Raw genomic sequence first — 60948 nt, 5'->3', positions numbered from 1 at the left:
GTCTACTCTGGCCAAAGACCCAGGGGTGGGGAGAGCAGTGCTGCAGTCACACGCTTCTGTACAGTCCTATTTACAAAGAACCAGGACGAGGCAGGGCACACGGGACCTGTGCATCCCAGGCCGGGGCTCATCTTCTGGATCCTGGCCAGGGGCTGGTGCCCAGCAGGGGCTGCAGCCAGGCGGGGAGGGCGGCCTTGCCACTGCGCCTCCTCACACTTCAAAGACGATAATGCAACAAAAACCTTTATATAAACAGTTTATTTACTCTAAACAGCAACACAGACAAAACGCCATATAAACACAAAGGAAGTGGTGCAGAATGGAGACGCTGGCTGACTTTGGATCTGAGGCTCATAAGCAACAGCCCAGGTTGTGAAGAGAAGGTGTGAGAGGGAGGGAGCGGTGTGGTTGTTTTTCATACAGCCAGCGGGGGCTACAGAGCTCTTAAATGGTGCGAAGCATGCCTGCATCTGAGAGCAAAGAAACTAGCTCCTAGGGGCTTACCCAAGTATAAAAGTTTATCATTTTACAGCAGTTGAAATACTGACATCAATATTAAAATAAAAGCAAGTTTTACATAACAATCAAAAATACAAAAGACTGAAGGAAGAGACCCTGTATGAAAAACTGGGGTAATTCAGCGAAATTGAGAAGTGTATGCCAGTGGCGGAAATGGAAAATGGCGCCTGCCCAACCCTCCCAGGCAACTAGTAATTGTATGGAGCGACTTAGATTTGCAAAATGTTGTAAACAAGTTCTTGCCAAACCAATCCCTTCCTTTCACGGTGCCATGGGCGCTGCTTACGAGGGTGCGAACTTCTTGGCTTGTGCCCGAACCCTTTTCTCATACTCCACTCTGTTTTGGCTGAAGAGAGAAAAGACGGGTTAGGAGACAGACAGACCTGGGGCTGCCCAGAGGCCTGCATTAGGTACCAGCCTAGGATGGACAGGTAAGCTCCTGGACAGGTGTAGAGGAGGGGGGTGTGCACAAGGAGCAGGCTGGTGGGGTCACCAAGACCCAGTTGGCAGTGAGGGTAGGAGGAAGGGAAGAAGGCTGGGCAGTCACTCCAACATTCTGGGCAGAGTGGCCCTACAGGCAGCGAAGAGGACTCATGACTGGGAGTGGGATGGGAGTCGTGTATTTGCAATGCTGCCTGTACCTGGGCTTTTTTTGGGTCAGTTTTGAGGCTTGAATTCAGAGCCTGGGCACTGTCCCTGAGCATTTTCCTTAAGGTTAGTGCACTACTACTTAAGTCACAGCTCCACTTCTGGCTTTTTGGTAGTTTATTGAAGATAAGAGTCTGATTTTCCTGCCTTGCCTTTGAATTTTTGATCTTTAGATCTCAGCCCCCTGAGTAGTTAGGATTACAGATGTGAGCCACCAATGCCCTAGCTGTACCTAGTCTTTAAAAGCCAGCCCAGGCAGGAAAGTCTGTAAGACTCACCTCCAATAAACTACCAAAAAGGCCAGTAGCGGAGCTGTGGCTCAAGTGGTACAGTGCCAGTCTTGAGCACAAGTAGCTCAGGTACAGCCCAAGTCTTGATTTCAAGCCCAAGAACAACAACAACAAAAAAACGAACAAAAGACAGCCTGGCACTGGTGGTTCACACCTGTATCTGAGAACTGTGGTTCAAAGCCAGCCCAGGGAGGAAAGTCCATGAGACTATCTCCAATTAACCAACAGAAAGCCAGAAATGGAGCTGTGGCTCAAAGGAATAGAGCATAGCCTTGAGCAGAAAAAGAAGTGTCGTTTGTCCACTGGGTGTGGCTGTGGTCCATTCCTGAGAGGCCCCCATATCAACACTGAACTTGGTGCAGACACCTGACAGGCACAGCCACATCCTTGAACTCTTGGGCTCAAGGGATTCGTCCATCTCAGCCTCTGAGGAGCTGGGACTACAGGCAGACCACCGCCTGCCAAGTACAGTCTTATCCAGTTATGGGCAGCAAGTCTGAGATCCTATTAACAAGTGTGGAGAACAACTATGCAACCGTTAGTTTTGGTTCATACCCCCCAAATCACCGAAGTTTCTCAGGACAAAAGCATGATGGTCTAGGATCAGACCCATGGCTAGGGTTTTAGTGAGGTTCCGGCTGAGAACCAGAACTGGAGCCACCAAAGGATGCATCTGGGACAACAGACTGTGGGGCAGTGACACTCAACCAAGCCTCTTGGAGCAGCAGCACTAAAGGTCACATTTACACACAAGGACCCTGGGTCATACCAGCTGCATCACACTCTCCTCCACCACTGCTTGCTGTCTGGGTCCTGGGGGTTGCAAGACTACCAAGGCTGAGGGACTCAACAGGTCGGCGGCAGAATAGATATGCCCTGGAGTCAATGCCAACTCAGAGGGGTCCAGTACCCAGCACCAAGGAACAAAGGTAAGATGCACTGATGGGCATGCTATCCTGGGGCAGGCCAGTGCCATGGCTGTGACACAGGGCCCTGCCCAGTCCACCAGGCAGCCAGAACAGAGGTGGGCCTGGAAATTGGGCAGGAAAGACAGAACACACTACATAAAAAGGGTTTCTAAGGCTGGATGTTCATCAAAGAACATAGGATATCAAGTGAATAGGTGGCACCCAGCCAAGAGATGCAGGGTGAGGAACAGGCCTTGGAGGCCTCAGCAATGGCAGGTACACCCCCACTCTGGCCTACATCAGAGTGCTGGAACCAAACCCACCAGGCAGCTATGGAGACCCCAGCTCAAAGCAGCAGAGGGACAGCAAAGCCAGCCCTACCCAGCACTGTGTGGTGTCTGGCCCCGAAGGGCCAGCAGGTGCACACTCTGCCTGAGGCCATTGGCCTGTGAGCTGGTGGTCACAGCCACCATCATAAGTCACTGGACCGTGGCCGAGGTCTGTAGGCCATGAAATAAGACTTGCTGACACAGGTGTCACGCAGAGGGCCCACCCAGCCAAGCCTGCAAGTGTAGGCGGAGCACAAGGCAGGCTACAAGCAAACAGACAGAATGTACATTTCCACAGTTCAAGATCTCATTACTGGCAAGGAGTGGACCGTTAAAGCTGGATGCCCCATGGAGCTGGGAGGTGGGTGCGGCGCCTGGGTGGGGTGCCACCTGGAGGCCCCTGAGATGCCTCAGCCATCAGAGATGGCACTACACCAGCAGAGGCTGGGTGTACCCCTCCCAGAGCTCCTCCAGGTCACAGCCTGGTGGTGCTAAGCACCCCTACTCCTTCCTTCTCTCACGGGAAGACACACGAGAAGTTTAGTGTCTGGGCCACAGGGAGCAAAGGGGCTAGGGGACTGAGGGCAACAAAAGCATGGGGGTTTAGCTGTCACTTACATCCTGACCAGATCACACTGGTTCCCCCACAGATGTGGTGGGGGCCCAGGAACCAGCATGACAGCATGAGTATGGGGATGGAGTCTAAGTCTGGGCCTCAATGAGGCCTGTTCAGCGCCATGCTAAGTGGGCCATGCTCCTCTGCATGAGCGCTATCTTCCCCTCCCACCACCAGACCTAGTTACACACTGCTCCCCACAAGCTTTCAACAAGGTGGGCACGGGGTAGGGTACCACATCCTCCACGCCCCTCCCTGGCACCTGTGGGTGCTGCGTGGGCCCTGGGCCTCACCCCTGCAGGTGGCCCAGGCTGCACTTCCGGGGATGTGCGGCCAGCAGCAGGCACTACTAACCAGTAAATTGTGTAGGCTTCTGCTTGAGCTGGGTCTTGGATATTTGGTTCATTTAGAAGTTCCTGTATTCCTAATAAGATCTGTGTGAGACAAGGAAAGAACAAAGCCAGGCTCAGTGGCTGGGAAGGCAGCCGTGGCCTTGGGCAGCCGGGTGGGGCCTCTGGTACCTGCTTGATCGTGATGGCAGGCCTCCAGTCCTTGTCTTCCTCCAGGATGGACAGGCACACTGTACCGGAGGGGTACACATTTGGGTGGAACAGCGGTGGCTCAAATTTACCTGGAGGACAGAGGAGAAAGTACATGCTTTTGGAGCCAGCTGCTCTGACCCTTTTGCCCAGGCCACGCCCCTGTAGACTCCCAGCACCTCGAGGGGACGAGGGAAGGCAAGTTGGCATCTCTTCAGAGGAAAAAGCATGGACACAGCAAACCGCTCTTTCAGGACTCTGCCCCATGTGGGAACTTTGGGCAGCCAGAGAAGGCCACAAGGTAGGAACGAGGCCAGTCCTGTGACCTCCCTCCCTGTGACTCTCCCCAGCAGGCAGGCTGAGGATGGCTGTCCTGTGTCGAGGTGCTGGACACAACAGGAAATCTGCCGCAACAGGTCCCACCCACCACTGGCAACTCGGGATCAGGAGACAATTACTTTCACCAGCCACTTGTAGATTATTATCAGATTATTAGTTATGCCTAGTGCAAACCTAAGTGCAGCCCAGTAAGTTAGCATGGGATGGGGCAGGGGGGGAAGTTTAGTGCTTGCCTAATACACTGAGGCTCTGGATTCAGCTCCAACAGCCCTAAGGGCCAACATACTTCCCAGAAAACGCCCACTTACCTCTCATCTTGCCTGCCCTTTAATACCTGCAGATGACTTCCTGACTCTGCCCAGGGCCTCAGAGTGGGGCTGTGGTTCTAGTCTCATCCTAGTTCATTCATCTGGAGGACTGTTCTACAAGTCCAGCCCTTGGGCTCCATGTCCTGCTCTTTAGCTGATACATCCAGCAGTCTGTCCCCTGGTTCTACCTGCAGATCAGCACCACCACTACTGCTATGCACCAAGAACACAGCTGCCAGTTGTGCACCCAGTGCCACTGGTCTACCATCCTGTATCCACTCCACACATCCTCTCCAGCTTCCACTGTCCCCTGTGGCACTGGGTTGGAACTCAAGGCCCTGTGCTTGCTGGACAGATGCTGCATGACCACCTTTAGTCCTTTTTGCTACCGTGATTTTTCAGGTAAGGTCCCATCTGTGTGCCAGCACTGAGGCTTGAACTCAAAGCGACACTGTTGTTCAGCTTTCCCATTCATGTCTGGTACTCTACTGCTTCCATCCTATCTCTACTTCCAGTTTTTCCTGGTTAACTGAAGAATTTTGTGGATTTGTTCACTCAAGCTGGCTTCAAATGAACATCCTCAGACCATAGCACGCCAGTAGCTAGGACTGTTAGGTGTGCCCAGAAGGGTATTGTCTGAGCTACACCTGTCCTGTAGAGCTATCACTGGCTTCTTGGTTGAAACAGTCTTGGTAATTTTTTTGTCCAAGTTGGCCTCAAAACAGCCACCCTTCCCAACTCTGCCTCCTCAACAGCTAGAATCACAGGACTAAGTCATCATGTCTGGCTCTGACATGGTCTGAGTCTCACCCCTTCTTTTGTGTGTATAGGCATACATTTCAACGAGTAGTTTATGGTGACAGTACTGGGGCTTGAACTCAGGGTCTCTCACTGTTGCTTAGATTTTTTTTAACTCATTTGAGCCACAGCTCCACTTCCAGTGTTTGCCTGAGCTGGCTTTGAGGTATGTCAGGATCCTTAGATGTCAGCCTTCTCAGTAGCCAGGAGTACATGGAACCCTCCACTGAAATGCCAAAGGGAAACCTCCAACACTTAAGTGCTCACTGCATGCCTGAGCACCACTGCTCAGGGCTTCGGGGACCCCTAACTACTGTGGGGTACAGCCTCCGCTCTCTGGCAGCAAAGCCAGTACTCTGGGCAGGACCCCTCTATCTCATGGCTATTGGCCTTCTTTGTCCCAGGACAAGCTTCTGACCCATTGGTAGCAGTGAGTTCTACTCTCCCCTCCCAGTATCTTGAGTGGTCATTGGCTGGGCCGGTGTGCTTCCCGGGGTACACCTCCTCTCAATGCCTCAACAACACCATACCTGCAGGCTTCAACACCATACCCACATCAACACCATACCTACACTGCTCCACCTGGGCCAGCCCTTTGCATGCCACGCAATGTGTAGGTGTGGCCTTTCTGCAGTGCCCACTGGATCCACAAGTTTGTATGTCCATCTCTGAGACAATCCCATCAAGTTATGACCCATGTCCCTCTTGCCACTCACCCTGGGCATGCTCCCTGCCGGAGTGGCTGGTGAGCCTTGCCCATGGCATCTCCACATGTACCTGAGCACCTGCTGGCTGGCTGTCTTCCCAACACCACACTCCCTGGTTCACACGTGCCAGCAGAGCTCTACTATCTAGAGTCTGCTTCTTATTGGTTCTAGTGTGTAAGTCTTGGCCCATCTTTTGTGGGGCCTTTCTCCAAGGTATTTGATGCTGCTATAAACGGTTTTAAAACGTCCATTGCCACAATTACATGGGAATATATTTCTGACTGAGTGTTGGTCCTCCGCCGTGTGTGTGTGTTTTTTCAGCCCTCACTATGACTCAAAGCTTCTGCACTTGCTTGTGGTCCCAGCACAACAGGAATGGAGTGTTGACAGCAGCTGGTACCAAGTCTCCATCCAGTGGTTCCCAGTAAGTTCTCCTGGGGACCACTGCGAGGAGAGCACATCCCCTCTAAGTAGGCTACCAGTTCACTCTGGCTCTCACCCCGGCTTTCTTGTGCTCTTCTCAAGCTTGGGTGGTCTGATATGACACTGTGACTGTGGGCACAGAGTGGAGGGACTAATCCCTTCCCTTGCCAACTGCCCTGAGGGTACTTTACAGGAGCTTAATTTATGTATGTGTTGGTCTTGGAGCTTGAACTCAGGGCCTGGGTGCAGTCTCTGTGCTTTTACACTCATGGCTAGGAGTGCTCTACCATTTGAGCAGCAGCTCCACTTCTGGCTTTTGGTGGCTAACTAGAGTTAAGTCTCATGGATTGTCCTACTCACTTCAAATGGAGATCCTTAGGTATCAGTTTTTTTTGGCGGGGGGTGGGGGGGTGGGGGGCAGAGGCAGGAAGGCTGTCTTGGGGCTTGAATTCAGGGCCTGGGCACTGTCCCTGAGCCTCTCTGTGCTCAAGGTAAGCACTCTCTGACTTGAGCCACAGTGCCATTTCTGGCCCTTTCTGCTATGTTGTTCTGAGGACTTGAACCCAGGGCTTCATGCATGCTAGGCAAGCACTTTACCACTAAACCACATTCCCAGCCCAGATCTGTCTTTTGAGTAGCTAGGATTACAAGCATGAGCCATTGGCACCCATCATAGAGCTGCCATTTTAAAAGGGCCAAGCCCAGCTGTGTGGACAGGAAAATGGGGTGGTAGCAGATCAGAACAAGGTGGGATCTTTTCCTTCCATTTGGTGCTTGGCCTAGTACATGCCACCCACTTGCTCTTCACTGGCCCAGCCCAGCCCTAGGTGGGCTACTGAGACCTGTCTTGTACCCCTCTCCCTGGGAACAGGTAGGTATCAAGTGCAAGTCCTCAGAGCTGGTAACTGTGAAGGGCTCAGGAGTACCCCCTCAGCTGGGACCAGAGACCAAGTGAATCTATGCACCCCATCTCCTGGCCAGAAAGGGGATTAAAAAAACCCCAACCCCATTAGAGTAGCCTCTATCTTGCAATGCTCCCCATCACCCCCGCCCCCTGCCAGACTGTGGGGGTGCTGAACAGCCTGAGACTGGGAAAAGGGACCATGGTCTTCCTGTAGTAACTTACATTTTGGTGGGGAAGATGGGTAATCATCCTTGAAAAGCATCCGCAGTTTGAACAAGCCTCCTTCCCATGGAGTCTGTGGGAAGGAAATGAGGTTAGAAGTACGGGCTGCTGGCTGACGTAGGACCACAAGGCAGGCCTGGGCTCCCAGCTGCCCACTCCCATTGGTGTGACGGGAGACCCCTGCTGTGGCAGTGGAGAAGCTGGAGATCAAGACTATGGACACAAAAGCTTGGGCACAAAGCCAAGCTCAGTACAGGTGCTCAGCTGGACTATTCTGGCCACCACCTCAGATCCCACCTGCTTAGGGATGAGAGCCATGGACACGTCACACTGAGGCTGCCCACCACCCGTGCCAGCACACTCCTGGGTCAGGCAGAGAGGAAGTAGCCTGGAGGGACAGCACCCCTGAAGGCTGTGCCTTCACAGACAACATGGACTCTAACCCAAGACCCTCCCGCTGCCAAATCTTGTTGCAAACAAGGTAGGGTGTCTGTGCCAGGCAGCTCTTACCCCCTTCTTCCCTGGGATGGCGCACTCCCAGTTCATCAGGTTCATTGTGCCGTCGGGATTCTTGGTTGGGACAGCCACAAAGCCCTGAGAGAGAACCACACAAAAGCATGTCAGCACTGTGTCCTGAAAACCAGTGTGGCACAAGCTCAGAGCCCGCCCAGAAGCCACCTCTTGCACAGAAACAGAGCACTCCTTACAAACGGGTGGTCTTTCCTCCACGCCTTTCTCTCCTGGGCGAGTCTGCTGAGGGCGATCCCCGACATATTCAAACTCCCTGGAACAGACAGGATGGGGCAGTTAGGAAAGACCCTACTAGCTCTTCTGCAACCAGTGCCTGCTTGGCCAGTGCAGGCAGGCGAAGTGGAGCTGCTCCTGTTCTGTGCTGGCCCTGCACTTCCGACCAACCATGCTCCAGGAAGGAGCCTCATGCAGGTCCAAGAGCACCTCCAGGGAAGCAGGCAAAGAGGGTATGGCCCGCCTCTCCAGGCAGGTGGTGGCCATGCAGTGAGGAGTGGCTACATAGAATGAAGCAATCACTTCCCTAGCAGACAGCAGGGTGCACTGGTCCCTTTCTCCATTTCAGGTGCAGCAGGACTGAATGACTACAACCCCACTAGTGTCCTCAGGAAAGACAGAGCGACCAGGGCCATGCAGTGTGCTGGGCATGCAGCTCAGTTGCACAAAAATTACCCAGTGTGCATGAAGTCCTGGGTTCCACCGCAATAACCCCCACTTCCCCGCCAAAAAAAGAAACTGTTAGTCTGAGACTGTGGGGCGGCTGCTGGACTCTGCTCAGAATCGGGTTCAGAATTGAGATCCAGGCCTGGCAGGAGGATGAGCGTTATGCAAGAAGGCAACAGAGTGAGAAAAACACCACAGTGGGTGAAATCTTCATGGACAGGACCCCTCTCAGGCCAGCTCCACCTTCTATCCTGTCTGCCTGCCAGCTCTCTGCCCATAGGTCCACTCTGTGAGGAAGCCATGTATGTGCATGTGTGATCCCTCCCCAGGGCCACCTGCTCACCCTTTGTCACAGGTAACACACTCAGGCCACAGAACTTGCTGGAGCATGCATGGATCTTGGGTTCATGGAGCATCCAGCAAGGTTCTAACCAAGCAGGGCCTTTCTCTGAATTGGCTCATGGGGGACTTGCGAGTGGTAGGCTTCAGGCTTTTTATATTTGGGTCTGGGTCTGGTGTTTAACTCAGCCTGGCACTCTCATTTGGCTTTTTCCACTGGAGGCTGGCACTTTATCGCTTGAGCCACACCCCTACTCCTGTCTGGCTAACTGGAGATGAGTTTCTTAGGCTTTATCTGCTCGAGCTGGCTTTAAATCTTGACCTTCAGATCCCAGCCTCCAACCTTAATCCTCAGATCTCAGCCTCCTGAGCTTTAGGATTACACAGCTCTAGCTCCCCTTTGTTTCCTCCTGCCTCAGCAATCTATTTGCCTGTGGGGTGCCACAGCAGGCTTGGAGGCCCAGTCTCCAGGACTAGCACCAGTCTAGCCCGCTCTCCTTCTCAGCCTGGATGGGTGTGGGGCAGAGCCACTGGGCACACCTCAGGTGGCAAAGGCACATAGAACCCTCACCCCAAGATGGAGCCTGTACTCAAAGTCAGGTCTCCAGCTTAGCCAGACTTTGGGCTCCCACAACCCCTAGTAGGGTTCAGGCTGTCTACTTGGCCTGAAGGGCCTTTTTGCCTCCACAATCAAAGCATCTGCCCCCAGCCTTCCCACCTCTGGCTCTAGAAGCAGAAAGGCACCCAAGCGTCTGCAACCCTAAAGCACAACTGTGCAGCTTGCCATTTGGCAGCAACGACTTGTTGGTTGTTAACAACCATGTCAAGTGTCACCACATATGCCAGGTACCTGCATGGAACGGGGTGGGGGTGGGGACTGGGACTGCTGCCAGAGGCCCTAAGCAACTCCCTGCTCATCCCTAGAGCCCAGGTTTGTTATTTCTTTTATGTCAGCCCTGGGGCTTGAACTCAGGGCCTCAGCACTATCCTTGAATTTCAGTGCTCAAGACCAGCACCCTACTACTTGAGTCACAACTCCACTTCTGGCTTTTTGGTGGTGCACTGGAGGTAAGAAAAAAGCCTGCCTGAGCTGGCTTTCAACTTCAATCCTCAGATCTCAGCCCCTGAACAGGTTGAGCCTCACAGGCCCGAGCCAACAGTGCCTGACTAGGTTTTTTTTGTTCGCAATGGGGGTTTTGAACTCTGGGTCTGGGCAATGTCCCTGAGTGCTTCAAGCTCAAGGCTAGCCCTCTCTCTACCACTAAAGCCACAGTGCCACTTCCAGCTTTCTGGTGGTTAACTGGAGATAAGGGTCTCATAGACTTTCCTGCCCAGGCTGGCTTTGAAACATGATCCTCAGACCTCAGCCTCCTGAGTAGCTAGGACTACAGGTATGAGCCACTGGTGCCCAGCTTTTTTTTTTTTTTAAGGGAGAGTTGGATGAAGCCACTACAAACCCACCCAGTAAAGTATTTCCAACAGTCACAAACACTCAAGGCACCAAAAAGTTCTCAGTAAGTTTGGGGACAAGATCCACACAGGCTTCAACACCTGAGCACAAACCACATGGTTTAAATACTCTGACCATACCTTGAAATCAGGTCCAAAACACACACACACACAACGCTTACATTCAAATCCAAACTGCCCTTTCTAGGCACACCAGCTCAGAGCCCTGGTGGCCCACTACTCCCTCACAGGTGAGCTGGAAGTCAAGTGCCAGTGGGTCATGTCTAATTCTACCTACTCAGGAACCTGAGATCTGAAGACAGCAGTTCCAAACCAGTGAGGGCAGACTAATCCTAGAGACCATTTTCTCCAACTAGCAAAAAAGCCAATAGCAAGGGAGAAGGCCCAAGTTCAAGTCCCAGTTTTGGCCAAAAGGAAAAAAAGAGAAACTGGAGCAAGCAGCACTCTGTGAAGGGAAGGAAGACCTTAGCCACTGCCCATGGGGACTTACTAGTGAAGAGGGAGTGCTGCCACACCTAGGGGAGTGGGGAGGAGACATGTCAAGTAGGACCACCCAAGTGACATGAGAAACTTGGTGGCATTTGCAGGCAGTCAAGGGCCAGGGTCAGAGGTGGGAGCGGTGGCCTCATTTCCACAACTCTCTGAGCTCTTCACTTCAACTGGCTCTTCTCAAAGAAGTGGCCCTAGAGCAGCTCAGGACCCATGAAAACCAAATTACTCCCTCCTCCAGCACCACACACTTCAGCTAGCAAGGACACACACTGAGAGGCCACCAGACCTGCCCCATCCCCACCTAGTCAAGGAGGTCAGTGCAGGATGGTAGGGTTCTGTGCCACTCTTGGACTCCATGCAGGAGAGTGCCAGCAATTCTCATAGTGCAGGCTGGCAGTGCTCTGCCGGACTCAAGACTCCATTCAGACCAGCTATGGGGTAAATAGGAGAGTCCTAGCAAGTCCTTTTGGTATCTCCAAACAGGCTTCTGAAGCCCCAGGGGCACTGCCAAAGGGCAAAACTGGGCAAGAACCCCTGGATAGGGGTCCTGCTGAGGACAGGATAAAAGTTCCTAGGAGCCATCTCCTAGAATCCAAGTGTGGTTGTCTGGGTGTTATAGTGAGGTCTGCAGTCAGTGCCTGAGGTGAGTCATCTACCACTTGAGTCTCACCTCCAGCCCAAGATCTCCTGGGTCTTTTAAATGCACCCCCTGCCCACAGCTGTCTATCTCCAGGCAGTGGGCCAGCAGGAACCACTGCACCACCAGGGCCAAGCACTCTAGGGGAACACTTGCAGGGACCAAGCAGAAACTTGGCTCGCCAAGACAGTCCTCCCATTCTTTCAGGCCTCCTGGTGTCCAGAAGAAAGTCACCGACTTGTCACAATGTAGAAACCACTCACATGAAATCCCACTTACAATCAAATCTGCCTTTCCAACCCAACAGAGAGTTTAATGAGCAACTGTTACTAGACACTCCAGAGCGGAAAGTTATATGATTTGAAGATAAAATAACACTAAGTTACCAAAGACAGGCAGTGAAGAAACATCGAGGCCCCCCACCGCCCTTTCCAGGGCTCAGGCAGTGGTCAGCCCGTGACTGGTGACACCATGAACATCAGGGGTACTCACTGCCCCCGGCACGTGGAAGGCTGTTTATATTCCCACCTGCGCCCCCCGGCCCACCGTGCCGGACGGGCCCCAGGCGCCCTGCACCGGCTCGGCCCCGGGACCCCAGGCTGCTCGCTCGGCGCAGTCACTGCGCCTGAGACGCCACGGGCCGCCCGCGGCGGTAGAGGCGCAGGGAGAGAACTTCGTAAGCAAAGCAGGACATGGGTCAGCCCCACGCCCTTCTTCCACCGGGAAGGCAGAGCGGGCCCCGGCAGGCGCGAGGAGCCGCGGCGGAGGCCAGAGCACCGAGGCTCGGCGCGGCGACAACGCGGACCGAGGCCCCGAGTCGCACACGCAGGCCGCGGCCTCCCCGTCTCCCAGCCCGGCAGCCCGCTGAGACGGAGGGACCCCGGGACCCCGGGACCCCCAGGTGGTCCGAGCCGAGCTCACCCCGCCGGCTGGCGGGCCGCACTCCCGGCCCGCACGCCCCGAGGGCGGAAGCGCGGAGGGAGGCCGCGAGCCCGGGCGGCCGCAGCAGCGGCGGCGCGTGGGGGTCCGGGCGCCGCCAGGGCTGGCGGGGCGGGGGCCCGGCCGGCGGCGGCGAGGCCTGGGCCGGCGGAGTCCGAGGCGGCGGCTCACCTGGGCGGCCGCGGCCCGGCGCGTCGCGGCGGCAGAGGCGGCGGCGCTCCTTTGTCTCGGGACTTCCCTCCGCGCCCGCCGCGCGCAGCCCCGAGCGCAGGACCCCGGGCGGGCGGGGCGGGGCCTCGGCGGGGCTGCCCGCCGCGCGCCTGCCCCGCGCGCCGCCACCGCCGCTCCGAGCCCAGCCCTGTCCGCCAAGACCGGTGTCCCGCGCCGCCCGCGCCCCGTCGCCGCGAGCTTGTTGCCCGGGTCTGTCCGAGGAGCCCGGGCCGGCGGCGTCTCTGCAGGCAGGCGGCACTCTGGACACCCGCACCCTTAAAGGAGCCGCGTCCTGGGTGTTAGGGAGCGTCTGCAAACTCCCCTTCGGGGCGCGCGCCTTCACTCGAGGACACGGCAGCCCGCCGTGCAGGGAAGAACAAGTCGAGATCCCCAAGGGCGGCCCGGATGCCTGACGGGCACCTGCCCTGGCACAGGTCCCAGAGGTCTCCTTGGGGTCAGGGCCCAAGCCTGGGGGACGAAGCCCGCTGAGGCCTAAGGAGCCACCGAAGGACGCAGAATGCATACAGCGCTCTGAGCGCGACGTTTTGTGAAAACCCTAGCAATTGGCCAGCTAGGGTACCAAGGCGGGGCGTCCTTCGAATTCTCCCAATGAGCTGGCATCATAGAAAGGGCCAAACGCGTGCCTGACTGACGGGAGGGAAAGTGTGGACGTTCCCTAACCTGGGGGCCAGCTGGTCGAGGGAGGCAGCTGGGTTACTGCCCCTCCCCTCCACGCCTGGAGCTTCCCGCTTGCCCGCTCGGCCTCAGCCGGCCCCTCCCACCCCTTCCCGCCCTCAGGGCCCCTGGCCCCCTCTTCACTGGGACGTGTGGCAAGGCCCTGCTAGACAGGTGTCTGAGAACTTGGAGTCAGCTCTGGGGGGCAAGCGTCTCCTGGGATGGCTGGATGGGGGAGGGGTGTGGTGGGAACTGCCCTGGAGTGGAGCTGGAGACCATGGGAGTGACGGCTTTGTCCGTCCACCCATCCATCCACCCACCCATCCATCCATCTACCCATCTACCCACCCACCCATCCATCCACACATGCATCCACACATCCATTCATCTATCCATCCATCCATCCCTACATCTATCCTTCCATCCACCCATCCATCCCATCTTCCCATCCATCCATTCATCTTTCCATCTGTCCTTCCATCCATCATCCATCCATTCCATCCACCTGTCCATCTTCCCATCCTTCCATCCATCCATCCTCCAGTCTTTCCATCCATCCTTCCATCCATCCATCCATTTGTCTGTCTATCCACCCATCCTTCCATCCATCCTCCAATCCTCCCATCCATCCATCATCATCCTTCCATCCACCCACCCACCCATCCATCCGATCATTCCTCCATCCATCCCATTGCCCATCCATCCATCATTATGCTTCCATACATCCTTCCTTTTATCCATCCATTCTCCCATCCATCCATCTGTCCTTCCATCTATCCTCCCATCCTTGGATCCATCCATCCATTCTCCCATCCTTCCATCCTCTATCCATCCTTCCACCATCATCCATCCTCCCATCCTTCCATCCATCTGTCCTTCCATCCTCCCATCCTTCCATCTTCCATCACCCTTCCATAATCATCCTTCCATTCGTCCATCTTCCCATCTTTCCATCCATTCTCTTATCCTTCCATCCATTTTTCCATCTGATCCATCCGTCCCTCCCTTCCTCCCTCCCTCCCTCCCTTCCTCCCTCTTTCCCTCCATCTATCCTTCGGCTCATTCTCTCCTCTTTTCTGCTTACCCTAGGTGTTTTCCTCCTTCTCTCCTTCCCCTCTCTGGTCAGCTTCCTTCCTCCATCTCTCACACTGACCCACCTACTGCCCTGGCCAGTGGGCGACCCTGCCGAGCCAGCCGGCAGCGAAAAGGGAATCCTGAATGAGGGGTCGAGGATTAAAGAAAAGGAAAAATACAAGACAAGAGAAAAAAAGACAAGAGGCAAAGATGGGGTACGGGAGGTGTGCATCTCGAGATTGAAACTCAAGACTGCAGCCAAGTTTATTCTTTTTTTTTTTTTTGCCAGTCCTGGGGCTTGGACTCAGGGCTTGAGCACTGTCCCTGGCTTCTTTTTGCTCAAGGCTAGCACTCCACCACTTGAGCCATAGCGCCACTTCTGGCCATTTTCTGTATATGTGGTGCTGGGGAATTGAACCCAGGGCCTCATGTATACGAGGCAAGCACTCTTGCCACTAGGCCATATCCCCAGCCCCTAAGTTTATTCTTAACTTCCAGCTTATATGCAGTTTTGGAACCAGGGAATAGCATAGGGTTGTTAAAATTCAAGAACACAAAGAGGCTTTGAAGTTTGCAACATTTGATTACAGTAAACACAGGATAAGGTTGATACTCCAGCAGACATAGCAAGGTGCAGACATAGTAAAGCAATTCCGGATAGTGGCTGTGAACAAATGTCCTTGCATCTAGCATATCCTGGTGGTGACAGCACAGCCAGAGGTGAGAATGAGTTTAGCTGCTAGCTCGGCTCCCGACATTTCCCCCGTCTTTATTAAAAGAAGCGAACCCGCCTGTCTTAGGTGGGGTGGGTCTCCCAGCCTGCCTTACCCATCCTAGGGAACAACTTCAGAGCAATGCTGAAGCCCTCAAACCTGTCTCTGGCTGCGGTTCCTCTTGGGGGAAAATTCATTCACTTGGAGCTTGATCTTATGCAGCTGACTGGCTAAACTCATGAAAGAGTTTTGCAATATGCATACAATGCAAGGAAGGCATAGGAAAGCCATCAGCAAAAGTATCCCTGGGCTGAGAAATGTCATTAGCAGCCCCTTAATATTAGTTAAGGAAGGGATATACTGTTGAAGTTGCTCAAACAGTTCTTTTGCTGTTTCTGCCACTTTAGAGTCCAGAGGCGGAGCTTGCTCTAGTCCAGCTATTTGCCTATGGAGTTGAAAGAGATCTAAGGACAAATTATTATGGTGCCAAATACCATTTAGATGTGCTACAACTTGTTCCCAAGGATAGCTCGACCCATTATACTTATGGAGGGTCACACAAATAAAGTCAAACCCAGCATGGCAGCGCACCCGTTGCAAAGTTTGCAAAGCACGAATTTGTTCTCCCAGTGACAACACAGATTCACACAATGCTTCTAATTTTTGTTCTACCTTATCATCAATCCTGCCTTGAAAGTGCAGGGCTTGCGTGGTATTATGAGCAAGCTGATTAACATAGTGAGCTGTCTGCACACTTTGTGTTAAAGCCACAGTAGCCGCTGCAGCAGAGGCAGCTAAGGAAATAAAGGCTACAATGCCTGCTATTAATAGCCCTACAAATCGTCCAGGGCACATAAGCTCTTTTAAATGTTTTAACACTTGAATACCTGTTTCTTTATACCAAGCTTTAGATATGTTCACAGGAAGCATAACAAATGGTGGCTGCTTAATAACAATTACAGAATCAGTAAGACCACTATACAAGCAATTTGTAAAAGAACAGTTAGTACAAGTAACATTGAAATACATGGCTCCTATAGAAATGTTAAAAGGTCCATACATAGAAGGACCCAGCAAAACCAGCATCCAGAAGCAGTGGAGAAACGCAGGAAAACAAAAAGGAGCAAAAAAGAAGAACCGAAAACCTACACGGAGCCGGAGATTCACCGGGGCACCCTCCCCCCACCAGCCGACCCTGGCCCAAACAGGGTCAGGCTGGGAAAGGGGAACCTGGCGATCGGCAGACAGGCTGCCAGGAGTGCAGAATTCATATAGCGGGAGACCCCACGGACACAAGGCAGGGTGCGGACCAAGACACACACCGGCAGCGACGAGAAGTTCGGGTCCACACCGGGTTCGGACAAGGGAACCCAGCGCGGCAGAAAGAGGGAACGGGGGAAGCCACCACGACACTTCGCCAACCCCTGAAGGGCCAACGGCTGCGCAGGACACACACACAAAGCAGCAAAAGTGAGTCCCCCATAATCCCTTCCCCCAACGGGAGACCCAAGCCCGAAAAGAAGCTAGATCTCCCTCTCTCCCCCTCCCCACTCCCGTGGGAACAAAGAACCCCCAAACCAGGCGGGAAGCTCCCATCAGGCGCTGGGAAGCCAGTTTAGCAGGGGAAGGGCGGAACAGCCCCAAGCCCCCAAAGGTTCCTGAACTGGCAGAACCGGCCCTGTCCCCTTCCCAACAGGGGCCGGGGGACGGCCGGCAGGGCAAGCCCCACCCGAGGCGCCTGGACCTTGCGGACTCTTACAACTAAAATCACAGGCGCTGGTGGGCAATACCAGCCCAGCAGGGTCACCTGAGCCTGATCACGTCCCCCCTCCTCGCAGCGGAGGCGAGGTCTGAGGGTGCCAAGCCACACCTGGACAGTCGATCCCACTGGGCCCCACACATACTGCCTCCCCCAACGGGCTCGCAGAAGGGCGCAAGCACAACCCAACAACCCAGGGCTCGCTCTGGGAGGCATATCCCGCTAAAGTGCCTGTTGTAGGGGACTCACAGTGCACAGGAGGGCGGGGCCCCCGGCGAAAGCACCCGCTCTGGTAGGCGTGCCCTGCACTGGTGGGCGGGGCGACAGCACCTGCTGCCATAGACACGCCTACACAGAAGGGAGGGAAGACTTACACAGACCTCCAGATGCGCAAATCACAAAGAAACATAACTCAGTTCATCAAAGGACAAGCCAACTCGCCAGCTCCAAAAAGCAGCACGACTGAAGAGGAGATGGAGAATAAAAAAGCAAATGAGGCCATGTTAACAGGAATGATCAAAAGCGTCAGAAATGAAATCAGAAAACAATTCCAGGAGTTTAGAGCAGAAATCTGGAAGGACACCCAGGAAGCCAAGAAAGAAATGGAAGCAAAAATGGATACAATGCAAGCCTCGTTTAAAGAAATGGAAGCAAAAATGGATACAATGCAAGCCGCCTTTAAAGAAAATCTCCACATCCTGAGAATTGAAATGCATGAAAAAATAGATTTAAAATACAACTCTTTAAAGGAAGAAATTTCCACGATCAGAGCTGATATGACAACCATGAATAGCTCTCTGACATCCATAAACTCCGCAATTGAAACCATCACACAAAGAGTGGACCATATAGAATCCAGAATCTCTCGCCTGGACGATGAAGCAGCTGACAACAACCAGAAAATGACCACACTCCAAGAAAAGGTGAAGCTTCAGGGAAGATTAATCCAGGAACTAATGGACAAAGACAAGAGATATAATCTGCGCATAATTGGAATAGAAGAAGGAGCCGAATATCAGAACAGAGGGCTTAATCATATTCTCAATAAAGTTATTGCAGAAAACTTCCCCAATCTCACAGGGGACCCCATCCAGGTAACCGAAGCCTATAGGACACCTGGCAGGCCAGACCCCAGGAAAACCACCCCAAGGCACATAATATTCAAGACTACAGACCTCAAGATTAAAGAGCAAATTCTGAATTCAGCCAAAGCGAAGAAGGAAACTTTTTTCAATGGGAAGAGGATTCGAATAACATCCGACTTATCCACACAAACTTACCAAGCTCGAAGTGAGTGGAAGAACACCATCCAAGTACTTCAGAATAACAATTTACAACCTTGGATCAAATATCCAGCGAAATTGGAGTTCACATTCGAAGGGAGAACCAGATCTTTCCACACCAAAGAGGAGCTAAAGGAGTATGTGAATAAAAAACCAGCCCTACAGCGAATATTAAGAGGGGAAGCCCACCCAACAGAGATCGTAAAAGACACACAGACAGAATCAGAAAGAAACTTCAATAGCCAAAGTCCAGCAGAAAGACCAGCTCACTAAAGACAAGAAAAAAAAAAAAAAAAAACAGGAAAAAACAGCCCAACAAGAAAATGGAAGGAGAAAAAACACCCTTATCCTTGATCTCTTTAAATATAAATGGCTTAAACTCCCCAATTAAGAGGAGCAGACTGGCAGAATGGATCCCCAAACAAAAAGTTGACATCTGCTGTCTACAAGAGACCCACCTTACAGCAAGGGACAAAAACAGGCTTCGAATGAAAGGATGGAGCAAGATCTACCAAGCAAATGCACCCACCAAAACGGCAGGTGTAGCCATTCTGATCTCAGACAAGCTGGACTTCTCTTTAAAGTCCACGCAAAAAAACAAAGAAGGACAATACATATTAATACAAGGAAAAATCCAGAATCAAGACATCACGGTGATAAATGTATACTCACCGAACAAAAGAGGCCCGACATATGTCAAGCAAATTCTCACAGAATTACAGAGCAAGATAGATGCAAACACAATCATAGTGGGTGACTTTAATACTCCTCTCTCTCCAAGAGACAGATCCAACACCCAGAGGATTAGTAAGGGAGCTGAGGACCTAAATAACACCATTTCCCAAATGGATCTAACAGACCTATATAGAACCTTTCACCTTACAGAGACCCAATAAACCTTCTTTTCAGCAGCCCATGGATCATATTCCAAAATAGACCACGTCATAGCCCACACAAAGAACCTCAGCAAATACAAAAGTATTGACATCATCCCATGTATTATATCTGATCACAGTGGATTAAAGGTAACCCTCAACAACAAAGGATACCACAGAGCCTATACACACTCTTGGAGGCTAAACCCCACGATGCTATCCAACACTTGGGCCACAGATCAAATTAAAGATGAAATCAACGAATTCATAAGCCACAATGACAAAGAAAACACATCACAAAGAAATCTATGGGACACAGCTAAGGCAGTACTGAGGGGCAAGATCATTGCACTCAGCACCCACATTAAAAGAATGGAAGCAGAGCAGGTGAATACCCTCACGATGAAACTAAAACAACTGGAGAAACAAGAAATGTCAGAATCTAAAACGACTAAGAGGTGAGAGATCACAAAGATTAAAGAAGAGATAAATCTGATTGAAAATAGAAAGACCATTCAACAAATAAATAAGACTAAAAGCTGGTTCTTTGAGAAAATAAACAAAATTGACAGACCCCTTGCAAGACACAAAAAAAAGAAGAGAAGAGACTCATATTCGTAAAATCAGGGACTCCACAGGAAAAATTACAACAAGTACACACGATATTCAAACAATCATAAGGAGCCAAAACCTCTACTCAGCAAAAAACAATAATTTTACAGAAATGGATCAATTCTTAGAGAAGTACAAACTGCCCAAACTGAACCAAGAAGAAATAAATCAACTAAATAAACCAATAACTTACGGTGAGATACAGGAGGTAATCAAGAACCTCCCTACTAAGCAAAGCCCAGGCCCAGATGGATTCACCAACGAATTCTACAAAACCTTTAGTGAGGAGCTAATTCCAATACTCCTCAAACTCTTCCGCGAAATAGAAACGGAGGGAGAAATCCCAAACTCATTCTACGAAGCTAATATCATACTCATCCCCAAACCAGGCAAAGATCCAACAAAAAAAGAGAACTACAGACCAATATCACTAATGAACACAGATGCAAAGCTCCTCAATAAAATACTAGGTAACAGGATCCAGACTGATCAAGAATATCATACATCATGACCAAGTAGGCTTCATCCCTCAGTCACAAGGATGGTTCAACATCCGTAAATCAATCAACGTAATTCACCACATAAACAGAACTAAAATCAAGAGTCACATTGTTATCTCAGTCGATGCCCAAAAAGCCTTTGACAAAATACAACATCCATACTTATTAAAAGCTTTGGAGAGAACAGGAATAGATGGAACATTCCTCAAAACAATAAAAGCCATATACAACAGACCAACTGCTAATATCATATTAAATGGAGAGAAACTTAAATCATTCCCCCTAAACTCAGGAACAAGACAAGGATGCCCACTCTCCCCACTTCTGTTCAACATAGTGCTGGAATCCCTAGCCATAGCAATAAGGCAAGAGGAGGACATCAAAGGGATCCACGTCGGCAAGGAAGAAATCAAGTTATCCCTATTCGCAGACGACATAATCTTATACCTGAAGGACCCAAAAAACTCACTACCCAAACTCCTACACCTAATAAACCAATTTGGCAAAGTAGCAGGATACAAAATCAATCCACAAAAGTCAGCAGCTTTTCTGTACACCAGCAATAGACAAACAGAAAAGGAAATTATGGAAACAATTCCATTTACAGTAGCCAAAAAAAGAATAAAGTACCTAGGGATCAACTTAACCAAGGACGTGAGGGACCTATTCAATGAAAACTACAAAAATCTAATAAGGGAAATCGAAGAAGACACAAGGAGATGGAAAGACCTCCCATGCTCATGGGTAGGCAGAATCAATATAGTGAAAATGGCCATATTGCCCAAATTGTTATACAAATTCAATGCAATACCTATCAAAATCCCAGCCACATTCTTCACTGAAATAGAGAAACCAAACCATAAATTCATATGGAACAGCAAAAGACCTAGAATAGCCAAAGCAATTCTAGGCAAAAAAAAATAGTGCAGGAGGTATCACCATACCAGACTTCAAGCTCTACTACAAGGCCATCATAACAAAAACAGCATGGTATTGGTATAAAAACAGATCAGAAGACCAGTGGATTAGAATTGAAGACCCAGAAATAAAACCGCACTCTTACAGCCAACTGATATTCGACAAAGGAGCTAAAGACATACAATGGAACAAACATAGCCTCTTCAACTACTGGTGCTGGGAGAACTGGGCAGCCATATGCAGAAAACTCAAAGTAGACCCAAGCCTATCACCATGCACCAAGATCAACTCAAAATGGATCAAGGACCTCAATATAAGGCCTGAATCCTTGAAACTACTGAAGGACAGAGTAGGAAAGACGCTAGAACTTATAGGCACAGGAAGGAACTTCCTGAATAGAGTCCCAGGGGCACAACAAATAGGGGAAAGACTCAACAAATGGGACTACTACAAATTAAAAAGTTTCTGCACAGCTAAGGTCATAGCCACCAAAATAGAAAGACAGCCAACGATATGGGAAAGGATATTTACCAGCACAGCAACAGACAAAGGCCTGATATCTGTCATCTACAGAGAACTCAAAAAACTAAGCCCCTCCAAGTCCAATAAACCTATTAGGAAATGGGCAAAAGAGCTAAAGAGAGACTTCACAAGAGAAGATATAAAAATGGCAAAGAAACACATGAGGAAATGCTCAACATCCCTGCTAGTAAAGGAAATGCAAATAAAAACAACCCTGAGATACCACCTCACCCCAGTTAGAATGGCCTATACTCTGAACTCAGGAAACAACAAATGCTGGAGGGGCTGTGGGGAAAGAGGAACCCTTCTCCATTGTTGGTGGGAGTGCAAATTAGTACAACCACTTTGGAGAACAGTATGGAGGTGTCTCAAAAAGCTCAATATAGACCTACCCTATGACCCAGCCATACCACTCCTAGGCATCTATCCTAAACAGCAAAACCCAAAATATCAAAAGGACATTTGTACTTCCATGTTTATCGCGGCACAATTCACAATAGCCAAAATTTGGAAACAACCCAGATGCCCTTCCACAGACGAATGGATCCCAAAAATATGGTACTTATACACAATGGAATACTACATAGCGATTAGGAATGGTGAAATATTGTTATTCGCAGGGAAATGGTCAGAACTAGAACAAATAATGTTGAGTGAGACAAGCCTAGATCACAGAAAACAAAGGGGCATGATCTCCCTGATATATGACTGTTAACAAAGGGAGACAGAGAGACAGTAGAGACCAAGTCTGTGAACACTGTATATGTGCTTGATACATTGTATATTGCATATGGGTCTACCTGACCTAGACAAGGGATGGAAAAACAGGTTGTAAGATATCACAAGAAATGTACACACTGCCCTACTATGTAACTGCACCCTCTTTGCACAACACCTTGTAAAAAAATTTATGTTCAATTAATAAAAAAAAAGGTCCATACATAATAGCATAAGGGGGTGTTACACAACTCATAATATTTTTTAAAGAAGAAGAAGTGGGCCAGGAGATATTATTTAGGGCAGCCACTAACATCAGACATGACGTTGAGGGTGTCCATTCATCCACCACAGACCTGGGGTGTACTTGTTGGTGAGATTGGCTCCGGGCCAGTTGAGAAGTAGTTGCTCAGATATTGGTTATAAAAGGATGCTATGTCTACACTTTATGGGGTGCAGTTCTCCTGTGGATTCTACAATTTGAGAAGAGTTGATGCAGCGAGGTATCATGAAGGATGATGTAGAATTAGCAGGTACAGGGAACCCAGTAGGCAATGAAGTCATTCGTATATTATATACTTGATTGTTATCAGGAATCCAAAGTCTATGATTTATGGATTGCATTACAGTACAGCCTGGACTATAACTGTTGGAGTCAGTTGTGAAATATAAAGGGGTTCCAGTGCCAGAAGCTGCAAAATCTCCCATTTTAACGTGTTGGACAAAAGGGTCTGGAGCTGTACCGTATGCTGATCTGTTGACATGGACGAACACCTCAGCTCCTTCCCAAGTTGCAGGGTGCATAATCGGTGGATCTGGCATGTAAGCCCAGTGGGTCAGCACTTGTACCATTCTGATGAGTTTTCACAATCCAAATGCAACACTCAGGTAGCCAGCAGGCGTCATTTTCATCCTGTGAAAAAACACAGACATGTCCTCGACCCCATGTCAATACCGGATTGGGCCCATGCCAAGCACTTGTTAAAGGATCTTTCCACTTAACTTGGGCAAAAGTTCTTTGCTCTCTCTTTTCCCAGAACCACTGTGCTGCGGAGTGGCCATTGCAGTCCAAATTTTAAAAAAAATTTAGTATGAATAAGGCATGAGAAAGAATATTAACAGGGGAGAAGGGGTATAATCCGCCCCCCCGTTTTAATTTAGAAATTTGATGTTTTAACAAACTGTTGGCCCGTTCAACAATTCCTTGACCTTGAGGATTATAGGGAATTACTGTAGAGTGAACAATTTGGTAAGATTTGCAAAATGTTTGAAAAGCTTGTCCAACATATCCTGGACCATTATCAGTTTTAATTTGTTTAGGAAGTTCCTTAGTGTAGGGCTCGGTAGCCTCTCCCGGCGTGGGGAACAAGGCTCAGCTAGGTTTCTCGCCACCCCCTATTCTCGTCCTCTCTCCTGGGCACCCGGCCAGCAGATAGCCAGGATGGAATGGAAGGGTCAGGGCCGAGCTCACACGCGCATGGCCTAACGAGAAAGCGTGCCCGCCTCCTTACCAATAAACAAAGTCAGACGTACGCAAGTCTTGGAGAAAGCTTCTGGAGCCAACTGATTTATTAAGGCGGAGGTAAAGGAAGATGATAGTGGGAGAGGGCGATCGGCCAGGACGCCGATAGGCTGAAAGCTGTCACATGATCCCCTTGAGCTAACGTCACTCGAAAGCGCCGAGCCAGGGTGAGACAGGTAGGCGCCTGGGCTGGCGGGAGTGGAAGGCGCCTGGGCTGGCGGGAGAGTTGGGGGCTGGGTGCAAAGCCAGTTCTTCTGGTTCCAGACCCAGAGAATGTAGCCTGCTTCCACATTTCCCTAGGGCTGGGTGAAGGGCGTCAAGCCCCCCACCAAGTCTAAAGGCTGGATCCCAACATCTGCCTCTTTTATATTTACTTTTTATTTTTTTTCTTTGAACAGCAGGAGGCGCCCTACTTGAGAGCGCGCCGTGTCTTAGGTTGCCCCCCCCATCGCCCTCTCCCGCTATCATCTCCCTTTACCTCCGCCTTAATAAATCAGTTGGCTCCAGATGCTTTCTCCGAGACTTGAGTACATCTGACTTTGTTTATCGGTAAGGAGGCGGGCACGCTTTCTCGTTAGACGGGTCGTACCCGTCTTGGGCTAATGCCCTAGCTCTTCAGGCTGGCCTTCCTGCCGGGCTGGCGGGCCCGATGAGAAGACTCGGGGAGAGTGGGATTGGCACTTGAAAGAAAGCCCTGATAATTTTCTCTCATGCCAGCGGACCTCAGCGAGCAGCAGGTCCTAGGGGTCGAGTGACGAGCCTCATGGGGTTCCTATATGGCTAAAAGGCCAAAGGCCACTTGGTACCTAGACATCTCTGGCCTATCGCTTACAATATAAGAGACCCACGTGTCTAGCATAGGGCAGTGTAAACATAATGTAAATGGGAGCATAAAGCAGACATGAGCATAAGCAATCATAATACAAGGCAAATGCAAACATGAGCAACTGTAACACATGAGCAGTTACAACACAGGCACAAAGCAATGGAGGGTCTCTTATCTGGCTCAGTCCATAGGAAATAGAGGAATCCTGGTCCATTCTGGTGTCACTTAAGGTGGCGCAGATGGCTCTTCCTTCCCTCGATGGTGAGGTAGAGAGGCAGGTTCAGGTCCTGGCGATGTGGCAGCCAGGGTGCTGGTAACTTAACAACTGAGGTTAGTAAACACTTTATAGTAAACATTGCAGCAAGGTGTCAATCCCTTGCTTATTGTAAACATTTATCATAAAACATTAAGGTGTCCAAGTCCTTTAGCTCCTATCTCCCTCCAATGGGGACCCCTAAGATAAGCAGCAAAGGGGGGAGCGAAGGAAGGAACAACAGTGTGCAAAATTTCCCTTTGGTCCTTGTGCAAGGCTGTGGGCCACGCTGCCACAGCAAACATTACTCCAAAGGGCGTCAGGCAAGGTCCAGGGAAGAAATAGGGCTGACACTGGGTCCATCGCTGGTACAGGCAGGCTCTCCCGTTTCTCCATAGAAAATTCCACCACGGGCTTTGCTTTCCTGAGAGGAAACAAGGGGAGACATCCATCAAGGGCAGGTGCCCTTGGGTGGCTATTCTGATGAACAATATTTTACGTCTCTAGCAGGTATCCAGATTGGATTCACTTCCCCAGTTGGGAAAACGCAGGCGAAGCCCCTTCCGGCACTGATAAGTGGGTCTGGGCCTCGCCATGCCCCTGTAAGGGGATCCTTCCAACGGACTTCCACCTTTAAGTAGGGTGTTTGGCTTGACCAGTGTCTCTGGAAAGCCGACAGAGGTTGGTCCTTTGAGAAATTTAAAATATTCAATGTAAACATCGCTGTCCTCAGCTGGTCATGGGGGCTTCCCCCACTTTTTGTTTTAATAATTGATCCTTCAGGGTCTTATTATGCCTCTCAATTATGGCCTTACCCTTTGGGTTATATGGTATTCCAGTGGTATGTTTAATATTCCACATTTGGAAAAATGCCTGTAAAGGCTTACTGGTCCATTATCTGTTTTAACCTGTAAAGGCAGCCCTAGGATAGCAAAACATTGTAAGAAGTGGCTTTCAGCATGCCGTGCTCTTTCCCCGGTATGCAGAGAGGCTCAACACGCGCCAGAGCATGTGTCAATAGACATAAATATATATATTAGCCTTCCAAAAGGAGCGTAGTGGGTTACATCAGTCTGCCAAATTAGGTTAGGTTTGAGACCTCTTGGGTTCACCCCTGGAGATTGCAGGGGAGGGACTTTCACGAAAGGCATACACGATTTGCAAGTCCTTATAATCTTTTTTAAGTCTTTTATAGGAATTGAAGGAAATCTCTGATGTAACCCTCTCCAATTTAAGTGAGTACGCTCATGGAGTCCTTTGGTCATTTGAAGGTTTTGAGGTTGTACAGTGGCCAGAGCTATAATGGTTCCATTAGTGTCCAGCTGGTCAGCCATATGATTACCTTGTGCCAGGTCCCCAGGCAGTCCTTGGTGTCCACGAAGGTGTTGTAAAAATATAGGCTCACCCCGCTCTTTTAACAGAGACCTGACTTGGATCATCAGAGGGGTGACTGGGTTTTCATCTAATTTAATGTATGAACATACCAGGTTGGGTAGCAAATTACCAAGTCAGCTAGCTGGTCTAGCTGGGAATAAACTCTGGGAGCTCCTCCCACTGACGCGTGCACCCATTGAAGGGGCTTGCCTGATTGGGTAATTGCAGCTGAGGAAAGTTCAGACCCGGGGAGGATCCAAAGGCAAAGTGGGCACTCAGGCTTGTAGCGTGCCAGCTGTGCCTTATTTAGGGCCAATTGGATTTTCTGGAAGGCTGTTTGAAGTGGTGGAGTTATTGTAATAACATCAGTGGGCGCTTTGCCCTTCAAAGAGTCATGGAGCAGAAGCAGCTCCTCTGTAGGCAGGTGAAGCCAGGGTCTTAGCCAATTAATTTCCCCTAACAGTCTTTGCATCTCCACCAGAGTATAAGATGGCTGGACAGTTGTTCTGATACCATTTCCTTTAACTTTTTTAATTTGTTTGAGGGAATAGGCCGCTGTTCCACCCAAATGGGGGCGCCCGGGTGCCATCGAATGGCAGGGACATTAGGAACAGTGGCCCTTAGGATTGGGTGTGAGGCCCTGTAGAAGAGTTAGGGGCCTCTTGCCCTGAGGCCTCAGAGGGAGTCGCTTTTTAGTAGCCACTAGGGCTACCTGGCAGGTCCTGGCCTGTGATGACCGCAGCCTTAATCTTTACCAAGATATCTCATCCCAGCAGGTTATCTGGTGATTTTGTTATTATTAAGGGATGCACTACTCCCTTGCCACCATTCATATCATCCCAAGGGAGCCAGTCTCTGGTTGTTTCACTTTCAGCTGTGCCTCCTACCCCTGACGTCTGGTGGCCGGGGATTAAGTCCCACCATGGAGGCACTAACTCCTTCTTTAATATGGTCCGATCTGCTCCTGAATCAATTAAGAATCGGAACTCCTTTCCAAATATCATGATTACTGTCTCTGGCCTTATCTCGGGGGCAATGGGGACTGCCCAGCAAGGGGCCTCAGGCTGTTTATTGCCTTGGTTGGTGGGGAATCTGAAAGTCAGGCCGTAAAGCAGATGTTTTGCCCAGGGCGCGTTCGGCCCGCCTCTCTCAAGAACCATCCTCCTGAACTCATGGAAATCTGTAGTTTCCTGAAACTCCCATGAATGGGTAAAGGCTCTGAATTTAAAAGTGGCCAGGCCTTTTTTTTTTTTTTTTTTTTTTTTGCTGCGGGGTGCTGCCGCCGCTGTTGCCACCACTGCCGCGGCTCCTGGCTGCCGAAATCTGTATATGTGTAGAGCCAAGCCGAGCTTCCCATGGGGGGGGGGGGGGTAGCAAGCCTGCGGCTGCGCTGTGCTTCTCCCGGCTGCCGCAGGAGCTGCGTCTGGCTTGGGGTCCCGGGGACCAAACGTGAGTTCGTCCCTGGGCCTCTCGGAGCGGGGCGTCGGAGCCCCCTCCGGATCAAAATTCCCTCTGGCTGCCCTCTCCTGAATCCAGGGATTCCCCGCCCGGGTCCCAAGAGAAGCAAGCCTTGCGGGTCTTAATAGCTCACAGTGGGAGTTCTCCTCCCCAGTCTGTCTCCTCTACCTCTGGCTGTAGTCGGTCCCAAGTTTCCCACGAGAGTGGGTTGGCCTCAGCGAACCATGGGACCCTGAGATTTAGCTCCTGCCAAATAAGCATTGCACATGGTTCTGAGATATTCATCCCCACGTTTTGGAGGGTGAACTTTAGGATTTTAAGAGGCAAATTACCCCGCCTAGTTTGAACTTGTCCCATCCTCTTTCTGACCTGGAATGGGAGGACCACGCGTCCCAGGGTTTCCACCCTAATTTTGTGAGGGTCAGTCGGGAGCCGGACTTGCTCGCGTGGGTTCGTGAAACCACGTGGGCGCCACAATGTCGGGCTCCGTAGCCTCTCCCGGCGTGGGGAACAAGTCTCAGCTAGGTTTCTCGCCACCCCCTATTCTCGTCCTCTCTCCTGGGCACCCGGCCAGCAGATAGCCAGGATGGGATGGAAGGGTCAGGGCCGACCTCACACGCGCATGGCCTAACGAGAAAGCGTGCCCGCCTCCTTACCGATAAACAAAGTCAGACGTACGCAAGTCTTGGAGAAAGCTTCTGGAGCCAACTGATTTATTAAGGCAGAGGTAAAGGGAGATGATAGTGGGAGAGGGTGATCGGCCAGGACGCCGATAGGCTGAAAGCTGTCACATGATCCCCTTGAGCTAACGTCACTCGAAAGCGCCGAGCCAGGGCGAGCCAGGTAGGCGCCTGGGCTGGCGGGAGTGGAAGGCGCCTGGGCTGGCGGGAGAGTTGGGGGCTGGGTGCAAAGCCAGTTCTTCTTGTTCCGGACTCAGAGAACGTAGCCTGCTTCCACATTCCCCTAGGGCTGGGTGAAGGGCGTCAAGCCCCCCACCAAGTCTAAAGGCCAGATCCCAACACCATAGTAGCAAAGCAGCGTAAGGCATGGGAGATACAATGTTTGCTAGCTTCCCTGCTTAGAGGAGTAGCCATAATAAAGTTAGAGTAAGTGTCTATGGTAACATGGACAAAGTGGAGCCGTCCAAAAGAGGGAATGTGGGTAACATCCATTTGCCAAACATGGTTGGCCACTAAGCCTCGAGGGTTAATGCCATTGGAGGGCACAGGCAGGAAGGTAGCACAGTTGGGACAAGTTTTTACAGTTTGACGAGCCGCCTCACGTGTGATATGAAATTGCTGACGTAAGGCATGACTGTTTGGATGGTGAGCAGCATGTGATTGCTTTGCTAAGTCAATTTGAGTGAGAAAAATTTGGGTAGCCTCATTCATAATAGCATTGCCCTCACTTAATGGTAAGAAGAGGCAAAGTGAAGTAATTTGTTGGAGGGACAATGATGTGAAATTATGCCCATAAATTGTCCCAAGCAATGGCCCAGGAATCACAAAGAATATAAATCCATTCTTGCTGTTGTAAAGTATAGGGGATATAAATACCCTGTGGATCTCATCCAAGATACTTACAAGATTCCACACGGCACATATGGAACTAAGGTGGCCACCAATTTATAATAGGGAGTTAACACTTTTGAAGGAGTAGCAGGCAAGGAAAGCCATAAAAGGGGTCCCTTCTGCCAGAGGACTGCTGTAGGAGAATGAGGTGTAGCTAAAATATATGCTTCCCAAGGGGCTGAGTAATCAATATAATGTACATGTTGGGAAGAAATGGCAGAATTTACTATGCTTAAGGCTTTAGCTGCTTCAGTTGTCATTTCTCTTGGAGATGTAGGGTCAGGATCCCCCTTTAATAGATCAAATAAGGGTTTTAATTTAGCTGTGGATAATTTAAGATAAGGGAGAAGCCAATTAATATCTCCCAGAGATGTTTGAAAATCATGCAAAGTATGCAAATGAGAAGTCTTAACCTATAATTTCTGACTGGTAAAATAATAAGGACTCAAAATATGACCAAGAGAGATTTTTATTTTTCTCTGCCTGGGCTGGCTTTGAACTGTCCAAGGAGTCTTAGCCAATAAAGCCCTTTTTATTTCCAATTAAAGTAACAGGAGAACAAAAGGAGTAGAGTTTACCTGTAAGTTGCTAAGAATTGACCAACAAGTAGTTGCCAGAGTTTTGCTGTAACACTTAAAGAACAGCAGACTGAATGGGATCCATGTGCCATTAAATCAAATCATATTATTTAACCTTACCTTACTGGCATGTGAAAGAGAAAACAAATGAATAACAATAAAAGTCTCAGCTTCAGTGGATCTGAAGTGGCTGTGTCTTCCATCCCAAATTAGCAGGCCAGCAGGAGAGTTGGCTTGCATCTGGATAAAGTTGTAGTAGAGTTTCCTGGACAGGCTGTCACATTTCCTGCTTGTTGCCTGTAATTTCTACACAGACTGGTTAAGGGCATTTTAAAACAGATTTTAGAAGGCGTGGGCCTTCAACCATCGTTCTAGTCACAAAATGCACACAGATTGAAGGCCAACCAAGTCTGCTCCCTGTAGCAGCCAGGACAGTTTGTGAGTCATGGAGGGAGAAGACATCAGTGCTACCCCAATGCAACCCTGTGGTTGCCAAACACAACTCTGATGCTTCTAACCTTGGAATAAGTCTCGGTTGCAACTCGGTCATGATAGGCCTGTTATAAACCCAACTCTAATCTTGGGGCAGGCAGAGCCAGGGTAGTAGCCTTTGACAGCCTGGGCCTGTCAAAATCCTCACAGTACTCCTAAGTTGTTGGGGTCAGCTGCACCTTTAAGGGGCCACAGCTGACCTCGGCCTGTCCCTCCCCTTCCTGTCTTTTACAGGATGAGAAGCCCCTGTTCCTGGGGCTAGCACATGTGTTATGGTGGAGGGGTACCCCAGGGGCCCATCCTTGAGGGGCTGGACCTCCGCCCACAAAGGAAGTCTCCTGACACCACTTGAGGGACAGCTCCTTGGGACCAATCAGGGGCCCCTCTCTTGTGCCCGCCTTTGGGGTATATCTGGGGGGCTCCTCATTTGAATAGACAGAAGCCCTAGAGGTTTTCTCCAGGGGCCCACGCATCTGTGTCGTTCTTGGGGCACCCTGCGACCACACGCCACCGAGGCTACCTGTGGCCATCGCTCCCGTGTGAGAGCGATAAAGGACCACCCAGGAAGGGGCGGACAAGCCCCTTCCCCTCCCAAGCGAGGGGAAGTAGAGAGAGAGAGCCCACAAAGAGAGAGAGCCCACACTAGGTTGCTTGAGCAAACCAGGCAGTTTGGGAGCCGACTGTGGAGGCAGCTTTCTGTGGCCAGACTGCCACGGTCCACTCAGCTAGCACACATGTCAACCTGTATCCTATAAAGCAAAATGTTAATTTTGGGTCAGGAAAATTTAGGTTAATAGTCACATGTGTGCAGTTATTTTAAAATGACTTTGGTCCCTTGATCTAAAAGAGTTTATGAGAGCACAGAAAAAAATGGAGAAGCCAAATCTTAGTCTATGCCAAAGAATTATCAGGATTAGATGTACACTTGACTCTTAGCATAGATAGACATAAAGAATAACACACTGGTTTTACATCATTGTACTTATATCATGTGCTGTATATTAGAACCTTTTGGAGTTTTTCTTAGACACATTTGTTTGTACCCAAACATATCAGTTTGGGTTTAAAACCTGTTTTTTGTTTTGTTTTTAAGTTTTACCAACACATAGACATAGACAGACATACATACACATACAGACAATGTGCACACGTTTTGGGGCGCGCTTAGAATTGTTCTTTAATTGGCCATGTAAGTTTTTCTGGAATTCCAGTGGCAAATGATATTATTTTGCCTATATTCTAGAACCACGTGGTTAGATAGTAAACAAACAAACAAACAAAAAAACCTTTTCAGCAAACCAAAATTTTCAGATCATCCGAGAAGCCACATTTTGAGAAACCAGTTTAGCTCCCAAGGGGAGCTTATGGGAGACAAGACATGAACACAGACAGTGAGCTCACAGTAAGACACCTTCATGTTCCAGCATTTGAATTGCAAGGCACCTTTGAAATGCAAGGCCACAGGACTCCAAGTCCCTGCCCAGCCTCCAGGAATTTGGCGTGCTTGTCACCTGGGGGATGGGCAGGCTTTCACTCCAACCAAACCTATTGTTGACCATGTGCTCAATGCTAGAGAAAGCTTACGATTTAGCCAAACAAGCAGAATTTAACTGAGTCTCCAAACTTAACATCAATAACAAGAATAGAAAACCTTTCTTTGAGTCTTTTAAAGCAGATGTTAAACAAATATCGATACCCATCCTATGTGACAGGCAGGCAGGCAAAGTTCAGAGGGAGGCAGAAAAAGAGACGGAGGGAACTTCATTTGCCTGAGCACTCATAGAAGTTAGGTAAGTCCTGCAAAATATTCCAAATATATAAGATTGGGATCAAACTTGAGCAGCTTTCCTGAAGCAATTTAGATTTGATGAGCAACCAGCTGAGCTGAACTAGAGATCAGTTGTCTCCAAATACCCACAATTGCTGATCTTCTTGACCTAGCCTAGTGGCTTTATGGAAAATGTAAGCTCCAGGCTAATGGTCACTCATCCTGGTTGGGGTTTCAAATCTATTGGAAGGAAGGAAGGAAGGAAGGAAGGAAGGAAGGAAGGAAGGAAGGAAGGAAGGAAAGCACTCGGTCAGGAGAAGTTATCTCAGTGGTGTTAGCATTTCCCTAGCCTCAGGTCCCTCCCCTCTGCTAGCAGCCTGCACTTAGGAGAGCTGTAAGTCTGCCAGGACTGTCCATGGGGGCTCACCAGTATCTCCCTATAAAGGAGTTTGTTGTTCTGGATGAAGCTGTAACAATAGAGCTATACTGATTTCAACATATTCTCAACATGGGTCAATCTATCTTTAGTAGGCTCATTGCATAATTTCTCCTCAGTGTCTGAGCCATCTGAGTCTTCCTTAATGTCTAGCCCAGTGGGTTCAGGTCTTGTTAATTTTCTCAGCTCTTCCGGGGCAGCAGAATACGCTCCCGGGGCTGGGCAACACTCATCAGGTCCCTGTTCAGTTTCTCCAATCAACTGATCGAATATAATCTGTTCATGTCTAGGATCTAAGCAATCTCGGACCAGATACCAAAGAATAATAGCATCCACTGAGGTTCTCTCAGGGCCACTTGCATCATAATGTTCCTCCTTTTTTTTGCCAAGTTTCTAAGTTATTGGTTCCTTCCTCCAGGAACTGCGGGCATGCTTCCTCAATAAAGTAAAAGAAACGTTCTAAGTGACTTTGGCCAACTTTCACTGCCTGGGCATTAAGCATGCCTTTGGGGGCCTGCACGTATAGCATGCAGCCTATACTTTATCCCATAATTTCTTACTCCCGACAATACTCTCTCTCTCCCGCTGTCCTTCCCAAGTGATCAGATGTCCTTACCTGAGCGGGGGTCCTCTGCTGTCATCCCAGGTGTTCAGGTCCCTGTTCCAGGCGCCACACCTGCCGAGCCAGCCAGCAGCGAGAAGGGAATCCTGAATGAGGGGGGCGAGGATTAAAGAAAAGGAAAAATACAAGACAAGAGAAAAAAGACAAGAGGCAAAGATGGGTTACAGGAGGTCAGCATCTCGAGATTGAAACTCAAGACTGCAGCCAAGTTTATTCTTAACTTACAGCTTATATGCAGTTTTGGAACCAGGGAATAGCATAGGGTTGTTAAAATTCAAGAACACAAAGAGGCTTTGAAGTTTGCAACATTTGATTACAGTAAACACAGGATAAGGTTGATTAACATAGGAACCTACTCCAGCAGATGTAGCAAGGTGTGGACATAGTAAAGCAATTCCGGATAGTGGCTGTGAACAAATGTCCTTGCATCTAGCATATCCTGGTGGGGACAGCACAGCCAGAGGTGAGAATGAGCTTAGCTGCTAGCTTGGCTCCCGACAGGCCACAAGTCATCCAAGAGTTGTCCGGAAGACCAGATCTCTGGGCCTGTGACTCTGAGTTGGGAATCTGCAATTCTAGCTAGCATCACAATTGAGCCTGGCGTGGGTTCTGAGGATGGGGCTTCCTGGAGGAATGGGAGGCCCAGCATTGGTGGTGGGCAGAGAGTGGGTCAGGCTGTCTAGGTGTGAGGGTGACTTGAAGCCATTATGAAAGATGCAAGTTGGGAAGGCAGATTTGGTGTATGTGTCGGGCAGGGGGGGGGTTGGATTCAGGGGCAAGACTGTGGAGTAGAAACAAAATAGGATCTGTTCCCTGCTCAGGGTGGTCAATGGATGGAGAAACGACACTTGTCCTTAGTCCCAGTACCAAGTTCCAGCCAGCACTGAAAATTCCCATTGTGGTGCTCTGTGTGTCAGGGATGTCCACAGTAGTAGAAACAAGAGGGTATTTGGTTGGAGGATGAATTGAGGAAGGCAGGGAGCTATCCCAGATCTGGGATCTCCAGCCCAAAAGTCTTCCATGAGCAGGCTGCACCCCTGGTGCACATTCTCAACAGAGGACAGGAGAACTAGACTTGATTGGGCCCAGCTCCTGGGAACAAAAGAGAACCCAAGTTAATACTTGTATTTCAAACTAAATATTGGAAACCTAGAGTAGAGCTGTGACTCAAGTGGCAAAATGCTATCCTTGAGCACAGAAGCTCGGAGACATCATCCAGGCCCTTGAGTTCAAGCCTCAGACGGTCACACACATGCAACCCTCCCCCCCATCTCCCAAACACATAGAATAATGACCCTGAACCTTTATCTCAGGCCAGTTATAAGAACACCACAAAAGTGGATTCAATATCTATACCCTGATAACTGTATAAAGCTCTTGGCAAATATAAAAAATGGTTGACATAGACAAAATTAGGTTAACTGTACTCCATTAAAAAGGAAAACTTGTGCATGAAAGAACTAAAAACCATCAAAAAGCCACCCCAGATTAAAAGCCTCAGCAGTTTTACTTGTATCTGCGAAGGAGTCCATATCTACAGTATGAATAACTCCTACAGGGAGCCACAGGAACAAGGTCTCCTCTGTTGGCTGCCAGGGTCAAGATGACCTGAGCCACACCACCACCCTGTTGAGGCCACAGCCCTGACTTTGAGGGCCTCCCTGCCCTACATCCCACCTAGTGGGTCCCATGGTGCCCTTCTCCCCTCCAAGTGTCCAGAGGGAGTGCTCTGGCTGGAGGTGCAGGGACACCTTGCAAGCATCCTCCCTGGGGTCCCTCACCTCTGTGCTGGCAGCCCATCCTGCCATAGCAGGCAGGGCATTTGGGCAGCTTCAGCATGTAACCCCTCTCCTTCCCTGTGAGTGCTGGTGCTCTGGTCAGGCTTGTGGGGTTCAGGTCAGTAGATGGACAGGGAGTAGGCACAAAGTCCAGAATGGTCTCTGGATTATTGCTTGGGTTTTGCTTATTTACTGGTTATTCTCTCCCCCTCCCCCAGCATGCAGCATGCCCATGACTGCCCAGGCCTGTGCCTGTAAACCCATCATCTCAGAAGGTAAAGGTGAGGAGGATCATGGTTGGAGGCCCAGGAGGAAAAGGGATCCCATGTCCACCAATGCCTGGGTAGGGAGATGTGTGCTATGCCAGTGTCTCAAGTGGTAGAGCCCTCCCGAAGCAACCAGAGTTCAAATCCCAATACCACTGCCACCACCAGCAAAAAAGAAATGGATACCCAAGAAGGAAACCATCTGGGAGGTGCTGGATTCCAGTAGAACTGGCCAGGCTGAGGCCTATGGGAGTTCAGGCAGCACCTTGCTGATGAACCCAGAGCCCAGAGTCAGCACGGGGTCCTCACACCTGCCTTTGCTTCTCTGCCACCCTCTAGTGGTGGCAGCCAAGCTGGGAGTGTTGGTGCTGTGGGAAAAGCAGCCAGGTTACACTGGGTGACCAGAGACAGAGTCAAGTGGGCTTTGCCTGGGCACAGTGCCAAGTCAGCGGGCACTCTTTTTTTTATTATATATATTTTTATTATTAATTGAACATAAATTTTTTACAAGGTGTTGTGCAAAGAGGGTGCAGTTACATAGTAGGGCAGTGTGTACATTTCTTGTGATATCTTACAACCTGTTTTTCCATCCTTTGTCTAGGTCAGGTAGACCCATATGCAATATACAATGTATCAAGCACATATACAGTGTTCACAGACTTGGTCTCTACTGTCTCTCTGTCTCCCTTTGTTAACAGTCATATATCAGGGAGATCATGCCCCTTTGTTTTCTGTGTTCTAGGCTTGTCTCACTCAGCATTATTTGTTCGAGTTCTGACCATTTCCCTGCGAATAACAATATTTCACCATTCCTAATCGCTATGTAGTATTCTATTGTGTATAAGTACCATATTTTTTGGATCCATTCGTCTGTGGAGGGGCATCTGGGTTGTTTCCATATTTTGGCTATTGTGAATTGTGCCGCGATAAACATGGAAGTACAAATGTCTTTTTGATATCTTGGGGTTTGCTGTTTAGGATAGATGCCTAGGAGTGGTATGGCTGGGTCATAGGGTAGGTCTATATTGAGCTTTTTGAGACACCTCCATACTGTTCTCCAAAGTGGTTGTACTAATTTGCACTCCCACCAACAATGGAGAAGGGTTCCTCTTTCCCCACAGCCCCTCCAGCATTTGTTGTTTCCTGAGTTCAGAGTATAGGCCATTCTAACTGGGGTGAGGTGGTATCTCAGGGTTGTTTTTATTTGCATTTCCTTTACTAGCAGGGATGTTGAGCATTTCCTCATGTGTTTCTTTGCCATTTTTATATCTTCTCTTGTGAAGTCTCTCTTTAACAGCGGGCACTCTTGACCCCCAGTGCTGAGCCCTGAGCTGAGCCCCAGGGGAGCCAGCGGGGACCCAGCACACCCCGGCCCTGGGGCTGAGCTAGCGGGGTCCCTTCACCCCCTAGCCTGAGCCCCAGCTACATCTGCAGGGTGAGTTGTGGCCCTCTTGGGGCTTGGGGACTGGCTCTGGACACCCAAGGACACGTAATATACCTGCCAACGCCCGAGGGCGGCTACTGATCCCCTTGGCCACATGTTCACCATATGCCTTGGCCAGGGGAAGAAAAGGCTAACAGAGGAGCTGCAGTCGCGCTGGTGGCTGGGGTTGATGCCCCTCGTTGTGGGGATCTGTAGACCCCACTGAGGTGGACCCAGGTTAGAATGGAGAGGGGCATTGCCTGAGCACAGGGAAGGAGCTGGTAGCTGGTTTTCCCCTCATTGTAACCCCCCCCCCCACGCCCCATCTATCTGCAATCCTCAGATTCCCTCTTGGTCTTGGTTTGCTGGGTGGGCTGAACCAGGTGACCAGGTCCCACACCTGCCTAACCAGCCTTCTTCACCAGAAAGTTCTCTCAGACCCCATGTCCACAGAGGGTGGTGGCCTGTTCCATCCCACTTGTTTAACATAAGAGCTGAATGGGCTCCAGGCTGTTGGGGAGGGCAGAGGGTCAGAGGGGAGACACAGCTACTCAGATGCTGCCAGCCCAGATCGAGGGCCCGGCTGCCAACCACCACCCCTGGGTCCTTCTTTCCCCTTCCAAAGATGCTGTGCCTATTGCTCCTGACCCTCCCCTGCCTGGAGGGCTCCACACCCAGAACCCCGGGTGTGTCCTAACACCACCAAGGCCCCCAAAGTGCTCCAAGTCCCCACCCCAGCTGTCAGGGCTGTTCAGCCCCCCATCCCTGACCAGCCCCTTCTTCCTCCCCAGCCCCAGAGAAGGAGGGCATTGTCAGGGGCGGTTAAGTCTCCACATGGAGCTTTCCTTGGCAGGTGAGCCTAAGGTTCTACAACTTGAGGAAACGTGTGTGGGATCACCATTTTTGAGGCTCCCTCATCTACCCATAGTGGGTGCTGACCACTGCCCACTGCCTGGACCTGTGAGTGGGGTGCACCCTGTGTGTGGGTAAGTGGGGACAAGTGGGGGCCCCAAGGGGGAAGCTGTGAGATGGAGAAAGGGAGCGGGGTTCCCCTGGTGGCTGTGCCGCCCCATGGGGAGTCAAGGCATGCCTGAGGCTCCTGGCAGTCTCTTCAGGATGGAGCTGCAAGCCCTTGCCTTCAGTGTCTAGGTATTGGGCTGAGGATGAGCTGGGCGAGGAGTGGAGCAAGGTGGTCCAGATCATCAGGCACCACAAGTACCACGCAAGCCTAGGCATGAATGGGGTATGGACATCTCCCTACTGAAATTGGGGGCTCTGGTGTGGGTGGAATGAGAGGACCCCATCACCCTCCCCTCAGTCTCCAAACCAGTCCCCCCAGGACTGTGTGCTGGGTGACAGGCTGGGACCAGTCCACAGTGGAAGAAGGCAAGAGTCAGGGTTAATGGCTGGTACTGGGGAAGGCGCGGGGTGGGTTGGGCTTTGGAGATGCTCAGCAGCTCTGTGGGGCCTCCTGGAGCCATGAAGTCCCCTGGCTGGGGCCACACAGTGGGGGCTGCACTGTCTGTTGGGGTGCCTGGGGGCCCACAACCCTGGCTTGCCCCCCACCCCCCCAGGGAGCACCGCTTCTCACCGCTGCACAGTGTGTCTGGGCTTGGGCCTCCTCCAGTGGGCCTCCGCCTTGCCTCCCATGGCCCTGGGCTGCCATGTCCAGCCCTTGGGTTCTCCCAGCACAGCCACTCTGAAAGCTGCAAAACCCATTTCGAAGTCTGGTCGCCCCAGGCGTCCCAGTGCGCAGTGCCCTCTGGAGGCCAGCACAGCGCACAGTGCACAGCACTCAGTGCACAGCACTCAGTGCACAGCACTCTTCCTTAGGATCTCTGCTCTTCCCAACCCCCTTGCCTTCCCATGGCCAGGCCAGCCCTGATGTCTGAGATATCAGGCATGAGCCACTGCACTCAGAATCTCAGGAACTGCAGGCCTCCCAGTTTCTACTTGCAAAGCTGTGCGGATTGCAGACATGGATCCTGGGTCTGCAATTTTGTGCTCCTATTTACCACTCTCCAGCACCCTCTGTTCCCTTCTTCATATGAAGGGAACCCTGCACTAAGGTGTCAGGCCGCTGAAGGGCTTGTAGGTGCCCCGAATACACCACCAGCTGTCAGGCTGCTAGAGGGCTCACAGGTGCCGACAATAAACCACCTCCCTATGGGGAAATACTATCTGCATTAGCCGTTCCTAGAAGGACTAGACTGACACTAGTTGAGACCACCCAGAGTTACAGAACAAGGTACCTGCTAACTACCACTGCAGACAGAACAACCTTTGCCCTGGCCATATAAACCCTACCTGAGCCAGGCCTAGTTGAGACCTCTCTGATCCCAACCAGAGAGTCGCTCAGGAGCATACCCCAATAAACTGTCTTTCATTCACCTCTACTTCCCTCTGCATGCTTTCTCCTCACCTAAAACTTTACATCTGGTGCTGAAACCCAGGAAGGTAGTAGTGTGCAGACCTAAGCCAGAGATAACCTGTTTCCCCTGTGTTAGGTAGCAGGGTCAGAGGGGATGGTGGGAGTTCATGTTCCTTCCTCATTAGGAGAATTGTCCCAGATTGAGACTGGCCTAGGATCATTTTCCAATGACCTGTCCACCATTATCAAGGAGTTTTGCTATTTGACTCAGGCTTATGACCTTACCTGGCAGGCTGACTGAGGCCCTTACTAAGTACATTTGCTTGGACCCTGCATCCCTGGTGAGGGCAAGCTTTCTGGCCTCTCATTTTATCTCTCATTAGCCCCAGATATAAAGAAAAAGCTTAAAAAGTTTGAGGATAACCCTCAAATCCCTATCTGAGATCTGGTGAATATAGCCTTTAAAGTTTTACATGCCTGTGAGGAACAGGAAAAGGCTGCTAGGGAAGCCCGCTCTTGCCAAAAGTGGGCCTACACAGCCCACGCCCTGGTCAGTGCCCTATGGCCCCCTCCAACATGTGGCTCTGGAAGAGCATGTTCGCCACCGGGACCCTGCTTCAAGTGCGACCAAGAAGGACACTGGGCAAGGCAATGCCCTAAACCTCAACCACCACAGGCGCCATGTCTGCTTTGCAACCAGAAGGTACACTGGAAGACTCACTGCTCCCTGTGCCTAACCATGGAGGCACAGTCTTTCCTTCCCCTGGTCTGCTGGCCTCGGTACTGGGCCTGGCCACTGAAGACTGAGGACCTCCTGCCTCCCAGACTCTGATCACTCTTGTCAAGCTCCAGGTAACGAGCCAGGGAGTGGGTAAGGCCATTTCTTTATGGTCAATATGAGGGTTACCTGTTCGGTCCTCCCTTCCTTTTCCGGCCCCTAAATTCCTTCCCAGATCTCAGTCATGGGAGTTGACAGCGTTTCCTCACAGCCACCAGCAACAGGCCCCCTTAAGTGTCTATTGCCTGACTGTCCATGTGTTCACTCCTTCATGGTCATGCCTTCCTGTCCTACTCCCTTTATGGAGAGAGACCTGCTTGTTAAATTGCATGCCCCTTAATTTTGGAGCCTTCAATTTTGGTCCCTGCAGCTCCCTTTATGTTTTATGTGTCCTTTTCCTCTTCTGACCTGTATAAGTGGAAAAGAGAAAACCTCTCCTGGACCAAAGGAAAGTCCAAAGGAAAGGAAAAACTTCCCATTATAGCTGTGGCTAAACCAACTAAGCAGAAGGGAGAAGTATCAGGTTCCTAACAGCCTCCCAGGTCCCTCAGGATCCAGAGGACAGAGGGGAAGAGAGATCAATCTCAGGTAACCATTTTCTCCCAACTGAAGATATTCAAAAGGTCACTTGATCTGTAAAATGCCCTAGTTAAATTTGGGCTGAGTCTAGAGTCAAGTACTGGGTGGGCTGAGCTAGCTCCAGGAGAGTCCCACCTAGCCTTCTTCAGCAGAAAAATATTTGGTGTGTCAAAATGCCTTGCTAACACAAGCAAGCCCTAGGAAATGAGGCTGGAGGATGCTAAAGTCATTTGTTAAAATTTTTACCTTAATGAGGGAAGATGGCGCCGCCACAGTAGGGAGGCACCCCAACTCGCTCCAACTGAATAGTGAGCTGGGAACTCCAGCACCCAACACCCCATCAAGAATCCAGCAAACCCAACAACCAGAAGCAACAGAGAAACTCAGGAAACAAAAAAGAACAAAAAAAAAGAAGAGTCTATAACCTGCATGGAGCCGGAAAATCTCTGAGGTGCCCCCCACCCGCCGACCCTGGCCTGAACAGGGCCAGGCTGGGAAAGGGGACCCGGCGCCAGCAAACCAACTGCCGAAAAGTCATGCCAGGAACGCAGAGTCCAGACAGCAAGAGCTCCATGGACCCCAAAACTGAGTGCAGACTGACCGAGACACCGGAGCTGCGGGACCGAACAGCCGGGATCAGATGTAAGCACCAGGGGAACCGGGCAGCGCAGAAGGGGAGAGCCGGGGCCGCCACCACCAAACGACTGATTGCTGCACCCCAGCACCACAGCCCCGAAAAGCCCAAGGCGGCGCGGGAGGCTCACACAATCTAGGACCAGTAAGTTCCCCATTACCCCCCCCCCCCAAACAGGAGACAAGCTCTAGCAGAGACCCAAAACCTACAAAGAAGCTAGAGCTCCCTCCCTTCCCCTCCCTACCCCGAGGGAACAAAGGAGCCACAAATCAGGTGGCAAAAGGTCCCTACAGACTCTGGGAGGACACAGGAGCTAGCAGGGGCAGAGCAGCGCCAAGGCAGCAGAGGATCCTGAGCTGGGCTGCACTGGCCCTGCCTCCTCCCCAACAGGGGCCTGGGGATCGGTGGGCATTGGAAGCCCCACCTGAGGCGCCTGGTCCTTGTGGACTTTTTGAACAGCAGTCACAGGCTCGCTGGTGGGCAATACCAGCCCAGCAGTGACATCTGGGCCTGAACACATGCCCCCTTCACAGCTGAGGCACAGAGTCTGTGGGCACCAACCTGCGCCCGGACACTTGGCCCAGCTGGGGCTCACACATACCGCCCCCCACGAACTACTCGTGAGAGGGCACAAGCACCCTCCAACAGCTCGGGGCAGGACACCCCCAGAGGAAGCACTAGAGTGCACACACATGTGCCCCCCCTCCCGAGGGGCAGCATGGGCCAGCATGCTAGCCCTCCAGCAAGAGGACCTCCTGCCCAACCCCCCGCAGGAGCGCACAAGCTGGCAAACCACAACACCTGCTCTGATAGGCGCACCTCGCACAGGTGGGCAGGGCTCCCTAGTGGCAGCGCCCGCTCTGGTAGGCGCACTCCGCACACACAGGTGGGCAGGGCCCCCCTGCGGCAGCGCCCGCTCTGCTAGGCACATCTGACACAGGTGGGTGGGCCACCCCTCAACAACACCGGCCCCAGAGCAATCCACACAGGTGGGCGAGCCGCCAGTCAGCGGTAAATCTTAATCTGAGAGGTGAGCTCCTCTGATCAAGGTACCGAGTGGAAAAAAGAACCAAAGAAGAGAAAAGCCTCCACGCCACGCTGAGTCAGTGACCCACAAACCCCCACCAGGGGCACGCTAAGGTCATCACAACACAGCGGCAGGACACTGTCCTGCAGAGAAAGACACAGAACCTACCCACCCCCAAGTGCAGTGAGGGTGACCACCCCAGCAACAACCGAGATGGTCACGCTCACCCATTGGGCAGTAAGGTTCAACAGCCAAACTCGAACCCAGAGCCAGGACACAAACAGGTCTCCCACTGATGGACCAGCGGGAACCAGCACAAAGCCAAACCAAGGAAACCACCTACAGATCCCCAGATGCGCAAATCACAAAGAAATATTGCAAATTACATGAAAGGGCAAGCCAACTCGCCAGCTCCAAAAAGCAGTACGACCGAAGAGGAGATGGAGAATAAAAAAGCAACCAAGGCAATGATAGCAGAAATGATGGAAAGCCTCAAGAATGAAATCACAAAACAATTCCAGGAGTTTAGAATGGAAGTCTTGAAGGACCTTCAGGAAACCAAGAAAGAAATGGAAGCAAAAATGGATACAGTGAAAACGTCCGTTAAAGAAGACCTTAACATCCTGAGAAGCGAAATACACGAAAAAATAGATTTAAAATACAACTCTTTAAAGGAAGAAATTTCCACGATCAGAGCTGATCTGGCAACCATAAATAGCTCTCTGACATCCATAAACTCCTCACTTGAATCAACAGCACAAAGAATTGACCATATTGAAGCCAGAATCTCTCTCTTGGACGATGATGCAGCCGACAAGGACCAGAAAATTACCACACTCCAACAAATGGTAAAGCTCCAGGGCAGACTAATCCAGGAGCTAGTAGAAAAAGACAAGAGATATAATCTGCACATAATTGGAATAGAAGAAGGAGCCAAATACCAGAGCAGAGGGCTTCAACATATTTTCAATAAAGTGATTACAGAAAACTCCCCCAATCTCACAAGGGACCTCACCCAGGTAACTGAAGCCTATAGGACACCTGGCAGACCAGACCCTAGAAAATCCTCACCCAGGCACATAATAATCAAGACCACAGATCTCAAGAATAAAGAGCAAAATTTGAATTCAGCCAAAGCAAAGAAAGAAATTTATTACAATGGGAAAAGGATCCGAATAACAGCAGACCTCTCCACACAAACCTACCACGCGTGAAGAGAATGGAAGAAAACAGTCCAAGTCCTACAGGCCAACAACTGCCAACCCAGAATAAAATATCCAGCAAAGCTAGAGTTCATATTCAAGAGAAAACACAGATCTTTCCATAGCAAAGAGGATCTAAAGGAGTATGTGAATAAAAAACCAGCCCTACAGCGAATTCTAAGAGGGGAACCCCACCCAACAGAAACCATACAGGACACACAGACAGAAACAGAAAGAAGCTACAATAGCCAGAACCCAACACAAAGAGCAGCTCACTAAAGACAAGAAAAAAAAAAAAACCAGAGGAAAAACAGCCTAACAAAAAAATGGAAGGGGAAAAACCACTATTATCCTTGATCTCTTTGAATATAAACGGTATAAACTCTCCGATAAAGAGGAGCAGACTGGCAGAGTGGATCCGCAAACAAAAAGTTGCCATCTGTTGTCTACAAGACACCCATCTTACAGCAAGGGATAAAAACAGGTTCTGAATGAAAAGATGGAGCAAGATCTTCCAAGCCAACGCACCTACCAAAACGGCCGGAGTAGCCATCCTGATCTCAGACAAACTGGACTTCTCATTAAAATCAACTCAAAACGACAAAGAAGGACACTACATTTTAATACAAGGAAAAGTCCAGAACCAAGACATCACAGTGATAAATGTATATTCACCGAAAAAAAACGAGGCCCTACATATGTCAAGCAAATTCTCACAGAACTACAGAACAAGATAGACCCAAACACAATCATAGTGGATGACTTTAATACCCTACTCTCTCCAAGAGACAGATCCAACACCCAGAGGATTAGCAAGGGAGCTGAGGACCTAAGTAATACAATAACCCAAATGGATCTGACAGATCTATACAGAATCTTCCACCCTACAGAGACCCAATACACCTTCTTCTCAGCAGCCCATGGATCATACTCCAAAACAGACCATGTCATAGCCCACACAAAGAACCTCAGAAAATACAAAAGTTTTGACGTCATCCCATGTATTATATCTGACCACAGTGGAATAAAGGTAACCCTCAAAAACAACGGTTACCACAGAGGCTATACACATTCTTGGAGGCTAAACCCCTCACTGTTACCTAACACTTGGGCCACAGACCAAATTAAAGATGAAATTAACGAATTCATAAGCCACAATGACAGTGAAAATACATCACAAAGAAACCTATGGGATACAGCTAAAGCAATACTGAGGGGCAAGATCATTGCCCTCAGCACTCACATTAAAAGAATGGAAGCAGAGCAGGTAAATAATCTCATGATGAAACTAAAACAACTGGAGAAACAAGAAATGATCAAATCCAAAATGACTAGGAGGAGAGAGATCACAGAGATTAAAGAAGAGATAAATCTGATTGAAAATAGAAAGACCATTCAACAAATAAATAAGACTAAAAGCTGGTTCTTTGAGAAAATAAATAAAATCGACAGACCCCTGGCAAGACTTACAAAAAAAAAAGAGAAGAGACTCATATTCGTAAAATCAGGGACTCCACCGGAAAAATTACAACATATACACACGATATTCAAACAACCATAAGGAACTATTCCCAGAACCTCTACTCACTAAAAAACAATAATTTTACAGAAATGGATCAATTTTTAGAGAAGTATAAACTCCCCAAATTGAACCAAGAAGAAATAAATCAACTAAATAAACCAATAACTTACAGCAAATACAGGGGGTAATCAAGAGCCTCCCAACAAAGAAAAGTCCAGGCCCAGATGGATTCACCAATGAATTCTATAAAACCTTTAGTGAGGAGCTAATACCAATATTCCTCAAACTCTTCTGTGAAATAGAAACAGAGGGAGAAATTCCAAACTCATTCTATGAAGCTAATATTATATTCATCCCCAAACCAGGCAAAGACCCAACAAAAAAAGAGAACTACAGACCAATATCACTAATGAACACAGACGCAAAGCTCCTCAATAAAATATTAGCTAACAGGATCCAGAAACTGATCAAGAAAATTATACATCATGACCAAGTAGGCTTCATCCCACAGTCACAAGGATGGTTTAACATCTGTAAATCAATCAATGTAATTCACCACACCAACAGAAATAAAATCAAGAATCACATTGTTATCTCAGTCGATGCCCCAAAAGCCTTTGACAAAATACAACATCCATACTTATTAAAAGCTCTGGAGAGAACAGGAATAGATGGAACATTCCTCAAAACAATAAAAGCCATATACAACAGACCAACTGCTAACATCATATTAAATGGAGAGAAACTAAAATCATTCCCCTTAAACTCAGGAAAAAGACAAGGATGCCCACTCTCCCCACTTCTGTTCAACATAGTGCTGGAATCCCTAGCCATAGCAATAAGACAAGAGGAGACATCAAAGGGATCCATACCGGCAAGGAAGAAATCAAGTTATCCCTATTTGCAGATGACATGATCTTATATCTGAAGGACCCAAAAAACTCAGTCCCCAAACTCCTACACCTAATACCATTTTGGCAAAGTAGCATGTTACAAAATCAATCCACAAAAGTCAGCAGCTTTTCTGTACACCAGCAATATACAAGCAGAAAAGGAAATTACGGAATTTACAGTCTCCAAAAAAAGAATAAAATACCTAGGGATCAACTTAACCAAGGACGTGACGGACCTATTTAATGAGAACTATAAAAATCTAATAAAGGAAATCAAACAAGACACAAGGAGGTGGAAAGACCTCCCATGCTCATGGGTAGGCAGAATCAATATAGTGAAAATGGCCATATTGCCCAAATTGTTATACAAATTCAATGCAATCCCCATCAAAATCCCAGCTACATTCTTCACTGAAATAGAGAAAGCAATCCATAAATTCATATGGAACAGAAAAAGACCTAGAATAGCCAAAGCAATTCTAGGCAAAAAAAGCAGTGCAGGAGGTATCACAATACCAGACTTCAAGCTCTACTACATGGCCATCATAACAAAAACAGCATGGTATTGGTATAAAAACAGATCAGAAGACCAATGGAATAGAATTGAAGACCCATAAATAGAACCACACTCTTACAGTCAGCTGATATTCGACAAAGGAGCTAAAGACATACAATGGAATAAACAGAGCCTCTTCAACTACTGGTGCTGGGAGAACTGGGCAGTCATATGCAGAAAACTCAAAGTAGACCCAAGCCTATCACCATGCATCAAGATCAACTCAAAGTGGATCAAGGACCTCAATATAAGGCCTGAATCCTTGAAACTACTGAAGGATAGAGTCGGAAAGTCTCTAGAACTTATAGGCACAGGAAGGAGCTTCCTGAATATAGTCCCAGGGGCACAACAAATAGGGGAGAGACAACTGGGACTACTACAAAATAAAAAGTTTCTGCACAGCTAAGTGTCGGGACCTGAAGGATCCCTTCTCCTCATTTCTCCAGAGGAGATGCCCAAATGTTGGAGTCTCTAGGACCACCTTCCCCCTATCTCCCGGGGGAATGCCTGAACCCCAGAAACTATGAGAGAGCACTCGGCCTTATCTTCTGCCAGCAGAAGGCAAAGGCATACCCTCATGTGTTGAGGAAAGGTTGCTGAAGCCTCCCCTCTCCCCGGTCCCCTCACGTTTCAGGAGTGGCGGCGGAAGAAGACTCCTGGAAGGAGACTCCTGGATGTTTGAATGGGTCTCAAAGGATTTAATCGGGAGGGGGGTTATATAGCGGTAATGGCGGGAAAGGAGGGGGACTGGCCAAAGGGCCACTCATAGGCTAAAGACCGTGTCCATCTGGTGATGTCATGAAACTTCCTTTGTGGGCTAGACAACCCCTATCATGGTGGCACACACGTGTTTGCCTCCCACAGGGACGGGGTCTTCTCTTTCGGTTGAGGCCGGATGGTGGGAGTGGCTAGCTTTAACACTGTCCCAGGGCTGGGCGAAGGGCAGCGTCTTGGGAGCTCTTGCTGCCCTTCCCCCATTAAGGCCAAAACTGAGTCCCCAACAGCTAAGGACATAGCCACCAAACTAGAAAGACAGCCAACTATATGGGAAAGGATCTTTACCAGCACAGCAACAAAGGCCTAATATCTGTCTTCTACAGAGAACTCAAAAAAACTAAGCCCCTCCAAGCCCAGTAAACCAATTAGAAAATGGGCAAAGGAGCTAAAGAGAGACGTCACAAGAGAAGAGATAAAAATGGCAAAGAAACATATGAGGAAATGTTCAACATCCGTGGCAGTAAAGGAAATGCAAATAAAAACAACCCTGAGATACCACCTCACTCCAGTTAGAATGGCCTATACTTTGAACTCAGGCAACAACAAATGCTGGAGGGGGTTCGGGGAAAGAGGAACCCTTCTCCATTGTTGGTGGGAGTGCAAATTAGTACAACCACTTTGGAGAACAGTATGGAGGTTCCTCAAAAAGCTCAACATAGACCTACATAGACCTAGCCTCGAGCAGAAGTACTCAGGGACAGTGCTCATGCCCTGAGTTCAAACCCCGTGAATGCCGATGGGAACATGCCATCCTAGCAACAAGCGCCTGAACTCCTGGGACTCAGCCAGTCCAGGAAACAGGGATATGAAGAGGAGTAAGAGGAGAATGATGTAACAGCCTAAATGGAGTCACTTTGTCTTGCCCTTTCAAAACTAATCAGAGGTGGGCGATCAGAAGGAATAGTTACATGTCCATTTTCCTTTTTCCTGCCAGTTGTATATATGTATGTATATTTATTTTAGCCTCTGACTGGCTACTCCAAATCGGTTCACTAGCACTAAACACATCCTCCAGTTATTCCTCCTTCCTTGTAATTGGCCACAATTGGGTTTATGTTCTGAATGGAACTTTTTCTGGCTTATGCCCAGGGTATGTTCTCCTTTGTCATTCATGTTAACTAGCTCTGAGAACTTGTCAGCCTTTTGCTTGACCTTTTCAAAAGTCTCTTCACAGGATAACATCTCTCACTGAGGTCACCACCTGGGAACTTGCAGTTCAAGGCCATCATCTTTCTACACTGCTGTGGTCAACGCAGATCTGGACCCTGAAGGCCCCAGCCCTAGGGACTTTCTGATGTGCTCAAACTACAGGAGCTGGCCAGAGGAGACCATGACACCCTCTGGCCCTAATAACCATTCTCGTGGTAATGATGAGGACTCTTACCAACCACACTGGACGGTACCAGGCCATATGGCAAATCAGGGGCCCCTCACTAGTTCGCCCCCTTTCAGCAGATAGTAGTTCCAGAAGAAATGACCTTCGCCTATTCTCCCAGCTTGGTGCCCTCCTGTGTTAAGTTCATTATTTAAAACAAAAGGGGGGGGGAGAACAGCCCCCATGACCAGTTAAGGATAGCTATGCTCACATTAAATATCTTAAATTTACACAAAAAAGAAATTTTAAATCTCCCCAAATCAGTGCGGGAAGGAGCCTTGTCTGTGCCTTTTCCAATTGGGAAACTAAGCCCAGAGCACTCGCTCTGGAGAAATGTCTTCTTCTTGTTCTCTCCAGGAAAACAAGGACTGTGCTGGATTTCTTCTGCTCTTCCATGGGAATATGGGAAGCCTGCCTACATGCATCAGCGGTAGACAACACCGGAGGCAGCCAGCTTCCCTTCCCTGCTTGCTTTCTAGACTCTTCCTTGAGCGTCTTTCATGGAACAATGTTTTGCCATGGCGATATTGCCTGTGGCTTTGCACAGGGACTATAATAGGAAATTGCACTGTTTCCCTTTTGTCCTTCACCCTACTGCTGAGTTTAGGGGTTCACGTTGGAGAAAAATAGGTGTAAGGGTTTAGCACCTTACTTCAATGTTTATGATAAAATGTTTTACTAACCACATGTGTTAAGTTATCAGCGCCTTGGCCTCTGTGGACTACCAGAGTCACCAGAGTTTAAACCTGCTCTTACCTCACTGCCAAAAGAGAAAATGATGTCTGCATTTGTCTTGAGTGGCGCGGAAATGGGCTAAGGACTCCAATTTCTCCAGACTGAGCCAAATGGATGGCCCCTTCACTTACCCCCCCCCCCCCTTTGTGGAAGAGGCCCCATATATATCTTATGTCAACACTTGCCTCATGCCTACACATGCCATATGTTTACTGCATCTCCTGCTAATTTAAAAAACAAAAAAGGGGGAGATGTCGGGGATGGCTATACCTTTAAGACCTGGGACTGCGTGGCTATTATCCACTCCTACCTTTCCCCTGGTCTGGAACCGGAAAGTTGGCCCAAACCAGCCCCGCCTCTTGTCTTGGAGCACATGTCTCATAATGGCTCCAGCCTGAGCCCAGGGGACCGGTCCTGGGGGACTGTGATCTCCGCCTCTGCGGGAAGTTCCGTGACATCACTGTGATGGACAGTTCATCAGCCAATCGTTAATACCCAGTTAGTCCCTCCTCTTCCTGCCGCCTTACTGTTATATAAACTCCTCCCCTGAATAAAACTTCAGGAAGCTCCTGAAGCTTACTCCGAGATGTCCACACGTACCTGGCCTCCTTGGCGAGTATAGGGAGGGCATTCTCTAGGCCACACCCGGTCTGGAGCTTACCCGTGGCCATCGCTCCCGCATTACTTCCTACTGGTTAGAGGATATGCGTGAGAGCGAAAGGGGAATACATGGAGGGGGCAAATAGGCCCGGGATCTCCATGGAAGGAGGTATAGAGTTAGCCCAGCAGAGCTTGAACCTGCTTCTACCTCACCACCAGAAGAGGGGAATGCTGTCTGCATTATCTTGAGTGGCGCAGACACGGACTAAGAACTCCAGTTTTCCCTGGAATGAGCCAAACGGGTGGCCCCTCCACCTGCTCCCCCTTGTGGGAGAGGCCCCACATATGCCTTACATCCATATTTGCTTTATGTCTACATATGTCTTATGTTTACAGCGCCCCCTGCTATTTTAAAAAACAGAAGGGGGAGATGTTGGGCTCTGGCTATACCTTTAAGGGGCAGTCCTGAGAGACCTGCTTCTTCTCCACCCTGGGGCTGCCTGGCTGTTATCGACTCCTACCTTTTCCCCGGGTCTGGAACCGGAAAGGTGGCTCTCACCAGCCCCGCCTTCTGCCTCGGCCACTTGTGTGTCAAAATGGCGCCGGGCGGGACCCAGGGGGCGGTCCTGAGGGATGTGATGACCGCCCATAGAGGAAGTTCCATGACGTCACTGTGATGGACAGTTTGTAATCAGCCTATCACTGTGCCAAGTTAGCCACTCCAAATCCCTCCCCTTCCTGCCGCCATTACTGCTATAAATGTGGCTGTTTTCCCCTGAGTAAACCAGAATTCCTAGAAGCTTTCCCCGAGAACTCCCGCGTGCCCTGTGTCCTCATTTAAGGGTATGAGGAGGGAGGGGCGTCTCGTGACCACACACAATTCGAGGCTTGCAGGGGAGGCCACACTCCAGCGGTTCCACCCCCGGGATGGAGCGGAACACGGACGAGGGTGAAAGGGTCTCACACACCCAATAAACTCTCAAATACCTCTACTTCTCTCTGCTTGTTCTCTTCTAGCCTAAAACCTTACATAAGGGTGCCAGGATTTGACCTATGCCAGGCTAGCCAGTGTCTGAAGCAGACCGAGTCTTCAACTCCTCCAGCATTTCCCACGCCCCATGACTATGGTGACCCACACTGGGGAGAGACCATGTGCTCTGACAGGCAGCTGGGCGCTTCAGGACTGCAGCCTCAGATGCCCTGGCCACCTCTTCCTGCCCACGACGAAGGCCAGGGCTTGGCAAAGAAGCAGGACCTCATGTTCCCCACCTGCCACTAGACTCACTCTGCTTTTTCTCCCAGAGCCACTGCCCTGGCCCTTTCACCTGTAGAAGTTGAGGGTGAACCTGAGGTCTAACAGGAACTGCAACTGCTGCCACCTCCTCCACATCAGGGGTGACATGCTGTGTGATGGAGGCATGGCCTGAATCCCCTGTCTCCTGAGACTCTGGCCCTCCCTCCCTGTCCGGCCCTGGAAATGGGAACCTATTGACCATGTGCTGAGACCCCTCAGCCCCTGTGCTGGAACCCCACAACAATAAAACAACAAAATCACTTTCTTCATTTCAAATGATGGGTACAGTAAGAACCTCTTGTTTAGTAATATCGGTTTCCTCCTTCACTCATTCCTTCCTTCCATTCCCACCATGATTTCTTAGTTCCCTTTCATCTGTGTCTGATGTAGCGATGGTGCCACTCTGCTGTGCTGTTGTTATTATTGTTCCTATTTTCACACACTTTCCACTCATTCTGTGTCCTCTTTGCTCTTTACTGTGTTTTGTTATCTTGAGTCCTGTTTACGTTGTTCAATCTCTGTGCATTTTAATTCTAACACCCACCTCTCAGGAAGACCATACCCTGTTTGTCTCTGTTTTTGGTTTGTCACTCAGCATGATTTGTTCTAATTCCATCCATTTCCCTGCAAATGCCATTATTTTGTCTTTTCTAATGTCAGCGTAAAATTCCACTATATAGGTACCACATTTTTTGAATCCATTCAACTGCACTGGGGCTTCTGGGTTGTTTTCATATCTTGATTATGGGTATTGTGAATAGTGCAGCAATGAACATGGACTTGCAGGTGTCTTTGTCATGTCCTGGTGCGTCAACTAGATGCCTAGGAGTGTTATAGCTGGATTGTAGGTTATGTCTACGTTTTCAATTTTTGAGGAACCTCCAGACTGCTTTCCAGAGTGGTTGTACTAGTTTTCGTTAACAGCAGCAGTGCAGCAGGGTTCCTCTTCCTCTGCATCCTCACCAGCATTTGTTTTTATGTGAATTCTCAATATAGGCTGCCGGGCTAGATTTACCTTCCCTGGTGTGGGGATGCTAAGCTTACTCCCTTATCAGTGCTCCCCTTTTCACCCTCTCCCCTGGGCGCCTGACCTGCGGGCGGCCAAGGTGGAGTGAAGGGACATGGGCAAGTCAAAAGTGCACGTGGCCGAACAAGATCCCCTTTACCTCCCTCTTTACCCACCAAGGAAGCCAGGCGCACACGGATATTGGAGATGCTTCGGAGAGCAATCCAGTTTAATTGGGAGGGGCTTACAGTAATATAATGATGATGACAAGGATTGAGCAGGAGCTGGTGATAGGCTGGCGAGCTTGTCCATCCAAGAGCAGCTCCCAAGGACCTCCCTCATGGGCTAACGTCACTTCCGATAGTACCGCCCTCTGGTCAAAGCCCGCGAAAAGGGGAGCACACATGCTTGCTGGCGCACGGTGGGGGGATGGTCTCAAAGCTATCCTTTCTTGTTCCGGACCCAGAAGGAGATAGGTGTGGCTCACTTCCACACTGCCCCAGGGCTGGAGGAAGGGCGGTGTCTCGGGAGTGCTCTTATCGCCCTTCCCCACTTAATGCCAAGATGAATCCCCAACATCTGCCCCTTTTACTTTTTTTTTCCTTTCGAACAGCAGGAGGCGCCTTACTTGAGGGCGTACCATGTCTTAGGTTGCCCCCCCATGGGGGATCTTACCTGTCTTCGGCTAACACACTAGCACTTCAGGCCAACCTGCCTGCCGGGTCGGCCAGCCTGATGATAGGACTCGGGGAGAGTGGGATTGGCACTTGAAAGAAAGCCCTGTTAATTTTTTCTCATGCCAGCAGACCTCAGTGAGCAGCCAGTCCTAATGGGCGTGGTATGTTTAATATTCCACGTTTGGAAAAAGACCTGTAAAGGCTTATGGTGAAGCTAGGTCCATTATCTGTCTTTACTTGTAAGGGGAGCCCTAGGATAGCAAAACATTGTAGAAAGTGGCTCTCAGCATGCCGTGCTCTTTCCCCCAAATGTGCGGTGGCCCAGCATGCATGTGAATGAATATCTACGGACATAAATATATATTTCAACCTTCCAAAAGGAGCGTAGTGGGTTACATCAGTTTTCCAGATAACATTAGGCTTTAGGCCTCTAGGGTTGACCCCAGGAGATTGCAGAGGAGGGGCTTGCAGAAAGGGCATACATGACTTGCAAGTCCTAACAATCTTTTTTAAATCTTTTATAGGAACTGAAGGGAATCTCTGATGTAACCCTCTCTAGTTTAAATGTGTACACTCATGGAGTCCTTGGGCCATTTGAAGGTTTTGAAGTTGTACAATAACCATTGCTACAATAGTCCCATTAGTGGCCAGCTGGTAGGCCATATGATTACCTTGTGCCAGGTCCCCAGGAAGTCCTTGGTGTCCTCAAAGGTGCTGTAAGAATATAGGCTCAGCCCGCTCTTTTAACAGAGACCTGACTTGGATCATCAGAGGGGTGATTGGGTTTTCATCTAATTTAGTATATGAGGAGACTAGGTTTGGTAGCAAATTAACCACCTACAAACTGTCAGAAAACAGGTTCATCGACTGTTTGACATGGGTCAGTGCCAGGGCGACTGTGTACAGTTCCTTAAACTGTGCAGATCCAGTAACTGCCTCAAAGTAATGGGTGTTTCCTTTCCCATCGGCAGGAGGGGAGGCGGAGCGTACCACCACGGCAGACCTCACTCTTTCCCCATCTGTAAAAAACATTGGCAGCCTTGACAAGAGGCCTGGTAGAGAAAAGTACAGGAGGGGTCCCTTGTAGCCTGGAAAATGAGGTCACCCACCTCGAGGTGCCATAATGGCAATCTACCTTTCCCATAAAACCCTCCAGGGCACTGGACACCCATTCATTATTCCTTCTGACCCATTCAAAATCTGACAGGTAGTAGGGAATGGTTAGCACATTGGGATCTCGCCCATAATGTCTCAGGGAAGTATCCCTGCCCTTAATTATCAAGTCAGCTAGCTGGTCTATCTGGGAATAAACCCTGGGAGCTCCTCCCACTGATGCGTGCACCCATTGGAGAGGCTCGCCTGACTGGGTAATAGCGGCTGAGGAAAGCTCAGACCCCGGGAGGATCCAAAGGCAAAGTGGGCACTCAGGCTTGTAGCGGGCCAACCGTGTCATATTTAGGGCCATTTGGATTTTCTGAAAGGCTGTTTGAAGTGATGGAGTTATTGTCATAACATCAGTGGGTGCTTTGTCCATCAAAGAGTCATGGAGCGGAAGCAGCTCCTCTGTAGGCAGGTGAAGCCAGGGTCTTAACCGGTTAATCTCTCCCAACAGTCTTTGCATCTCCACCAGAGTATAAGGTGACTGGAAGGATAACTGGGGCCTAAGGGGGCACACAGAGTCTAGTTTAAGTTCTTCCCCCAAGATCTTAAAGGGGTATACTTTCTGAACCTTGTCACTGGCTATATGCAGTCCTCCTCTTTGTAGGAGTGTTTGTAGCTTGCTATAGACAGTGTCTAGCACTTGGACATCTGCTGGTCCAATAATGATGTCATCCATATAGACATATAAAATAATATCTGACTGGCTCCTAAGAGGTTGAAGAACTTGTGACACATATGTTGGCAGAAGGCAGGACTATTAGCCATGCCCTGAGGTAAGACTACCCACTCATACCTCTGGTCTGGCCCCTGGTAGTTAACCGAGGGCATGGAGAAAGCAAACTTTTCACAGTCCTGGGGGTCAAGGGGAATAGAAAAGAAACAGTCCTTGATGTCAATTATAATGAAATTTCGATCCCGAGGAATGGAGGGGATTGGATTCATGGCAGCCACTGTAAAGGGGTGCCGGGGGGGATTATCAGCTCATTAATTTTTCTTGGGTCCTGTAACATCCCCCATTTACCTGAGGCCTTTTGTACAACAAATACAGGGCTGTTCCAAGGGCTCAGAGAAGGTCTAATATGCCCGAGGGACAGTTGTTCTGATATTATTTCCTTTAATCTTTCTAGCTCGTTTGAGGGAAGTGGCCACTGTTTCACCCACACCGGGGGACCCGGAAGCCATTGAATGGCAGGGACGGTAGGAACAGTGGCCTTTAGAATTGGGGGTGAGGTCCTGTAGAAGAAACAGGAGCCTCCTGCCCTGAGGCCTCGGAAGGAGGCAGTCTTTGATAGTCACTAGGGCCACCTGACAGGCCCTGGCCTGTGATAATCGAGGCCTCAACTTTTCCCAAGATATCCCATCCTAGCAGGTTATCTGGTAAGCCTGTCATTATCAGGGGACGCAGTATTCCCTTACCACCGTTCATGTCATCCCAGGGAAGCCCGTCCCTGGTTGTCTCACTCTCAGCTATGCCTCCCACCCCTGAGGTCTGGGGTCCGGGGATTAAGTCCCACCATGGAGGCACCCCCTTCTTTTTTATAGTCCGATCTTTTTTATAGTCCGATCTGCTCCTGTATCGATTAAGAATCGGAACCTCTTTCCAGATATAATAATTTCTGTCTTTGACTTCATTTCCGGGACTATTGGGACTGCCCAGAGGACCTCAGGCTGGTCATTAGGCCTGTCAATGATCTGATCACTGGACTGATTGCCTCCTTTGGGTGATGGGGCTGGAGGGCCCCCCATTACTAGTTTAAAGGCCTCCCCTTAGCATCAAATCTGGACTTACAGTCCTTTCACCAATGAAATCCCTTTTTGCAGTGGGGGCAAGGTTTTGTGGGTAGCTCCTTTGTGGGGCGCACCGACTGGCCCCGCCTGTCTGTGCCCCGGAGGTGTGTGGCTGTTGCGCCTCGGGAGTGAGGCCCTGAAGAGCCCCACCTGCCTCAGTCCCTGGGGGCATGCTTGCTTGCACCACCTCCCAGAAGAGGGATCCCGGTTAGCCCCGCCTGCCTTCTGGGTCCGGAACTGGAAAGGCGGCTCTAGTTGGCCACGCCTCCCAGCCTTAAGACCATGTGCAGCAAGATGGCTGCCGGCAGTAACCTGGGGGCGGTCCTGCTAGTACTTAGGCAGCCCCTTAGGGAGGTCCCATGTCCTTCTGCCCTTGACTGACAGCTCGGACCACCAATCATACCCCCTGGCTAGGTATGTTACACCCTCCTCTTCCTGCCATTGCCCATACTTAAGATCCGGTCCGCACCACTAAACTGAGAGCAGTCTTGAACTTCTCCCGAGTCGTTTGATTGTCCAACTGCTGGTGAAAGGTTGGGTTGGGCTGAGTGCGGGCGACTCGCGGCTTGTTACCTATTCTGGGTTCACCCTTGGTGGGGTGCGCTTCCTCGCCTCTCCCACTGGTTGGGAGAGCACCCGGGGTGCAGGGACCCCTGCACTCCTTGGTCTAGCCTGAGGGCTGTTCTCTTGAGGCACCAGGTCTTACAAGACCAGAAGGACACTCCCTCTTGAAGTGGCCCCGGCCAACACATTGGTAACAGTGCTCCCTGCTTACCTCACCGGTGGGGGCCGGGGCAGGCTTCTCAGTAAGCAGAGTGGTCAGCAGCTGCACCTGGTGGGCTCTCGCGCTGATGCCCTGACAAGCGTAGATCCAGCTGTCCACAGATCTCTCCTTTACTCCTGCACAAGCCAATCTGCATTCTGATGTCATCCCTTCCCACACCAGGGTCCTTAGAAATTGATTTACCTGGGACCCAGGGAACTGTTGGTGGAGATTGTCCCTCACTCGGCCAATGAAGGCAGCAAGACTCTCATTGGTCCCTTGGGTAGCTTTTACTGCTGGCGTTTCTAGGGACCCCTCTCCCAAGCCATGCCATGCGGCCAGTCCCACAGCCTGTATCTGCTCCCGGTAGGGGGCAGGGAAAGCAGCCCATTGGGGGCGGGTGGATCCAAACAGCATGCCAAAGGTTATGGGGATTGGCGGATCGGTGGCCTGATTTCTCTCCGCCTGAGTATAGCACTCATATCTGAAAAGGGAACACCACTCCTCATACATTGTTCTATCAAGCAGTGACCGGGCCAGGCTTCTCCACTCCTGAGTGGTAGAAAACAGGTGGGCCACACCCTCAAGTAGGCTCTCCCCCCAGCGGGTGTTTGGTCCCTCTTCCTCGAGGACTATTCTCCTGAATTCTCTGAAATCTTGTATCTCCTGGGCTGCCACGAGACTGAGATGGCTACCAGGTTGAGATTCACGGATTCGTCTGCGCTTGGTGAATGCGTGCTGCTGCAGCCACTGGGCTGCTGCCGCTGCTCAGCAGGATTCCTTAGATCTGCATAGAGCCGAGCCGAGCATCCGGTGGGGGAGGGGTAGTGAGATGGCATGGGCCGCTGTGCACATTGTTCTCCCGCCACGTGTCTCGGCGCCACGGCACCTAGTCCGGGGTCCTGGAGATCGGGCTCATGCTTGTCCCTGGGCCACTAGGAGCGGGCATCGCCCTCTCCAAATTAAAATTCCCCCCTGCTGCCCTCTCCCGAGTCCAGGGACTCTCTCCTGGATCCGAGGAAAAGCAGGCTTTAAGGGTCTTAAGAGCTTGGAAGGTCGCGAGGGGGAGCTCCTCTCCCAACTCCACTTCCTTGCCTTCCAATTTTCGCCCTAATTGATCCCAAGTTTCCCACGAGAGTGGATTGGCTCCAGCGAACCACGGGACCCTATAGGTCAACTCCTCCCAAATTCGTATAGCACAGGGTTCTGAAATACTTATCCCCACGTTTTGGAGGGTAAACCTCAGGATTTAAAGGGGCGAATTATTCCACCTACTCTGATTCTGTCCCATCTTCTTTGCTGACCTGATGAGAGAACCACGTGTCCCGGAGACTCTATTCCAGTTCCCTTAGGGCTTGCCGGTAGCTGCCGGACTTACTCCCACAGGCTCTTGGCCCCATGTTGGGCGCCAATTGCCGGGCTAGATTCACCTCCCCTGGTGCAGGGTTGCTAAGCTTACTCCCTTATCAGTGCTCCCCTTTTCACCCTTTCCCCTGGGCGCCTGACCCACGAGCGGCCAAGGTGGAGTGAAGAGACACAGGCAAGCCTAAGGTGCATGAGGCCGAACAAGATCCCCTTTTCCTCCCTCCTTACCCACCAAGGAAGCCAGGCGCACATGGATCTCGGAGACACTTCGGAGAGCAATCTGGTTTATTCAGAAGGGGTTTACAGTAATATAGTGATGATGACGAGGATTGAGCAGGAGCTGGCCATAGGCTGGCGAGCTTGTCCGTCCAAGAGCAGCTCCCAAGGACCTCCCTCATGGGCTAACGTCACTTCCCATAGTACCGCCCTCTGGGCAAAGCACACCAAAAGGGAGCACATGTGCTCCCTGGCGCAAGGTGGGGGATGGTCTCAAAGCTACCCCTTCTGGTTCCGGACCCAAAGGGAGAGAGGTGTGGCTTACTTCCACACTGCCCCAGGGCAGGGGGAAGGGCAGCGTCTTGGGAGCGCTCTCATCGTGCTTCACCCCTCAAGACCAAGCTGAATCCCTAACAGGAGTGCTCTGGCTGGAGGGGCAGGGACACCTTGCAAACATTCTCCCTGGGGCCCCTCACCTCTGTGCTGGCACCAATCCTGCCATCACAGGCAGGGCATTTGGGCAGCTTCAGCATGTAAGCCCCCTCCTTCCCTGTGAGGGCTGGTGCTCTAGTCAGGCTGTGAGGCTCAGGTTAGTAGATGGACCAAGAATAGGTGCAAAGTCCAGAATGGTCCCTGGATGATTTCTTGGCCTTTGCTTGTTTACTGTTTACACTCCTCCTCCCCCCGCCCCCCGCCCCAGCATTCAACATGCCCATGGCTGCCCAGGCCTGTGCCTGTAAACCCAGCATCTCAGAAGTGAAGGTAAGGAGGATCATGGTTTGAGGCTTGGGGGGAAAAGGGATCCCATGTCCACCAATGCCTGGGTAGGGAGGTGTGTGCTATGCCAGTGTCTCAAGTGGTACAGCCCTCCCCAAGCAACCAGAGTTCAAAACCCAATACCACTGCCCCCATCAGCAAAAAGGAATTGGACACCGAAGAAGGAAATCATCTGGGATGTGCTGGAGTCCAGTAGAACTGGCTGGGCAGAGGCAAAAATGAGTTCACACAGCGCCTTGCTGATGAACCTGAAACACAGATTCAGCACGTGGCCCTCACTCCAGCCTTTGCTTCTCTTCAACCCTCTAGTGGCCAAGCTGGGAGTGTTGGTGCTTTGGGGAAAAGCAGCCAGGTAACACTGGGTGAATACAGAGTAGTCAAGCAGAACTGTGTTGAGAAAGGTGGTCCAGAGCATCAGGCACCCCGAATACCACACAAACTTAGGCATGAATCGGGGCACGGACATCTCCCTGCTAAAACTGGGGGCTCCAGTGTTGGTGGAATGCATGGCCCCAGTCGCCCTGACCTCAGCCTCCTGACCGGTCCCACCAGGATAGTGTGCTGGGTCATGGGCGGGGGCCACACCACAGTGGAAGAGGTAAGGGTCAGGTGTGTGGCTGGCACTGGGGAAGTTGTGGGGTGGGCTGGAGTTTGGAGATGCCCAACAGCTATGTGGGGCTTCCTGGAGCCATGATGTCCCCTGACTGGGGCCACACACTGGGGGCGGCACCCTCTGCTGGGAAACCAGGGGACCCACAACCCTGGCTTACCCCAAGCCCAAAGGAGCACTGCTTCTCACCTCTGTGCAGTGTGCCTGGACTAGTGCCTGCTCCATCGGGCCTCCGCCATTCCTCCCATGTCCAGCCCTTGGGTTCTGCCTGCACAGCCTCTCTGATAGCCGCAAAACCCATTTCAAAGTCTGGTTGCCCCATGCGTCCCAGTGCACAGCACCCTCTGGCGACCAGCACAGCACACAGCGCTCTTCCTTAGGATCTCTGCCTTTCCCAATGCCCTTGCCGCCCATGGCCAGCCCAGCACTGATGTCTGAGATATCAGGCATGAGCCATTGCACTCAGAAAGAATCTCAGGAGCCGTAGGCCTCCCAATTTCTACTTGTGAAGGTGTGTGGATTGCAGACAGGCCCCTGGGTCAAAAATTTTGTGTTTTTTTTTTTTTACTCTCCTCCAGCAACCACTGTTTCCTTCTTCATATGAAGGGAATCCTGCACTAAGGTGTCAGGCCGCTGAAGGGCTCACAGGTACCCATAATAAACCACCAGAAGTCAGGCTGCTAGAGGGCTCACAGGTGCCGACAATAAACCACCTCCCTATGGGGAATTACCATCTGCATTAGCCGTTCCTAGAAGCACTAGACTGACACTAGCTGAGACCACCCAGAGTTGCAGAACAAGGTACCTGCTAACTACCACTGCGGACAGAACAGCCTTTTGCCCTGGCCATATAAACCCTACCTAAGCCAGGCCTAGTTGAGACCTCTCTGATCCCAACCAGAGAATCACTCAGGAGCATACCCCAATAAACTGTCTTTCAATCACTTCTACTTCCCTCTGCATGCACTCTCCTCACCTAAAACCTTACATCTGGTGCTGAAACCCAAGAAGGTAGTAGTGTGCAGACTAAGCCAGCAGATAACCTGTTTCCCCTGTGTTAGGTAGCGGGGTCAGAGGGGATGGTGGGAGTTCATGTTCCTTCCTCATTAGGAGAATTGTCCCAGATTGAGACTGGCCTAGGGTCATTTTCCAATGACCCGTCCACCATTATCAAGGAGTTTTGCTATTTGACTCAGGTTTATGACCTTACCTGGCAGGCTGACTGGCAGGCTTACTAAGCACTCTTGCTTGGACCCTGCATCCCTGGTGAGGGCAAGCTTTCTGGTCTCTTATTTTATCTCTCATTAGCCCCAGATATAAAGAAAAAGCTTAAAAAGTTTGAGGAGGGCCCTCAAATCCCTATCTGAGATCTGGTGAATATGGCCTTTAAAGTTTTACA

General features: G+C 50.2%; 1 protein-coding gene across 1 annotated transcript; it reads right to left on the bottom strand.

Moving 5' to 3' along the window:
- Nucleotides 1-239: 239 nt before the first annotated feature.
- On the bottom strand, nucleotides 240-12893 carry Ube2i (ubiquitin conjugating enzyme E2 I). Its single transcript, XM_048332749.1, has 7 exons — nucleotides 12790-12893; nucleotides 8258-8334; nucleotides 8061-8144; nucleotides 7551-7623; nucleotides 3832-3941; nucleotides 3665-3744; nucleotides 240-865 (listed from the first exon to the last, which is right to left on the bottom strand). The coding sequence occupies exons 2-7, from the start codon at nucleotides 8321-8323 to the stop codon at nucleotides 802-804; spliced, it is 477 nt and encodes a 158-aa protein (XP_048188706.1). The 5' UTR covers nucleotides 8324-8334; nucleotides 12790-12893; the 3' UTR covers nucleotides 240-801.
- Between the last annotated feature and the right edge of the window lie 48055 nt (nucleotides 12894-60948).

This window comes from Perognathus longimembris, chromosome 23 (assembly GCF_023159225.1).
Source record: "Perognathus longimembris pacificus isolate PPM17 chromosome 23, ASM2315922v1, whole genome shotgun sequence".
In the NCBI taxonomy this organism is placed as follows: domain Eukaryota; kingdom Metazoa; phylum Chordata; class Mammalia; order Rodentia; family Heteromyidae; genus Perognathus; species Perognathus longimembris.
Note: the sequence above shows the minus strand (reverse complement) of the source record. Positions and strands in the feature narration are given on the sequence as shown.

Excerpts from the sequence above, each read along its gene's own strand:
- Ube2i (XM_048332749.1), bottom strand. The coding sequence starts at position 8,323 with ATGTCGGGGATCGCCCTCAGCAGACTCGCCCAGGAGAGAAAGGCGTGG. Across the intron at positions 8,145-8,257 it reads GGAGGAAAGACCACCCGTTT|GGCTTTGTGGCTGTCCCAAC; the intron begins GTAAGGAGTGCT and ends GTTCTCTCTCAG. Across the intron at positions 866-3,664 it reads GAAGCCTACACAATTTACTG|CCAAAACAGAGTGGAGTATG; the intron begins GTTAGTAGTGCC and ends TTCTCTCTTCAG.